The sequence below is a fragment of the Acinonyx jubatus genome, chromosome C2 (assembly GCF_027475565.1).
Source record: "Acinonyx jubatus isolate Ajub_Pintada_27869175 chromosome C2, VMU_Ajub_asm_v1.0, whole genome shotgun sequence".
In the NCBI taxonomy this organism is placed as follows: domain Eukaryota; kingdom Metazoa; phylum Chordata; class Mammalia; order Carnivora; family Felidae; genus Acinonyx; species Acinonyx jubatus.
This window is the reverse complement of record NC_069384.1, coordinates 14,420,831-14,492,919: the sequence shown is the minus strand read 5'-3', so window position 1 is coordinate 14,492,919 and position 72,089 is coordinate 14,420,831. Positions and strand designations below refer to the sequence as shown.

At 36.6% G+C, this 72,089-nt stretch overlaps 5 protein-coding genes across 5 annotated transcripts; 1 reads left to right on the top strand and 4 right to left on the bottom strand.

Annotated features, from left to right (window-relative positions):
- Positions 1 to 3,857: 3,857 nt before the first annotated feature.
- On the bottom strand, positions 3,858 to 5,105 carry LOC106988642 (keratin-associated protein 13-1-like). Its single transcript, XM_015087110.3, has one exon. The coding sequence runs from the start codon at positions 5,043 to 5,045 to the stop codon at positions 4,539 to 4,541; it is 507 nt and encodes a 168-aa protein (XP_014942596.1). The 5' UTR covers positions 5,046 to 5,105; the 3' UTR covers positions 3,858 to 4,538.
- Positions 5,106 to 8,538: 3,433 nt separating this feature from the next.
- LOC106988643 (keratin-associated protein 15-1) lies at positions 8,539 to 9,378 on the top strand. Its single transcript, XM_015087111.3, has one exon. It carries the CDS (start codon positions 8,619 to 8,621, stop codon positions 9,069 to 9,071), a length of 453 nt encoding a protein of 150 aa, XP_014942597.1. The 5' UTR covers positions 8,539 to 8,618; the 3' UTR covers positions 9,072 to 9,378.
- A 29,900-nt stretch (positions 9,379 to 39,278) lies between these two features.
- Positions 39,279 to 39,871, bottom strand: LOC113594433 (keratin-associated protein 19-4-like). Its single transcript, XM_027041801.2, has one exon. The coding sequence runs from the start codon at positions 39,804 to 39,806 to the stop codon at positions 39,615 to 39,617; it is 192 nt and encodes a 63-aa protein (XP_026897602.1). The 5' UTR covers positions 39,807 to 39,871; the 3' UTR covers positions 39,279 to 39,614.
- Positions 39,872 to 50,375: 10,504 nt separating this feature from the next.
- LOC113594435 (keratin-associated protein 19-8-like) lies at positions 50,376 to 50,808 on the bottom strand. The gene has a single exon (XM_027041803.2). The coding sequence runs from the start codon at positions 50,782 to 50,784 to the stop codon at positions 50,593 to 50,595; it is 192 nt and encodes a 63-aa protein (XP_026897604.1). The 5' UTR covers positions 50,785 to 50,808; the 3' UTR covers positions 50,376 to 50,592.
- A 4,028-nt stretch (positions 50,809 to 54,836) lies between these two features.
- Positions 54,837 to 55,342, bottom strand: LOC113594434 (keratin-associated protein 19-4-like). Its single transcript, XM_027041802.2, has one exon. The coding sequence runs from the start codon at positions 55,270 to 55,272 to the stop codon at positions 55,081 to 55,083; it is 192 nt and encodes a 63-aa protein (XP_026897603.1). The 5' UTR covers positions 55,273 to 55,342; the 3' UTR covers positions 54,837 to 55,080.
- Between the last annotated feature and the right edge of the window lie 16,747 nt (positions 55,343 to 72,089).

The following is a 72,089-nucleotide window of genomic DNA, read 5'->3' as shown; positions in this document are numbered from 1 at the left end:
CAAAGAAAAAAGCTCCCTTACATCTCACTTGGTATATTCAAGTTCAATACCAGCACCTAAAAACTGCAGATAATTAGCTTCTTGTTGAAAATTAAAAAGATAAAATAAACAAGAAGAGGAAGATAATTCTTATGCAACTTGACAGATTTCTTATCTTCCCTTCAAATTCCCCAACACAAATCCTGTCACCCCCTAGAAACTTCTCTCTGAAATTAAAAAAAAATAATAAAATCACCAAACTCTTGTGACATCTCCCAGATACTGTAAACTCTATTCCCATCTTGGTGAGTCAGGTTGAAGGAGGCAATCTGAGAAAAATCACGGGAAAGTCCTTGAGTAGAGTAAACTAGGATTATAGATGCAGAAATAGCATAGGTGTAGGAAAAAAAAAAAAAGATTTAGAATCCAGCATGGCAGAGTACTTAACCCAAGCAAGAAACAAAAGAAAATTCTTTGTGTGTGCTTTGTCATGTAAAAATAACGTACTAATAACCTTAAAACCAGCAACACAAAAGCACAAAGATAATTAATAATACAACAGAGGTTACAGATGAGGTGTGGAAAAGCATTGATTGCCGAACTAACCTGCTGTGGGTACATATGTGACTGCTTTTAAAGCTTTTAAACTACTGCTTCCAGTTTGATTAGCAGGATACTGAAGCTTTTTTGGATACAATTAGGAGTCATTTGGTTACAGTACTTACAACTATTTCTTCTCCACAGGAATCTTACTCATCTTTGCCATGATGTTGCCCTTCACCATATTTGTATTTTTTATTATTACTAAGGCAACAACCAATGATTTTAGCTTCAGGGTTGAACTATTTTTTTAATTTTTTTTTAAGTTTATTTTTGAGACACAGAGAGACAGAGCATGAACGGGGGAGGGTCAGAGAGAGAGGGAGACACAGAATCGGAAGCAGGCTCCAGGCTCTGAGCCATCAGCCGAGAGCCCGACGCGGGGCTCGAACTCACAGACCGCGAGATCGGGACCTGAGCTGAAGTTGGATGCTTAACCGACTGAGCCACCCAGGCGCCCCAGGGTTGAACTATTTAAATGGCTTCACATTAACATTGTCAAATAGAGCATCATGAACTTTCGATAGCTTTACATCCTTGGATTCTTCACATGGTGTTGGGAGAACATTTTACTCTCACTCTTCAGGTTCTTTGGCTGGTCCAATAATTAAATTGATATGAAACAAATGAACAAGAGTAAAACAAACACAACTCTAATGGAAGAGCACATCAACAGCTATTGCTTTTGCGTGTGTGTTCTTTTCGAATGCACGAGAAAACTTAGGGTTTAACATGCGTGAAGATCATTAGCATAGTTATTCGACCTAAATAAAAATGTATGTACCCGAGTGATATGTTAACACATCTTTTGCAACTGCTAATGATAATCATCTTTGGAAGCATTTGGTGATGCAGATTTGCCAGCAAGAACTCTAATATAGAATGAAAATAGAGTCTTACTCAAGCCCCAATTAGGACAGCTGCCCGGAAAACACAATCTTCACTGGAAAGAAAGTGCTCCCGAGAATGAACAGTCTTTACAGGGTTATGTACTTTTTTACAATCTTGGAAAAGTTCAAAAATATTATAGACTGACAAATAGGTAGAAATCATGAGTTGTAAAATGAAGGAATGCAGGAAGTAGGAGCAATGATCGATATCTCAAGGACAAGATGGTTTTCCTTAAGGCTCCTCATTCACAAAGTAGGTATACAATGCATTATGGCGGCCATCAATCAGGCTTTTGGTTTGAACAAAGTTAATGTACAGTCAGGCTGACTTAGAAATAAGTCTAAGATGGCTTCCCTTGTATATCAGGCCTTTAGAGAATTTTTCTCTCCTCACATTATCATAAAAACTACCTTTGGGCCCCTGGTTGGCTCAGTTGAAAGAGCATGTGACTCTTGATCTCGGGGTCATGAGTTTGAGTCCCATGTTGGGTGCAGAGATTATTTAAATAAAAATATAAATAAACTTGGAAAAAACTGCTACTTTACTTTGAAGTAGCTACTGATGCTTCTTCAGCAAAATTGTCTCTTAACTTTTCATGTGGTCAGTGCCATTGCTGACCTCCATAGTGGATAGTAAATAGTTTCAAATTATGGTTCAGATTATATATTCACCGTCAACCTGCTTTAATAACAGAAATTCTGTATTTACCTTCTTCATTGAATATGAACTTTTCATTTGAGTAATTGCTTCTAAGAATAAAATTTTGCAAAGTTTAAAGAAGAAAATGTTTCCAAACAAAACTAATAGTTGCAGATTTAACTAATATAATATGCGGTCAAACGACAGCAGCAAGGGCATGTAAATTATTCTTTATATGTGGTGTGGCAGCCTCAAGTGCATGCTCATATTTCATATACAGCTAATCAGTAATTCTCAAATTTCTCACTAACTCCACCCACTGGTAACACGGTGTATCGTATTGCGGGTTGTGCCCCATCAAGAGAGCCAAAGCAGTCCCGACCAGGTTAGAAAAACAAATGACCCTCCACCAAGATTTGAATGTGTGAGCTGTCCTACCATTTGTATCGGAGTGTAATTGTTTCTCAGCGATGCCTTTGCACACTGTCTTCGAAAGAAAAGCAATAATCCGATTTTATTCAAAAAGGGTGAACAATGGAAGGATAAGAAAAGGCTTGTCTTCTTTTGGATTTAACATTGGTTAAAGCAAAGACTCTGTTCACTATATATGCATCTTATACCGCACTAGATGAAAGTATGACCAAAGTAAAGTGGAGGCCTCTCAAACCTATCTCACTTATGTTAATTCAATGATCACTCATAAGTAAAAACTCTAAGACCATGAAACTCTAAGCCAGACAGAATAAGCCAAGACATACGGTTACCCTGTGGGTAAGAATTTAGCTCTCTGTGCCTTCAGTAACATTGCCCTTAACTGAGAGGGTAAAAATCTGGGACAGAGGTGCTGATTCGAAGGTTGTCATCTGCCCGGATGTTTGGCTGAATGCTGAAACAGAATATTTGCATCGGCTTTGAGTTTTGTTTTGTCGTTGTTATTTTCCAATGAGTGTTATCAACCAAACAACCGCAAAGCAGGAGCATGTTGGGACTTCACCAAACTTACAGGACTGACTCTGCTGTGCTTGCCTACTAATAAATATTGGAATGTGTTAGATATTTAATTTAGAGACTTGATCTCTTTTTCCCATTATTATTAAAATTTTAATTCCATTGTAGTTAACACACAGTGTTATATTAGTTTCAGATGTACAGTGTAGTGATTCAACACTTGAGACTTGATTTCTTCTATGTCAGCAGAACGGGGTTAATGGAAGCCTCACCAAATCTAATTCAGTAACGTCTAACTTACTACTGGAGAACTTCAGTCCACTTTCTCTTATATTTTAGGATACAGTTATTAGAGTAATCTTCTTTCTAAAATTATGTAGTATGTTTAATATCCTTTACAATTTATAATTATTCTGCATAAAAACATTGAAATTTCTCACTCCGTACAGAACAAAAGGCCACAGTTGTTTGTTTTCTTAAAAATATATGTCTAGGGGCACCTGGGTGGCTCAGTCAGTTGAGAGTCCGACTTCGACTCAGGTCATGATCTCATGGTCTGTGGGTTCGAGCCCTGCGTCGGGCTCTGTGCTGACAGCTCAGAGCCTGGAGCCTGCTTCCGATCCTGTGTCTCCCTCTCTGTCTGCCTCTCCCTCATTCTCACTTTGTCTCACTCTGTCTCTCAAAAATAAATAAATGTAAAAAAATTTTCAATAAAAATATATGTCTAGATTTTATCATGTGAAGATATGGAGTAGACATTAAAGATGAAATCATTTATTTCAAACCAAAAAGACAGTTGATGATTTGACTTAAAAAAATGTTTATTTATTTTGACAGAGAGAGAGAGCGAGCATGAGAGAAGGCGAGGGGCAGAGAGAAAGGGAGAGAGAATCCCAAGCAGGCTCTGCACTGTCTGCATAGAGCCTGACATGGGGCTCGAACTCACACCCTGTGAGACCATGACCCGAGCTGAAATCAAGAGTCTGATGCTTACTCAAGCCATCTAGGTGCCCTGATGACTTTACTTGCTAAAGTAAAAAAAATTTAAATGATAAACACAAATATCAGAAATATCCATTCAGATGTTTAAAAGTAGTTTTGAAGACACAGAGTAAACAAGTAATATGAAAATCTTATATGTGAAGGTCATATAATATATATTTTATTTAAACTTACATTTTTCCATTTTGTAAAATTTGAAACAAATGCACTAGAAGAAATAACTAGTTGATATTAAGAAAGAAACATGCCTCAGTACTACATCTATATAACTACAAGAAAACTGCTTCGACATCTTTCTTCAATGAATGTATTTTCCAATTACTGGAATTCAAGTTATTTCTAATCCATAATAGGTAACAGTATAAGTCAAATTTGTAAGCTAATGATAGGACAGGAGATCAATAGGCCACACGGATCTTGATATAGTAGTTATTTCGTTAAATTTCTAGACATAGGAGGTATTATGTTCAAACATAAGATTAGTAGAAGCCAGATCCACAGGTTGGTTGGTAAAAAGCAGACTGGCAACTTCTAGAAGAGAAGGACATTGGACGATAAAAGCTCGATCTACAACTCAGGGATGAAAAAGCATTGGGACCACACCCCATTGATTGGAAACCACTGGATCCAAAGCCCAGAAAGGGAGAGCCATAACCAAAAGATTGAAAGCCATTGGAGCCAAAGTCCAGAGACCCAGAATACGTTGTCTGGCAGGGACTGTAGAACATGGAGGTCCTTGGTCGGTAGCAGGACGTCTGGCAGGGGCTGGACACCAGGTAGGATGTCCGGAAGCCGGTGGGGTCACAGCAGGTCTCCTGACAGCCGCTGTAGAGAGAGGAGCCCAGCTGGCAGCTGCTGGGAGAGCGGAGATTAGTGCTGAAGAACAGGTTGTTGGGGTAGAGAGATCCACAGGAAGATCCTGGGTAGCGCAGGAACCCCCCAAGGGACTGAGAGGAGATGTTTCCAGAGCAGCAATTGTGGGACATGGTGACAGGAGATGTGCTTTACAGCAAGATTCTGAGTTTGAATGTCACATCTTGGACTGGGGCACTTATATACCCTTATCATTGGGTGTGCCGTTTGCATGACACATAAAAACAGGTTACCTTCTGCTTTTAATTGAATTGAAAAGATCATCACAATCAAACGCATGTAGTTTTTGTGGTTTTACAACTGGAAAGCACAGTAATGTTTGTGGCTCGAAATTCAGGTAATAGCGTTGAATCTTCAAAGCTATTAGTCATCTTCCTCTACCAAAGGTCACCCAGCAGATCACTCAGAGAACTGCTTTAGAGGTAGACAGTGTCTGGGAGGAGGAAGGCTGGCTTAATTAAAAATAATTGATACCCCTTTCACAATCTGCCTCAAATTGTTGCCATCTGGATGGCAAAGTTGCTAACTAACTGATCTATTCATAGTCATTTCTTTTAAACAAAAACATACATTGATTGTTGCCAAGCAAGTTTCCTTAATGAATGGTATCATCAGGAAGCAGCAATGGTAATATGCAAGATGTATGAGGATTTTTTAAAAGTCAGATCTCAATTTGAATGGCTTCAGTGAAATATTAACTGAGATTCCCTTATTTCAGGGAACTGAGGAATTCAGGGTTTGCTTAAAGTGTATGAAAACTAATAAGAGTCAATCTTGGGGGCGCCTGGGTGGTTCAGTCAGTTGAATGTCGGACTCTTGATTTCGGCTCAGGTCATGATCTCACAGTTCATAGGATCGAGCCCTGTGTCAGGCTCTGCACTGACAGCATGGAGCCTGCTTGGGATTCTCTCTCTCTCTCTCTCTCTCTCTCTCTCTCTCTCTGTGTGTGTGTGTGTGTGTGTGTGTGTGTGTCTCTGCCCTCCCCCACCTGCTCCCTCTCCCTCTTTCTAAATAAACTTTTATATATATATATATATATATACATATATATATATGTATATATATATGTATATATATATATATCAATCTTAGTTTTTCTTTCTTGTGTGTGTATGTGTGTATGTGTGTGTTTACTGTGGTATGAATTAAATATTATAAATTGCTTTATGCTATTTTGGAATGTTAGAGGTGATTCATCTAAGATTGCTGAAAAAGCACTAAAAAACCAAAACGTGGCAAAAATGCCCAATGTATTTCTATCTTTAATCAGAAGTAGTGTTGATCATTAAAAAAAAAAAACAAAAAACTCCCCAGACTCTGGAAAATGTTCTTGTTCTAAAGAAAGTTTATAAGGTAATTGCCTTGAAGTATTGGACCAAAGGAGCCATCTTAAGGAGATTCTTCCTTGCCTCAGAAAGCAACATACATCACTTTGACTTAAATTGTTTTCAGGTGTTTCTGACAAGCATTACAAAATTTCTAAAATAATGGTCATATTTTTTCTTGTTCTATGACTCATATTCCACCTCAATGTAGTAGGGTAATGAAGATTGATACCTTGAGGAAGTAGAGAGATTGAGAAAGTTTATCTTCCTGTGGCTTCTGTGCTGTTTGATTTGTTCATTTCACCGTACAGCATTTCCCCTCCACTTCTGAACAAAAGTGTTGGAGTGAAAAAACCTCCATTTTGTGGAAGTAAGAATGTAAAAAAATTCCCTAATACGTGACTTATAGAATATTCTTCCACAGAAACAGCTTATATAAGAGCAGATGACATCCAAAAGCAAATTCGATTTAGGTGAGTTGAATACACGGATGTTTTGGTGTTCCATATTTTTGTTTTTGTTTTTATTTTTGTTTTTGAGACGAGAGAGAAAGATTGTCAGCGGGGGAGGGGCAGATGGAGAGAGAGAATCTTAAGAAGTCTCCACGCTCAGCATAGAGCCTGCCACAAGGCTCGTTCTCACAACTCTGGGATCATGACCTGAGCTGAAATCAAGAGTTGGATGCTCAACTGACTGAGTCACCCAGGCACCCCAATGTTCAATATTTTATACACAAATAAAATAGGAAGGTTTGGAATATAGTAGAATGCTTTCTGCTATTCATAATTAAGAAGCCTAATAAATAAGATTTGCTTATTTTAGAAAGAGGACAAACTATGTTGGGTAATATATGAAACATTCTTGAAAACCAATTCATCTACTCAAAAAGTTCAGACCCATGAAGTCTACAATTTGGAAGGGAGGTTAACAGTTATCTCCAGTCCTCTACCAGGTTGGATTCCTATTGACAACATGCTGATAAGCTATTCCCAGTGCCCTCAAGATGGAAATCTCATTACCTACAACAGTGGCTTGTCTTAGATTTTTAGCTGAATCTTACCTTAAAGCTTCCACCTAGTAATCTCAGTTCTTTCTAGAATGAGTCTCAGCTCATTTCCACTCGACAACATTTCAATTTTTGAAGATGGGCATCCTAGGAGGTTTGCCCATTCCCACAGGATATTTTAAGCCATTTCCTATAACCATGCACTACTCCACTTGCAGTCAATGATGACCTTGGCCGGAGAGTCTAGAAAGATACTAATGATGCTAATCCTCTGGGCAGAATCCAAGGCATTCATTCTGAATTTCACATTATTGTCTTTTCTGATTTCCCCCACCCCATTTCAATTTGTAAAAGTCATTTGTAACTATGAATTCTTCAAACATTTGTTATTTCTTTGAAGTCTACATAGGGTAGACACTTTCCTATTTTCTTGATTTCCTTTACCTTCTATAGTAAAATTCCCACCCTATGAGAGGAAACTACGAGACTAAAAGACCCATTTTTTTATGTGTAGTGCTTATTCTCTCGTTTTCAATCACATCAACACCACCAAAAAATTACTTAAACTTTATAGGGGTGAAGAGTTTTTGACAATTTATCGGTGACTCTAACAGGAAGCAAGTCAACTTCAGGGCAAGGATTCCCCGACTTCAGTATTTTTACAATGTAATCTTCAAAGTACTCCTGCAGATATTAGACCCTCTATTTTTAAATCAAATACTTATACACACAAAAGCAGCTTGGGCACTTGTGTTGTAGGAAAACCAAAATCCAAATGTGTAGGATATTCATTTAGCTTTTCCATCAATTAGGAGTGCATAGGGGTTTATTTCTTCTATAAGGGCCACAAGATTTGGGATAGGAAACAGAGAGTAAGGATTTTGTTGTTGTTATTGTTGTTCTCAATTGGGTTCCTAAACTTGGAACAAAATAAATATCCCCTCCAGCCTACAAAGCACTTTTTTGAGAACTTTAAACATGGCAAATTTCTCACTGTGTTACCCATTCGATACAATATCTTGAGGGTAGATGAATAAAACACCAATCTTAAAGGGACACTTACCATACAATTACATTCATCTACCCAAGCCAGGTGAATGAGAGGTGACATTTTTACCTCATGAACAATCGCTTTGAAAAACTAATGAGATTCTTTCATTTAAAAGTCTGTGTTCATAAAAAAGGGCTTTGATGGTTAATGGATTTCATTTTGACTGGAGCCTAATTAAGCATTCTTATTAAAAAGGGCACATGCTACCACCCCATTGCTAGGGTATATAATAAGGTTCTAGTAGGAGGTAACAGTCACACTCACCAAACCTCTCTGCAACTCAGCTGAACTCAGAACTCCCAACATGCACTACAACCGCAGTTCTGGAAGCTTCTCCTCCAGCTCTCTTGGAGGTTACCTGGGGCACCCCGTTTCCACCTATGACTCTTTCTACCCCAGCAATGCAGTCTACTCTCCCAGCACCTGCCAGCTGGGCTCCTCTCTCTTTGGTGGCTGCCAGGAGACCTACTGTGAGCCCACCAGCTGCTGGACATCCTGTACCGGGGCCAGATCCTACCAGACATCCTGCTTCTGTCCAAAGAATTCCATCTTCTTCGGACCCTGCCAAACAAATTATGCTGGATCTCTGGGATGTGGAAACATTGGCCTTGGGTCTTTTGGTTATGGGAGCACTGGTTTCCAATCTCTGGGCTGTGGGTCCAGCTTCTGTCGTCCAACTTTTTTTTCTTCCAGGAGTTGCCAGTCAACTTGTAACCAACCAGCTTTTAGCTCTCGCTTTTTTAGGTCAGCTTACTGAATATCCCCCATTATCTCATGGTTATGTTTGTACCTTATGAAGTGTTAACATGCAGCTTGTCCAGTATCTGCAATCACTGACCATCTCCTTCAGCAGGACTTGCCATCACAGTCCTCCCAGAAGTGTGTGATTCACTGTGGACAAAGTGACCTTTTTTTCTAAATCAGACATATGAGATATATGTTGAAATTTCATTCTTATGTCAATGCCCAGAATCCCTTCTGTTACTTTCTTTCTAAGATTCTTCTCTTATTGTTATCTTAGAATTCTTTCACTTAAATTTCAAATAGAATTGGCATTTAAACAATTTTTAACGTTTATTTATTTTTGAGAGAGAGAGAGAGTGTGTGAGCGGAGGAGGTACAGAGAGAGAGGATGACACAGAGCTCGGAGCAGGCTCAGGCTCTGAGCTGTCAGCACAGAGCCCGACCCGGGACTCGAACTCACAGACTCATGGACCATGAGATCACGACCCGAGCCGAAGTCAGCCGCCCAACCGACTGAGCCACCCAGGCATCCCTAGAATTGGCATTTAAAATAAACTTTTTTTCTACCATGAATTATGGCATTCCATTTTTTTTATTCATATGGTACATGTATTGAATGCATCCCACACCTTTGACTGTCTTCATTAGGAAAGCATCTTTTTGTTTTGTTTTGTATTATCTGTTTCATATGACATAAGTTACTCAATAGGAAACAAGAAATTTAAAGCACAATTCAAATACATGTCATATATTGCATGTTAAAAGGTTTATTTCCCCTGGTAGGTGGATTTGTTCATCTGATTGCTTTAGAGAATTATTTTAGTCAGGCATTCGTTGAAAAAATATTTATTGATTTCTGATTATAGACAAGACATTGTTCTGAACAAAGGCCTAAATTCCCTGCCTTCATGAAGTTCACACACATACAATTCTAACTCACCATCATGCAGCAAGTGCAGTAATGGAGACAAAAAAATTTAAGTTTCAATAGTAATAAAACAAAAATGATTTCAAAAAACGTGAGTAAATCACACAAAACTCGTTACTGACAATCCAAAGAGTAAGTTACCACTTCATATAAAAAAATAAACAAATCTTGGGGTGTCTGGGTGGCTCAGTCAGTTAAGCGTCTGACTTTGGCTCAGGTCATGATCTCACAGTTCAGAGCCTAGAGCCTGCTTCAGATTCTGTGTCTTCTTCTCTCTCTGCCCCTACCTGGCTCATGCTCTATCTCTTTCTCAAAAACAAAAATTAACATTAAAAAATTAAAAAAAAAATAAACCTGGTTGCTGATCCAATGTGTTAGTTGTAGTCCTTTGATAAATAGATGCCAAATAGGGTTTGCCCTAAAAGGGATTTATTGGTGGGGCGCCTAGCTGGCTCAGTTAAGCATCTGACTCTTGATTTCAGCTCAGGTCATGATCTCACAGTTTGTGAGATGGAGTCCCAAGTCAGGCTCTGTGCTGACAGCATGGAGTCTGCTTGGGATCCTCTCTCTCCTCTTTCACTGCCCCTCCCCCCCTCAAAAAAATAATAATAATAAACATTAAACAAAATTAACTACCACGGTCTCCATTTTCTTGAAAATATGGGCTGACAGTACCTATCTCCTAAAATATATAGTTTAAATTCGTGCGCAAGACTTTAAGCAAGAGTAAATTAAAATTTTACTTATAAAGAATCTTCCTCTCAGTTTATAAAATTATGTTCATAGTTTTTTAAGATCATTTTCTCAGATTCTCATGTCTAATTTGTAAGAGAGATTTCCAGCAGTTTTGTGATGGCTCACTGGAATATTGAAACCTCTTAATACACATTTATGTGTATTCATAGGAATAATTTCTTTTCTGCTAATGATCACCCCACACTCTCCAGCATAGTACTACTAAAAACACAACTCAAGCCTAGCTTTGCACGTGAAACATATTAGGGCAGAGGGCAACGTTCGGAGAATTTATTTTCCACGATAATTGTTAATCTGTTTGCCCATCTTGTGCTATTTCGCATCATCATATTTCTCATGTTTGCTCTATTCGCTTACTTTGTCATGATCCCCCCCCCCTTTGGTCATGCCCTTCTTTTTCATTCTCTACCTTTTTGCTTTGTTTCTTGCACTTTAACCAAGCATTTACTGTCTCCGTGGTTTCCAGGGCTCTTGGCACTATTCACATTTGGGTTGGATCTTTCTTTGTTAGGATAGAGCTGTCTTGTGCATCGTAAGATGTTTAGCAGCATCCCTGGCCTCTTCCATTAGATTCCAGTAGCACTGCCTCTCCCACCTTCCCCACACACACCATACTTCTGTTGTGGCAACTGTATATGTCTCCAGACTTTGCCAATTGTCCTCTGGAGGCAAAAATATTCTTTTGTTTGGAACCTCTGATTTAGATGGGTATTTGGGACATGAGCTGCTTGGGATAGTTCTTAACGGTGAACACTGGACCTATCACCCAATTGGGATGGAGATAGGACAGTGAAAATGCAATATTGTATTGCTCCCTGCATGAATAAAGTATTATGGGCGAGGACTACTGAATAAATGCATGGATATTTCATAAATCTAAAATAATGTTGAGCTACTCACTTGTTAAATATTATTCCACTGTTGCAGATGAATGTAGTAATTGTGATGATGTTTATAATTTCAATGACTGGTTCAACTGCAATTAGAGGGGGGAAATGGCATTTTTTGTGATGAACTTCTCGGTTCCAGAACATCTAAGTTGTCTGTTAGGATCACACCCATCTTTTATCATCCTAGACCTAGAAGTAATAGCAAGACTTAGATTATCTTTTTACTTTCTTTCAGGTAATTAAGACCAATTGAGACCAATTTCTGGTTTATGGACTCTGCTTTAATACCTTTGGGTATTCTGAGAGCATTCTTCAGTTTGTCTGACCCATTATGTGCACTACACACACACACACACACACACACACACACACACACACAAAACAAAACACCTTCAATTCTTTTAATATCTACCAGAAGTGATGAAGCTGATCATAAGCTACATTTCTTCATTTTGAAGCTTTGGAGCAGATACCACGAGCTTTACTTTGTAAGTATCTCGACACCTCATTTCAGTTCATCATATGGGCACTTTACTGTCTAGGAACTTCTTCAGGTGTGTCTACCAAATATTTCATGCTAACAAGCATCTACTCAAAGAGATTCATATTTCAAATACAAGAAGACAAGTTCATTAAATAAATATTTATTTGTCCCTGCTACATGCCAGGGTTTATGCTAGGTCTTGGAGGGTGCAAGTTTAAGCAACAGTGTAATGGAATTGACACGCAGCTATCAACAACATTACAAACTAACTATAACTGTAGTTAGACTGACATAATCTCATGAGAAAAGAAATGAAGATCGGAGGACTTTTTCCAGAAAATGTAAAGCTCAGGTTGGGACTTAGAGGATAATGCATTTGGACAGGCAGAGAAAAATCACAGGAAAGAAAATAGGACAAGTTCAATGTGCAAAGCACTTGTTTGAGGAAGTTCAAGGGCCCTCCTTTTCCTTTTGCAAGTGGAAAAGAGCTTGAACCAGAAAGGTTATCTGGCCATGGATATCATGCTAACAAATTTATATTATGCTGCATAAGGAATTGGAGAACACTGGAAATTCCTGAGTAATAATTTTAGAATTTCCTTCTGTCACCTAAATTTAATATGCTTTGGGGGGATATAATTTAAAATGAGGATTTTCATTTGATTGTTTTAGTCAATATTTCATTTGCAATAGGATTTTTAGTTCACTTTTTCTTTTTTCATGTTTTGTTAGTAGAATCCTTCTGGTCAGGAAGGTACTGGAATTATTTTGTGGTTGTGGGCTATAACCTACTTTCCAACTCTTGCCAGCTTGTCTGAGAGGAGCCCTCATGACAGGGACGTTGTCTTCCACATAATTTGCTACTTTCAGAGTATTGTTTAATAAAATGTTAGCAATTGATCCATCCTTATACCTAAAAATAAAAATTAGCTATAAAAAATTGAAATCATTAGCCTATTAACTTTTATGTTATTGCTAAAAGCAGTGGTCAAAATTTTGTGGGTTTTTATTTTTAATAACGCATGCTATAGCAATATATTCTTATAACCCATGAAGCAACACAAAGAGTTGGATTGGGTATCTGGTTTTGTTTGTTTGTTCGTTTGCTTGTTTGTCTGTTTTTTTTAAGACATCTGAAGTACGAAGGAGTTTATTTGTCTCTAATCACACAGTCAGTAGTATATTATAAACTCAGTTCTACTTTTAAAACTCTATTTTAAAACCATGTAACCCACTACAAGGAGTAAAATAAATAAAAGAGTACGCATCCTGAGAATGGTGAACTGTCACAATCTTCTAGGTACTAAAGTAGTATATATTTTACTTATTAACATTATCTAAGCATTTGACATCAAGGAAATACTGAGCAGTACTTTTTCAAAGATCTTAGATATTGAAGTATTTAGTTATTAGCATTCTGTGCCACTAATAAATTGCATTTCTACAAATTTTTTCTCTGGAAAAGGCAAATGAATACTAAAAAAATATTCTAAAAGGATGTGGCAGGATATATGATGAAGTATTTAAGAATATTTTTTTGAGGGGTACGTGGGTGGCTCAGTCAGTTAAGCATCCAACTTTGGCTCAGGTCATGATCTCGCGGTTTGTGGATTCGAGACCCACATCGGGCTCTGTGTAGACAGCTCAGAGCCTGGAGCCTGCTTCGGATTCTGTGTCTCCCTCTCTCTCTGCCCCTCCCCTGTTTGCACTCTCTCTCTCAAAAACAAATACACAATAAAAAATTTTTTAAGAAGAATATTTATTTGAATAAGTAGAGCACAAATGGAGGAATGATAATAATAAAAAAGAAATAGAGTGGAGAAGTAGATGATATTGCATGCAACTGAAGAGAAATCCCACCTAGATTTACATCTCTGTGCAAAGACAGGAGTGTTCATGCAGAAGACATAAGCAAAGAGCAGCTTTTCTTGTATAAGATACAGTGCATTGTCTATAAACCCATTTGGCTACCACATTCTCATAATTACTAAAGTAGAGATTTCTAACTATTATGATATTGACTTAACTAATTGGATTTTACATAATTGTACAGGGAACACAAAAAGAACCAGCAAGAAAATTAAGAATAGGGAACATTTTAATTTTGCTCTTTCATATGTCATGCTCAGAATATTTTTGCTGCATATTGAAACAGAGTAATGGAAGTCTGTAACGATAAATCTAAATTGCTCAAACTCATACTACCGGGCTGCTGTGAAGCTGTGGTCAATTAATTGTAAATTCATTTCATTTCCTTAAAATATGCCAATTTTGTACAGAGTCTATTATGAGAAATTAGGATTTATTTAGTTTTTCCACTGTTCCCCTCAATCCTCAAAGATACCCTATATTTCAATGGGCATATATAACTATTCATTACTTATTTATATTTTTTATTCTGTTGCATATACAACCATTTTTTATTTCTTTTTTTCTTTCTTTAATTTCTTTTTTTAATTTACATCCAAGTTAGTTAGCATATAGTACAATAACGATTTCAGGAGTAGATTCCTAATGCCTCTTACCCATTTAGCCCATCCCCCTCCCACAACCTCTCCAGTAACCGTCTGTTTGATCTCCATATTTAAGAGTCTCTTATGATTTGTCCCCCTCCCTGTTTTTATATTGTTTTCACTTCCATTCCCTTATGTTCATCGTTTTGTACCTTGAAGTCCTCATATGAGTGAAGTCATAGACAACCATTTTATGTACACAACCATGTTATATTTGATATACGTAATGGGATCTATTAAGAATAAAACTTGACATGAGCTCTATTAAGAAGAAAAATGTTTTCCTTTTTTAAAAGTGTTTTCTAAAACCACTAAGACCAAGTAACTGGAGAGAGTGAAAGAGACAAAGACAGACAGAGAGTATTTATTGAAAGGCTGAGATCCTGAGCACCCTATGAGCTGGGATGTGGTGGAAAGATGACTTAAGATCCCATTTCTTAGTTTCCACACATTCTTGAGAAATCTAACTGTTTTTCTTCCATTTTTTAAATGTTTTTATTTATTTTTGAGAGAGAGAGCTCGCTTGTGCATGTGCGAAGGGCGAGGAAGGGGAGGGCCAGACAGAGGAAGAGACACAGAGAAAGAGGGAGACCAAGAATCCCAATCTAAGCTGTCAGCATAGAGCCCAGTGCGGGGCTCAAACTCATCAACCGGGAGATCATGACCTGAACCTGAAAGTTGGATGCTTAACCAACTGAGCCATCCAGGTGCCCCTGTTTTTCTTCCTTTTAAACTTAGTTATCACGGATGATTTTTTCTGGCATGTGAGCTGGTGAGTTTGGTGACTTACATTTTTGCCTCAATTTCTTGATTTTTTACCATTGGATTAAATCATCTATTTGGCAGGATTAGTCTAGGGATTTAAAGAAGAAATTATGTGGGGCTCCTGGGTGGCTCAGTGGGTTAAGTATTTGACTTCAGCTCAGGTCATGATCTTGCGGTTTGTGGGTTTGATCCCGATTCGGACTCTGGGCTGACAGCTCGGAGCCTGGAGCCTGTTTCAGATTCTGTGTGTGGGTCTCTCTCTCTGCCCCCTCCCCCGCTCGCACTCTGTCTCTCTCTCCAAAATAAATAAACGTTAAAAAAATATTTAAAACAAAACAGAAGACATTACGTAAAAACAAAACAAAAACAAAACAAAAAAACACTTGTTAACTGATGGAAGGTAGCTGATAATCAATTCTTCCTGCTATTATTTTATTAGTTTTGATTTGCATGTCCTAAAACATGAAGATTTCATTAGAGGATAGTTAGCAAACATTTACTGAATGTCAACTGTGTGGCCGTCACTGCACTGCCCTTGGGTCTACAAAGATGAGAAGACAGTTCTTATCCTCAAACAAAATACAGGGCAGTTAAAAAAAAAAAACAAAACTAAAGTAGTAGAAAGAAAATCCCCATGTGTATTTAAGTACATTAGAAATAATAAGTTTTATCTTGCTAAGGAGGAAAATAGTTTTCAAATAGTGTACAATTCAAATGGACACTTTGAGTAGGAATTTTATTATTTCTCCTTCTATGTATGTGAATCTTTAAAAATGTATCCGGGACAACTCTTCTCGCAGAATGTCCACACCATCCCTGACACAGCCGGCAATGCGCCCAAAGGAAGATTCTCACAGAGCAGAGGCTTTCCAATTTGTGTCATCCTGTCCCATACTGAGAAACAGATTTTACTTCACAACCTATGCACCTCTCTCCCTCTTACCCTCTTTCAAAAACCAAACTTTCAGAAAAAAAAAGTGTATAAGGCGACGCTAACATTTTCTATCCCCTCTCATCCCATCCCAACCCATTCTATTCTATTATTTCTCATTGAAACATGTACTGATGAACCATCAATAAATAGATTTCATGACCCACTAATGATACAAGACTCACATATTGGAAGCTTTTGCAATTGAGATTATCCACATGGGAGTTATTAAAGCAGCTAATTCCATGCCTTCCTGCTCAAAATCATCTCAAAAAATTCTATTTCTTTATATAATAGCCCACTGTCTCTCCCCCAGTAAGTGGAACAAAATTCCTATTAAACCATGGTTCAAGCACAGGTCACTAGATGGCCACTGAAGAAATTTTAGATTGCTGGACACTTTTAATGAGATAAAATTGCAGACCTTGGACGGGGAGATAATTGAGGACAAAATCAGGGTCTCTGCCCTAAAAGGGATAAAAAGACAATTAGGAAAGTATATTGATGCAAGTTTAAATAAATGTTTTTTAAATAACCCACATATATCTCTGCTTGTATTAGTGATCCAAGAAAGATATTAATTGAGTAGATACTCAAGTTGAGGTCTTTCAAATAATACTCAAAGGTTAACATTAACAAATAATACTCAAATGTTAACTCAAAGGTTAACATTTACATAGTGTTTTATTGTTTATATGGTACTTTAGCACATACACATTATCTTATGAGCACCATCTATTGTATTATAGAAGATATTTACTACCTTCACAAAGATAATGCATTATAATTTCCTCATAATGGAAGCCTTGCAGGTTACTAATACCCATGACTACAAGACTTCTCAAAAGAGAGCCAGGCCACTGACCAGTTTCAGGGGACCAGTTTCTCCACATGGTGGGATATCACAGGTTTTCATAACTTAATGGTGGAACCCAGGGGATCCTCTGCTCAGATGATAGAACCCACTCCAATAATCCCAAGATCTGTTCTTTGCCAAGGATGGGGGAAGGAGAAAGTCTTGGATGGAAATACAGGGAACTAGCACAACACTGATACCAGTGGCATCGCTGAAAGAATCATGACAGTCACTGTGGAATTGGAAACTATCTTGAAAGGTACCAGAAAAACAAGAGATAAAGTGGCTTGGATAGGAAGACTGCAGGAGAGAAGCTAAAGGGAGCCCCCGCGGCCCTGACTGAAGCTTCCTAAATGACAGTTGATAGTGGCTGTGATGAATTTGTTTTTAGAAAAGTGATCTGAGAGGCGCCTGAGCGGATCAGTAGGTTGAGCATCTGACTTCAGCTCAGGTCATGATCTCACGGTTCTTGGGTTTAAGCCCTACATCTGGATCTGTGCTGACAGGTAAGAGCCGGGAGCCTGCTTTGGATTATGTGTCTCCTTCTCTCTCTGCCACCCCCCATTCATGCTCTACCTCTCTCTTTGTCAAAAATAAATAAACATTTGAAAAAATTTAAAAAAATTTAAGAAAAGAAAGTAGTCTGAGATAGAGTCTATCACCTGGTATTCTCACCCATAAAAGGTTATTAGTGAGTGTGACGTCTAAATATGATGATTTGGATAAATCTATCACATTAATGAAATTTCTGGCAGGAATATGTCCCATGAATTAACATTTAGTGGAATTTACTACAAGTTGGTGGTGAAGAAAATCTATTTGTATGTTATAAATCTTATAAAATACTTCATTTTTGAAATCTTTTCTTTTTAAAGAAATAGTTCAACATAATTTTAGCTATTAATACCCAAACACTGAATTAGAGTCCATGGCTAAGCATCTAGTACAACCAGAGTTAACTGGGTGCCTAAAAAGTAGGCCTTTAAAAATACTCTGATAATACAGCTTTATGAGAAGAAAAACTATAAACTAGCTGCCACCCCACCTTTCTTGAAAACCTTTAAAGAATATCACATGTATTCAAAGGAACTGTGAGAAACCAAAAGAATTAAAAGTCAATACCTCCCACCGTGAAGATAGTAGAACCTGATGGCAGGTGGGTCAGAAGGGACTTCCACATCGATCAGTCTATCAGTCAACACCCTTTGACCCATTGTGTCAGTCAAGTGCTGGGTACAGAGTGGTGAATGAGGCAGATGGGTATATACCTAGAAGCGGGATTTCTAGATCATATGGTGGTCCTATTTTTAATTTTTTGAGGAACCTCCACACGTTTTCCATAGTGGTTGTACCAATTTACATCCCCACCAACAGTGTACGAGTCTTCTCTGTTCCCATATTTGCATCAAAACTTATTATCTGTTGTATTTATTTATTTGTTTTTTTATTTATTTAATTTGAGAGAGAGACAGACAGACAGACAAAGGGAGTGAGTGCCCTCACACAAGAGGGGGAAGGGCAGAGAAAGAAAATCCCAAGCAGGTTACGCACTGTCAGGGCAAAGCCTAATGCAGGGCTCGATCTCATGAACCATGAGATCATGACCTTAACTGAAACTTAAAATTGGATGTTTAACTGACTCAGCCATGCAGGTGACCCATTATCTGTTGTCTTTTTAAAAAAAAATTATTACATTTATTTATTTTTGAGAGACAGAGTGGAAGCGAGAGAGGGGCAGAGAGAGAGGGAGATACAGCTGAAGCAGGCTCCAGGCTCTGAGCCATCAGCACAGAGCCCATTGCGGGGCTTGAACCCACAAACCATGAGATCATGACCTGAGCTGAAGTTGGACACTTAACTGACTGAGCCACTCAGACACCCCTGTTGTCTTTTTGGTAAAAGTCACCTTAACAGATGTGAGGGTGATATCTCATTGTAGGTTTGACTGCCATTTCCTGATGAGGAGTTATGTTGAGCACCTTTTCATATATCAGTTGACTCTTTGTATGTATTCTTCAGAAAAAAAATGTCATTTATATCCTTAGTAAATTCTAGTTACTATTTAGTGAATTTGGATAAATAAATGAGATGAGTCAGTCAAGAAAGCCAAAGCCACAATGGATGATTCATCTAAAATATTGATAATGGAAAAGAGCAAATTATTAAAGTCATTTCTGTTTTCTTAGCAATCTACAGCCTCATTTGGAATTAGTTTTACAGAAAAATCTAGGTGAGAGATCACTGTATCCATAAATAATCTGTAAGAATTCACCATTTCAGAAGCATAAAACCATAATCAAGAGTGCAGCCTATCTTTGAAGAATCAGGGGATGTTTGAAGAAATCCATTATGTTTTTCACCATTTGCCCTGTCTACTAACCCTAGAACTAATGTTTACAAAAAGTACTCTAGTTTTATTTTATTTAAAAAAAAATTGTGGTAGAGTTGAAATACCATGTTACATTAGATTCAGGTATTCAACATAGTGGTTCAACTTCTGTATGTGTTATGCTATGCTCACCACAAATGTAGTGACAATCCATCATCATACAATGCTATTACAATACCATTGGCTGCATTCCTTATGCTGTACCTTTTACTCCTGTGACTTATCTATTCCATGACTGGAAGCCTGTATCTCCAGCTCCTCTTTATCCACTTTGCTCATCCTCCAACCCCCTTCTTCTGGCAACCATCAGCTTGTTCTCCGTATTTATGGGTCTGATTCTGCTTTTTTGACTGTTTACTTATTCATTTGTTTTTCAGACTCCAAAAATGAGCGAAACTGTATGGCATTTGTCTTTATCAATCTGGATTTATTTCACTTTATATAGTATCCTGTAGGTCCATCCATGTTGTCACAAATGGCAAGATCTCATCCTTTTCTGTGGTTCCACAATGTTCTTGCGTGTGTGTGTGTGTGTGTGTGTGACCACATCTTCCCTATCCATTCATCTGTCAGTGGACACTTAGGTTATTCCCATATCTTGGCTAGTGTAAATAAAGCTGCAATAAACATAGGGGTGGATATATCTTTCCAAATTAACGTTTTTATGTTCTTTGCATAAATACCTAGTAGTGGAATTTCTGGATGACACAGTGTTTCTATTTTTAATTTTTGAGGAACCGCTGTACTTTTTTCCTCAGTGTTTGTACCAATTTACATTCCCATCTTACACCTGTCAGAATGGCTAAAATCAGAAAGACCAGAAACAGCAAGTGTTGACAAGGTTGTGGAGAAAAAGGAATCCTCAAGAACTACACTAGGTTTTTTTTTTTTCAACGTTTATTTATTTTTGGGATAGAGAGAGACAGAGCATGAACGGGGGAGGGGCAGAGAGAGAGGGAGACACAGAATCGGAAACAGCTCCAGGCTCTGAGCCATCAGCCCAGAGCCCGACGCGGGGCTCCAACTCACGGACCACGAGATCGTGACCTGGCTTAACCGACTGCGCCACCCAGGCGCCCCAGAACTACACTAGTTTTAATCTAATACATTGGGAAGTCACTTCCTATGCCACTGGACCTTCCTCTCATTCTTTAAGAAAGAGACACTGCTTTTTTTATTGTTTTAATGTTTTTATTTATTTTTGAGACAGAGAGAGAGACAGAGCATGAGCAGGGAGGGGCAGAGAGAGAGGGATACACAGAATCCGAAGCAGGCTCCAGGCTCTGAGCTGTCAGCACAGAGCCCGATGCAGGGCTTGAACTCAGACCGTGAGATCATGACCTGAGCCGAAGTTGGACGCCCAACTGACTGAGCCACCCAGGCGCCACGAGACACTGTTTTTATATTACCAGATCCCTGAGTAATTGCCAATAGCCATAGATGTAACCAGAATATTCTACCTCATACTCTGGAAAATAATTTGAAAGAAAAAGCCATTGTTGTTGAAAACTCCCAAGAACCATCACGGTAAAATCTACCAACTTGTAACAACAATAACCACAGCAAAGCATGTAGAGTTGGATACATAGATCTATGGGGACAGAGAATAAGTGAACAGAAACTGATGACGTCTGCTTGCCGCGGCCCCTTTCCCTGCCTTCGTTCTAGTTACACGGTCCAGCCCAATTGTTTGCCTCTGTGGCTCTTTACTACACATAAACTCTATATTTGATGTTTGCTCATCTTTAATGTCTGCTCATTCTTTAATATGTGTATATATATATGTGTGTGTGTATATATATATGTACACACACACATATATATACACATATATATATACACACACATATATATTTGTTTAATTTTATTAAATAAATTTATTATTTAATAAATTTTATTAAAATTCTATTCTACATTTATTTAACATTATTAAAATAAATATATATATTTACTTAATGTATATAATAAAATATATTTATTTATTTATATGAGAGAAAGAGAGAGCAGGGGAGAGTGGCAGAGGGAGAGAGAGAATCTCAAACAGGCTCTGCACTGAGCGTGGACACAGAACTAGATTCCACGACGCTGGCATCGTGACCTGAGCCAAATTCAAGAGTAGGACGCTCAACTGACTGAACCGCCCAGGTGCCCTGTATCTGCTCACTCTTTCCTGGCCACCACCACGCCCCCTCTGCTGAAGTTCTAGGTGAGTGGTCACCGATGCCGTACTAATCACCCAACTCAGTAGTTTCTTCTCATTCCCTAAATTTCCCTGCCCTTTCTGAACTGCATGCCTTGGGGCCATTTTATCACTCTCTACTTGAAACTCTCTTCAACTTTGAACTGTTTGTGAGAATGTTTATCTGATGCTGCACCACCTTGGATTTTTCATCGTGCATCTTGCCTTAGGCCCCATTTCCTTTTATCCAGTCCTCAGATGTGGGCACCCTTCAGGGTAGAGTAACCAAGCCCTCTTGTTTATGCTCCATAATCCCTCCCAGGATGACTGCATCTACTTTCATATTTTTCACTACCAATTTTGCCGATAATTTTAAAATATGAATTTGAAATTGTAACTATTCTTCCAGAGAGTCCTGAATGGCAGCTCATCCCAGGCCTCTCTTACCATACATATCAACCATCAATATTTCCAGTGTAGCTTGTTAAAATTTGACCTCATGGTTATATCTCCTTATTGCTTTTAATATAAACCATTATTTCAATCACCATGACTCAAAATCTCGGTGTTGGCTTTATTTTTCTCTTTCTCTTAACCGACATGACCAATAAGATTAACCTATACCTCTAGAATGTTCCACATCGCTGCGGTTTCTTTCCACTTCCACACTCCTATTTTACCATCTTGTGCAGGCCTTCGTGACCCCCCTGTGAAGTAACATTGCAACAAATTTCCCATGTCTGATTTCTTTCCATACAAATCTAATCTTTGCTTTGGATAAAACAATTGGATCGATAAAACAGAATTGAATACTAAAACAGAGTTGCCTTCTTAAAACAGTTTAGATAATATAATTTCTCCTGTTAAAGACATTCAGTGGTTTGCCAATGAGGATAACAGTGGTAAATATTTATTGACAGGTATGTGCTGGGACATAGGACACCGACTTTACCCCAGAAGCCCAAACATTGTGGGCTAAATTGGACCTGCTTCACTTATTCAGTCGGCTATTCAACCATTCAGTTATTGAGAACCCCTGCATACCAATGACTGCTCTGTGTTTTGTTCCACTGACATGTATTGATTGCCCCCGTATTTCTTCTTCTTCTTTTTTTTAACCTGCACAAGCTTCAAGATCTTAAAATAGAGAGGTTAAAAGGTAACTTGCTACTCCATTTTTTCTTTTTCTTTTAATCTTGTAAGGCACATCCTGGCTCCAACAGGGCAACAACCTCCTGAAGGAAACCTAGATACGTTCCTTTCCACCCTGGGGTAGGTCCTCTGCTTGCCTGCAGTTCACCACTTCTTTTGAAACTGACCACTATCGTGATTAGAATTTTTCAGTGAGCTTGCACTACTTCCTGTCTTAAAGTTCAAAAGGTATGAAATAGTTCTTGAACACTAGTTTCCATTAAAAGTGAACAAAGATTCTGAGAGGGCTCTAAGTTTTAAAAAAAATACAAAAGGTCGTGTTCCCTTGTGAAAGAAGGCTATTTCAACATATTGAATACGCTAAGTGTATCTGTGTGAAAACCTAACGTAACAATCCATCTTTAACTTTTTGAGAAACTTCATGCTATTTTCCAGAGTGGCTGCACCATTTTGTATTCCCACCAACAAAGAGTGCAAGAGGGTTCCTCTTCCCTCACATCCTCGCCAATACCTGCTATTTCTTGTGTTGCTAAATTTAGCCATTCTGACAGGTGTGAGGCAGTATCTCATCATGGTTTTGATTTGTATTTCCCACTATGAGTGATTTTGAGCATCGTTTCATGTGTGCACTGAAAAGATACAGATTTGAAGACGTACACGCACCCCAATATTTAGAGCGGCACTATCTACAATAGCCAAACTATGGAGAGAGCCCAAATGTCCATCAACAGATGAATGGATAAAGATGTGATACACACACACACACACACACACACACACACACACACACTGGAGTATTACTCAGCCATGAAAAAAGAATGAAATATTCCCATTTGCAATGACATGGATGGAGCTAGAATGTATTATGCTAAGCGAAATAAGTCGGTCAGAGAAAGAAAAATGCCATATGTTTTCACTCATATGTGGAATTTAAGAAACAAGACAGATGAGTATAGGGGACGGGGGATAAAAGAGAGAGAGGGAAACGAACCATAATAGATCCTTAAAGATAGAGAACAAACTGAAAGTTGATGGAGGCAGGTGAGTAGGAGATAGACTAGATGGGTGATGGGTATGAAGGAGGCCACCTGTTGTAATGAGTATTGGGTGTTGTGTGTAAATGATGAATCACTGCATTCTACTCCTGAAACCAATATGCAGTGTATGCTAACTAACTAGAATTTAAATAAAAAATGTGAAAAGAAAACAAAAACAAAAGCAAATGCAACCTAAGATCGTGTTTGAAATGCAATGTCCTGAGTCCTTCCGTGTGGCTCTCTTATACTCATTTACATAAACTGCTGGGCTCTCACTGCTGTGTGACTAGAGTCTGTTCTGTGCATGAAGCATCTTACCTAATTCTTACAACTCTTTGTGGTAGGTACCCCAAGTCAGAGAAAATCAATAACGTGCCCAAGGATACGTGCCTAATGACTTTTAAAGCCAGGATTTAGGTCTGTCTGATTTTCATTCGGTACTGTTCTTTCACAGAAGAACCTTCAATATAGTCCCAACCTGCTTTTGCAGATTCATTTCTTACCCCACTCCCAGTTGTTCATTAATGTCCTATCAATGCCGTGCTTTGATACACCTTTGTTTTTGTTTGGGATATTGCTCTGTTTTTATATGTTGAAATGCTGGACATTCAGCCTGTTCACACTTTCACCCTCTCTGAGGAATCCCTCTGCTTGCTAACATGGTACTTACCATTTTTCTCTGGTATCATGACCACTCATGCATGTTTATTTCCTACCGTTTGAGTATTACCTTCATTAAAAATCTAATACAGCATCCAGCCTAGTTTTTTTTATCATATGCTAGATATTCCATTAGTTTTTATTGCATTGTACTTATAATTAGAAAAGGCTTCCTGGTCAAACAATGTTTTAGACACTGATGCCTATAATATTACTCTCATTGTCAACTTTCTAACCAATAACAGGTATGGAAATACTCTGACATAGTAATCATTTTCTTTGTCATCTAATTCTTCTCTAAGAGATAGTAGATGATGTTCTGGTGAGGCCGGGATGGACATCACATGGGAGTACCTACTTAGTTCGTAACAGATGTTCCATAAAATGTGAATTATTGCATAAGGAAATAAATATCATAACTTCGTGTGTAAGCATCGCTAGTCCAGCATTGATAGCAGGGTCAAAAAGAACTTAAGCCCTTATCCAATTCTCTCACCCTTTCACTAAAGGAATAGGGATATGGTATATTCACGGCGGTGACTTTCTGAAAACCTAACAATTGGCTTTCCCTTATGAAAACCATGTTGCTAAGCAACCCTTGTGCATTGGTATATTTCTTTCCCAAACCTTCTACCATGAGAACGGTCCGGGATTTTTTCACTTGTAATTATCACAGTCTCTTGAGAAATAAGCCACAATCCAGCCACTAAGCTTTGCTTTGTAGTTTGCATTGAATTTAACAGATGAGTGTTCCACCTGACTTCTGAAAACAGAGGTCACTGCCAGCAGACATTTCCAGAATGCAAATGGAGTATGATTGATGGCATGCCTCAGAAACTACGCCAGTTACTGCTCTCCATTATGTTCCCTAATTCTGATCTGTATGAGGTACTTGCCTTACAAAGGCTGTGCTCAGCACTGCACATAGGAAATCATGTTTTCTGGTATTGAGCCATAACCTCTGTTTCCTTCAGGTTCAAGTGTTAAAAAAAAAACAACTGATTGACAAAGCCCTTTCTCTAGAATACTAGTGTCCAACACACTAAAACTCTGAAAACTTTCTTCAAGAAAGTATAAGTTTTTGTATTCACTTTTACATGTGCCATGTGTCTTGAAATTATAATAAACTATATATATAATGACATATATAAACCATAATAAAGTAATATATAACTATAAACCATAATATAGTAATAAACTATATATATTATATATAAATTTATATATAGCTTTATATATAAACTAAATATATATAGCAATAAATTATATATATACATATAGTTTGAAACTCTATATTCTTTAATAACTAAAAAGAAAGGACTTTCACTAATGAATAATTTTTATTTTAGAGCCATTAAAACAACATTCTATGACATTTTTCTTACCCTAATCTGGCATAGATTTTTAATGAGAATTGTTCTAAATCCAAAAGATCCTCAGCAAGCTATCATTGGAGTACAACCACCTGAAGGAGAAGTTATGGAAAACTAGGTCGTGCCCATCCTAATTTGCACCAGTTTCTACCTCAACAGAAATGTCAGTCTTCATAGAGCAAAGAATTCAGACTTGGAAAGAAAGAATTGAGAGTTTGAAAAGTTTTATTCCAATCTTAAAATGGCTCTCCGTTGGCCTATAAATGATACTTAAAGTAGAAACTCCCAGCCTACATCAGGTCGTTGGGCTCCAGAATAATATCAGAAAAGACAAGGGGAAGTCTTGAAAACTATCTATATGATCAATGAGATGACGAGGGAACGAAAGAGTGAATGAAAGATCTCTGAAAACTTAGAAATCTCCAAAGTGGTGAGAAAAGAGGGAACAATTGCCATACGCCCCCTGGTGTACAAAGGCACCACTGCAGCCATTTTGTCTTCCTCAACAAAAAAGGACGTTACAAACATCTGTGTCAGGGGTTTCTACAGAATCTTGAATTGTGAGAAAATCATACAGACTCGTGATTGTTTTTAAATTTTAAAATGTTGTTTTCTTTATAACCGTATCTACTCAGCACCTCATTTACATTACCTCTGCTGTTCAAATCATCGGCCCTCTAGTAAAGTCCAATCACTTTTAGCATACAGAAGTTAGACTTTGTGTGTTAAGAGATATTCTGAATTAGGAAAATGTTCTGTGAAGGAGAGACTCCTTCCTTTTTTCAGAACTTTCCATCCTTCTGGGTTATCCTTTTAAATTTCGTCCTTCCAAGCACCTAGCCTATCTCCCATGAAATGTCTTGTTTTCCTGGAGCACTTTTGAAAATGCTTATCTTTCTTAAAAGGTATCGGATAGAGTTTGAGGTATCATATATTCCATGGTGAAAGGGGGAAGGACAAGAGGAGAATGAGGAAAGATTGGCATCGACTACTCCTCCTTCACCATGTCCCATTAGACTGAGTCCCATTGTTGTGGTCTTAGCCTAGAGAATTTTCTTCAAATAAAGTGACCTTTCTGTCCATTCTCTACTTAGGATTATGGCATTTGTTCAACAGCCCTACACAAAGTATTACTGATATCTATTCCAATTAATCTAAAATTAGGTATGGTAAAAAAAATAAAGGAAATAAAAAGAATGCTATGGAGAGATGATTACAGTCGGCCTCTGCTAGAGTCTCCTTGATTTTATCTAGACACTCCAATCAAAAACTTGTGATCTTAAACAAGACCCATTTTGTCCCTTTATTTTTATTCTGGTTTCTAAAACTCTATTATGTTTTACCAATTTATGATCAATCTAAATTGACCAGGGATGACTACAAAGTCAATCTACCACCTCTCATTTGTCCACAGTGAAAGTTTATTTCAATACCACAACTCATGTGTGCTCAGACAACAGCAGGGTGTAGTAAAAAGAACAAACATGGGTTTTGGATCCAAATTCAAATCCTAGCGTTATCACCTACTAGCTGTGTGTTCTTGAGTAAGTCACTTAAACTCTCTGATTCAATTTCTTTTTTTTTTTTTAAATTTTTTTTATTTTTTTTAATGTTTTTTTATTTTTGAGACAGAGACAGAGCATGAACGGGGGAGGGTCAGAGAGAGAGGGAGACACAGAATCCGAAGCAGGCTCCAGGCTCTGAGCTGTCAGCACAGAGCCTGACACGGGGCTCGAACTCACAGACTGCGAGATCATGACCTGAGCTGAAGTCGGACGCTTAACCGACTGAGCCACCCAGGCGCCCCTGATTCAATTTCTTTATCCTTGCATTTGGGGATTATAATGTTTCCAGAGTTGATGTAAGGTATTCAACATTCCTGGTTTAAATTAGGTAGTGAATAAGAGAAGGCTATACTATTTTGGTATATTATATATCTATTATTATGCTTACAAATTCTGAGGTTCTTAGTATCTTTAATGTTAGCTGATCTCATTTCTCTTTTCTGAAACCACTTTTCTCCTTATTAATTTTCTTGTTTAAGGCCAGTGCTTTATAAAGCCACCCATGGAAACTTTAGTCGAAATAGAAGCAACAATATCTGCACTCCCATTATTCACAATAGAAAGACACACAGGCAAACTACGAGTTCACCAATAGACAAATGGATTTAGAATGTGGTATACACAGACAATGGAATATTATTCATCCTTAGAGAGGAAGCAAACGCTGCCATTTGTGACAAGACGAAAGAACCTGGAGGACATTATGCTAAGTGAAATAAACCAGATACAGAAGGACAAATACTACTTGATACGCTTGTGTGAAGACTCTGGCCCAGTAAATACCATAGAAGCAAAGAGAGAATGGTCATTGCCAGGGATTGTGGAAAGGGGGAAATAAAGAGGTATTAGTCAAAGGGTACAAAGTCGTAGCTATGTAATACGACAATCCCTGAGATCTATTGTATGTTGTAGTGCCTATAGACAACAATGCTGTAGTGGCCCATTTAAAATTTTGCTAACAGGACAGATTCTATGCTAAGTGTTTTCATGACTATCATCAGCATTATCATCATCACCATCATCATCATCATCAAGAGGATGGGAGGAAGCTTTTGGAGGTTATGGATATGTTTATGGCATAGATTGTGGTGTTGGTTTAGGGATATGTGATCTCCAAACTTATCAAGTTGTATGCATTAAATATATACAGCTTTTTGCATGTCATTCATATCTCAATAAAGTGAGTTTGGGAAAAAAGTAAAAGAAAGAAGTAGCAAAGCAGGGAAGAATTGCACCAAGTAAGGACAGACAGAGATATATAACATTTTTCTTAGGTCTAGAAATGTACACAAATTTTCAAGTGCCAGTCGTTGTACCTAGCAGTTTCAGAAGAACATTGTTTGTATAAACAGGAGTTTATTAAACTTACCAGAAGCTGGTTTTTAATCACTATAGGAAAGATAAATGTTATGATTAATTTCCAGGGAGCAATCAAGTATATATGAGAAACTAACACACTCCTTCCGACTATGATATGTTTCCCAACCTTTGTATAACAAGACTAAAAGCAATTTAGCAAAACATTTCTATTTTCTCTGCACTTCTCATTTTGATTTCTGAAGACTCAATTCTCTTCATAAGCTTTAAAAAAAAGACATAGAAGGGGACGCATCTAAAATTATGTCTTCATAATTTCAGTGACACTAGCTGATGAACACTCAAGCCGAAACAATCAACTTTAGTACTTTATCAACTCATATAAAAAGTACTTTACTTTTTTTTTTCTGTTCTTAGCTTGGAGTCTCAAAAAAACTTTCAGCCATCCAAAATACTCCTAATATTGATTCAGGTGAAAATTAATACAAATTTCCCAGTTAAGTAGTCTGCAGGGGATGGTCCTCACATATAGGGAGTTCAAAATCAAATATAAACATACAGATGTATGCAAATGCAAACACATAATTGATATTTACCAAAGAGGGAGTTATTTTTGATCCTTGTAGTTTCTGCCTAATCTGTCAAGAGATGTGTTCATTGATTTTGTGTATTTTTGTATTGCTTTATTTTAGAGATACACTTTAGGAAGAATTTAAGGAGGCAAATATGTTGGAAAAGAATTCTTTTGTGTCTGTTTCAGTAAAGAAAATGCTTAATGGAAATGTTTAGGGGAAAAAATAGGAAATTTGGACCAAGGTGATAAGATAAAGTGATATAAAGAAGCTATAATGAAGACAAGAATCAGACAAATAAAAGAAAGTTGGTGAGCCCCAAAGCATTTTGACAACCGTTGCCTTGTGGTGAAGGGGATAAAACCTGATGAGTTTTAGAAGCAAGGGGGCCTTCTGGCTTCCCCTTCCCTGTTGATATATACCATGAAGATGAAATGTTTAGCGAAGAACTGCGTGTTTAAATGGTGGATTTTTTCCAACTATTTATTGAGGTGTAATGAACAAATAAACACTGCATATGTCTAAGGTGTACATCATGATGTTCAGTGTATATACACATTGTGAAATGAATACCATGGCCAAGCTAGCTAACACATGCATCGCCTCACACAGTTACCTTCTTTTTCGTGTGGTGAGAACACTTGAGATTTACTCTCTTAGCAAATTTCAAGTACACAATCAATACATTACTATTAATCATAACCACCATGCTGTACATTAGGTCTCTAGAACTTTCATCTTTTAACAGAAAGTTTGTACTTTTTGACCAACATCTCATCATTTCCCCAACTCCCAGCCCTTGGTAACCACCCTTTTATTCTGCGTTGCTATAATTTTGATGTTTTTAGATTCCACATATAAGTGAGATCATGTAGCATTTTTCTTTCTTTCTTTCTTTCTTTCTTTCTTTCTTTCTTTCTTTCTTTCTTTTTCTTTTGTAGCATTTGTCTTTCTGTGTCTGGTTTATTTCACTTAGCATAATGCCCTCAGGTTCATCCATATTGTTGCAAATTATTCAGCATTAAATGGTGGATTTCTTATTAAACCCAAATGAACTGATCTCAGGTGATTAAAGTTGAAGCCAGCCAGACTAAGTGCCGAGCACTATAACTCCAAACTCATCAAAATGCATATGTTCACTTGTTTTATTTTTAGCAATAAACATCAATTTATGAAGCGAAAGAAAATGTCTTGAAAATAAAAATCATTTAACCCAAGTTATTTCAAGTCATGAATTTCAACACTCACTAGATTCTTCAGTAAACACTGAAGAGCAGTTACGTTTTTACAGCTTTGTCGAAACTTTAGGTAAAGCTGGAAACTTACATTTGTCTTGAAAGTTGCAGCATTTCCCCTCAGATCTTGAAGGCTACCTCACAGATAGTCAGACAACCAGTTAAGACAGACAATCAACATTTCAGGAAATTCTGTTCAGATAAAATAACAAAAGACCAAAGCATATGGGTCATGTAATAATTTGTGGTAGTAATAAGAATTCTTAGCCATTTGTCTTGAACCACAAAGATGTCTATATTTTTGAAGGTATTTGTCTTTATTTTCTAAATAAGATTTTAGTATTCAAAAGAAACTCTGCTCTGTAGCAATAATAGAAACAAGAATCACAGAATGTCAAAATACCTTGGTCATGGAACTAGTACAATACATGTATTTAGAGATGTGAAGATTGGGGTTGGTTGGAATTGGGGTTGGCTTATACAGGTGTAAGCATGATGTATAAATTATGTATGATGCTTATATTGGGCCATTCTTTGGAATAAAAGTTAAAAAAAGTAACTCCACAGATAAAGTCACACTTAAAGTTACCATGGACTATTTATTGCTGTTTCTAAATGGGAAAAGGAGACGTGTTTCTGTTAAGAGTTAAAAGTTATTATATCAGCTACATCATTTCAATTGGCTTTGGAAAACACTGGTGTCTACCTACTCATTTTAATCAGATATCTATGGGAACAACATACATTATCTCTAAAAATAAGAAATCATTGCTCATTTAGAAGATCCAATAGACACTGAAAAAGCATGATGCTCAGAAATCACTGTTTTTTATGACAATAATAAGTAGATTCAGATTGAAAGTACAAAGAGAAAAATAATGCCTTACACAGTCATTGTGAAAGATAAAAAACTGGATATCTTTGGGGTCAAGGTTTGCAAACATTACAAAGTTACTGCACAAATGCAACCACAAAGTCAAGTCAGCTGTGGGTGAAGCCAACTTTCTCAACTGAAGAATTGGTACAATAAAATGGGTCAAGTAGGTCGTAGGCAATGCCATGATGTTCTTTGCTATTACATTTTCTTTGAGATTAGGGTGCCATATCTTATAAGTCTTTTGTCATATAGGCCTTTTTTTCTCCCAGAGACTAAATATTTAATGCATCGAAAATACTAAAGAAAGATAAGAAATAAATAACAGTATTGTTCTACATGTTGCAAAACTAGCTTGCTTGATTGTTTCCTTGGACTGATTTGTTTTAACTGGTATTGACTTGGTTTTTCATAATGTCATGCTTTAAAGATACTGGTCTAAAAATGATCAAAATAGGTCCCAGTGATGGGACAAAGATGGTATTAACTCAATGAATACAGAATGTTAGCACCAAGGTTAATGAATGCTAAATTGATTACTAAGAACATATACCCACCATGACCAGACAGAGGCCAGAATATTATTTTTACCTTGTCTTCCAAAGTCTTCATCTCCACCATCAAAATGAGAGTGGCGACCAAAACCATGAGGTCACAATACCCATTGCAAAATTTCTGGATTTTCATTGACCTCAGTTTACTCTCTATTACAGGAATGAATTCAATTGGGTAGTAAAAGCTGAGTTACTTGAGCTTAAATGTCACTCTCCGCACAGGGGCTTTACAAATCCTCAGAAGTGAAGCTGGGAAAGTCTGTAGACTTCACAGTTGAAAAGGCATCTGAAACCCCCCAAACCCTTTAATATTACCTTGATTCCAGCAAGGGAGGGCCTCCTACATGTTAACATGTTTTTAGGATTCCTTTAATCATCTTTGTGCCTATTAGAGGTAATTTTTCCATCCTCAAAGCCTTAGCTTGTATCCTACCTTGATTGAGATTCCCATAAACTCACTCCGTGACATAAGGTAATACTCCAACTGTGTTTCAAAAGATTATTTTGGTTCACTAATTATATATGACTGCTTCGGACACTCTCTGTAAGAACATATATTATGTAAATGTCATGAGCTGTCCACCATTCTTTAAAACAAGCATCTATTGAAGGGCTAATGACTTCACCTGAGAACCTGAGACAGACACATCTGTCACCTGGGTAATAATGATGGTAAGAATATTAAGTGTTTATTCATGCTTAATTTGTGCCAGGAACTTTAGATGTACTAATTCATTTAATACAATCATTCTGTGATGTAGATACTGTTCTTGCACTCAGTTCACAGATGGTATAGAGAATTTAAGTAATAACATGCCCCAAAGCATCACAGCTATTCAGCACACAGGTTGGATATAAACTTAGCTGAGCCTTAGACCCAAGAGCCTATGTCTTTTCTATTAGCCCATATTGCTGATTTAGAGAACTCTCCAGAAAAGGATTAAGATAGACACTTGATGGTGTTATCTACAACACATTTAGATCAATAAAAACTTGGGTCATAATTTTTGTAGAGATAATTGATCTTTGCTGACCCCTTACCCTTTTGGTATCTGCCCCTTACCCTTGTCACATCTATTCTCAGAGCTCACTCACCATGTGCTCCCTAGGTTCTAGGTCTCTCGCTGTGTCATTCCATGTGAGCCTGTCCTCTTGACACTACATCTCTTGCTACAGATTTGTCTCTTCATTTCATCCTTCTCTTCTTTGCTTTTCCTCCCAAGGTTTTTGCGTGCAGTGTTCCAGGGACAGGTTGAGAGCAACGTATAGTCTGTATCCCTCTCAACCCCAGGAAATGAATTGACAGGGTTTTTTTTTTTAAGTTTATTTATTTGTTTTAAGAGAGAGAGAGAGAGAGAGAGAGAGAGAGAATGTGGGAGCAGGGTAGGGGCAGAGACAGAGAGGGAGAGAGAGAATCCCAAGCAGGCTCCATGCTGTCAGCCCAGAGCTCAGTCCCAAGAACTGTGAGATCATGACCTGAGCTGAAATCTAGAGGCACAGAGCCACCGAGGCACCCCTGAATTTGCAGTTCTAACTATGATCACATGTCATAACCTTAAGTGCTGAGTGGCAATTTGATTTGATTTAGGGGAGTTTTCATCAACTATAGAAAACTGGAGGAATGTTTTGGAAGGTGTATCAGAGTCTGCAGATAAAATGAACCAATATTGTGTGTGTGTGTGTGTGCACTATTTTAGTATATATATCTATTCTTGTATATAGTACATACTACTACTGTATATTGTATATACTGTAGTAAAAAATATATATGGATATATATACACATATATATCCATATGTATATGGATATCCATATATATATATAGAGAGAGAGAGAGAGAGAGACAAAGAGAGAGAGTATGTGTGTGTGTGTGATGTCATATAATTAGATGAAGAGATTTACTTTAAGGAACTGGTTTACATGATTGTGGGGGTTGGCAAATCAGAAAGGGGAAGGAATGGCCGGCAGACTGGAAATTCAGGCAGGAGTAGAGACTGCTGTCTTGAGGCAGAATTCCTTCTTTAGGAAACCTCAATTTTTTTTTTCTTTTAAGGCTTCTAATTGATTGGATTAGGTTCACCTCATTATGCAGGGTACTTTCCTTTACTTGAAGTCAACTGATTATAGATGCTAACCACATCTTCAAAATACTGTCAAAGTAAACCTGACAGTTGTTTGTTTTTTTTCTTTTTGTAAGGCGAGTACCTAACTTCAGCTTTGATTGCCACACTTCAAAGAGGCATCCACTTCAAAGATGCTTATCCTGAATAAACACATTGCCAGCCACACACCAAACAAAAAGCCAGGCCACCTTCCCACATTGAGGCTTCTTGGTTTTAGAGATCTTAGTTGATCTCAATAACTGACCATTTTGGCCATTGTTTTTCTTCCTAGCTTTGTATTCCCTCTCTTGTGTTTTAAGTGTATCAACAGTGATCTGTAAAACCTGAGGCTCCCACCCTTGACCCCAATAAAAGCAGAACCCCAGGCCCATGCACTGTCTCTCTCCCTCTCTCTACCTATGACCTTGCTGTGTGGTCCCAGGTGTGTTGTGTAATTTATAGGTCTTATACGTAACAAACCTTTAGTTTTTCGAAGTTTCATGATGGTTATTGCTGAAAGCATCTTACAGTCTTAATAAGAATCATAAAGTCTGGTCCGGTCACAACAGTGGTTTTTGGTAGGCTGAGACCACACAACATGCAGTAATACCTAGATCAATGCTTGATAAATCACTGAGTACCATAGCCCATCCAAGCTGACCCATATAACAAACTATAACGGGAGGTCCGATTGAGGGATTGAATAGCTTACTTAGTGAAGAGGACCATGTACTTATTTTCTGGGCTGAATCTGGTATGAAGGAAACCATGCAGATTCATTTTAACTCTATGTCACCAACATTACTTTTTGGGAGGGGGAGAGGGCTACTCAGTATTTCCTCTTTGTTCTGGAAGAAGGAAGTATTGCAATTCCCAATACAGATCCAAGGAAGACTAGACAGTTCCTTTTATTATTTCTAGTAGTGATGTCTTGGATGCATGAATTAAGAACTAGGATGTCACCTGGTCCTTGATCTTTGACAAAGTGATGCAAAGACAAAAGAATAATTCAGAATTGATCCAGAGTTGTGGTGTTGAGTAGTGGCTAAAAAGCAACTGTGGCTGAAATGGCTAAAAATGGTATCATAACAAAGCCATTGCTACAGTGTGGGCTTGGTTGCTATTCCAACAGTCTTTACAACCCTGGGTCCTACACAGCTTGTCAGCCCCATCTCCCAGTGTATCAACAGGTTCTTTGAGTTACCCACGTTCTTAATAAGATTCTTTGTTTTTAAGTGATTTCCATCTCTTTCAATGAAGAACAATGTCAGATAAATCATCTTTCTCTTCATAGTCTTTACTTCCTGAAGAAAAGCACACAATGAAGACAATGATATTTTAGTACCTATCTTTCCTTTAACTACTTCCTTGCTAATTAAGTAGAGCTATCCTAGGATCTCTAAACAGAACCTTGGAGTAGACTGGGAGGGAGAACGTGGCTTTTGGCCTCTTCATGTAGTACAAATGACTACTGGGATGGGGGTTCTAATAATTTATTGCACTTGCCTTGTGCATTTATTATCTGCCCTGGAGCAATCTGGTGTTCCATACGGGATGTTTAAGATTTTTTAGCAAACTATTTCCGTTACCATTTCAATATAAAGATATAACATGAAAGAAATTCAACTTTCAACAAGATCATATCAGGTTTAATAGCCATTTAGTATTACATCCAGGAGTGAAATAAGAAAGTAAGACATTTCACTGTATGAATCTGTAACAAATTTCAACGTAAAGGCAGTAAAGCTGAGTAAATCCAGATTTCAGTGAAGAAGCTCACTACTGAGAGGAGGAGAAAAATAATCAAACGTCACATTGTATAATAAAGTTTGTTGTGGAAAAAAGAAAATATGTGAAAGAAATATAGTTGAGGATAGGCTCTTTCTTACTTTTCTGGACCATGATGTAAGTGTGATTTTTATATATAGTCCTTATAGGACTAGAGGTGTTTCTATGGAATGAAATTCAGGAAAAAAAAAAGGTATTATAAGGAGATAAAAGTATTAAGGTAATAATAATGGCTATAGATAATGTCTGTTGTTTAGTCCATGTGTGGCCTTTCCTTTATGCTTTACCAACCTTAGCTCATTTAATCCTCTCCACATTACAGGAGAAACAATGAAATCATGCCCAATATGCAGATAACAAAAGTGAGACTTAATGAAGTAAAATCAATTGCCCAAGGTCTTGGAATCAATCAACATTGACATTGCAAACCAAGGAATCTGACTTCAAACTTTGTGTTTGAATAACATATGGTCATCCTAAGATGACCAGGAAGAAAATGGCACCTTAAGATGTGAATGGGGTAAATTATGAATTAGGAAGACTTGGGTTCCCCAACCATGAGATCATGACCTGAGCCGAAACCAAGAGTCAGACGCTTAACCAACTGAGCCACCCAGGTGCCCCTGGAGTAAGAAATTTTACTTATTCCGTCCATGTCTCAAAAAATGACTCTCCCTCCAATTCTATCTTTTAACATTAATCCTCCTCCCTAAATTATGTGATCTCCATTCACTAGCACGCAGGGGGTACCCCTACCACTATCATGTCTTCTTCAAACCTTTATCTTTAATCAGGATATTTTACCCCTACTTACATTCAGAAGAATGTATGTTCTAACATCTTATTGATATAAGAGATATAAACAAAGCTTCTCCCACCAGAACTACTTACTGACCGCAATTTAGAAATGTGTTTCATGTTCCCGGCTTCCAAGTCTCTAACAATTTAACTAAGAACATCAACATAGCTTTTGCAATGTGCTTCTAAAAGCCATGACATTCAGGAGAATCACTAATTATGTTTGGCCACAAATCAAATTTAATAGCATCTGGACAGTTCAGATCAAAAACCGAAACGACCTTCAAATAAGGGCAACATTTAAATCTGATATGCGTGTTATACAAGGTCATACTTAGTACAGGGTACTGTCTGTCCAGAAGCAATTATGTTGAGCAATCACATATTCTGTATTCCAACTAATGGCTCTTTAAAAGCCCTCTGATTTTTTATATATGTTTATCAGGCCAAACTTTATATATACTTACACCCCTTATAGAGCACATGTAAACGTGCAAACTAGTTTGCATATTGTTACATTATAGACAATGGAAAATGAAAAATTCAAGTTGTAAATCATATAGGATAATAACTCCAGTTATCATTATTATTAATCTACAAGGATCATTCCACTTTATTTTTGTTAGTGCATAAACTAATTACCTAAAGAATTCTTCTATTTTATCCCGGGGATTTAGAACACACTAAGCTTTATATATGAGCATACTAAGCTTTATGCATCACTAGCAAGATTAAATGCATGCCGAAGGGATTTGCAAGAGATCCTTTGAATTGACACCTTCCAGTCTAATAGCATTTGGACATTCACTCTGGTTCTCATGTCCTCCTCACAAAAATATTTAAGGTAAATTCTGTGTAAGTCACCAGACCCTGACACATGACTTCTCCTCTTTCACTTTTTTTTTCTCTTACTTCCCTTGTTTGGTTTTCTGATTTAAAATCTAAACTGCAGTGTAGGTAAAAAGGTAACAGTTTTTTCTGTGGGAAGCTGTTCTTACAGTAATGTATTTCCTTTCAGTTTACAGAAGGATAAAAAGAATTTCTCAAGACAGAAGTCATAGGGGTCCAAGTATGAGTGTGAGTGAATTCACACATGTCTGGTCATGTCAGACAAACTGGTGAAGCAGGCTATTCCGGCCACTTAAAAGTTGGCTCAGAAGCCTTCTAGAAGAGAATCCAATCCGTGCTCACTGTTGATGTTCCAAGAGGCTCCTTCCAAAGGGTGAACTGATGGATCAAGCCTGAAAGAAAGTTCCTCATGAGTAATTGAGGAACTTTCTGAGAGAGAATACATCGCGAAGAAAGAAAGAGCCAGGTCATTTGGCCTTGACTGAGCAAGGCCGCCAGGGTTGCCAGCCAGGAGACCCTGTAGTGAGTAAAGCATCCAGTTGTGTGACTCAGTTGCGTACCATTGTTCATTCATGAGAAGATCTATAGAATATTAAGAGATTTGTGATAGAGTGTAAAAAGAAAACAGAAAAGAACCCCCCCCACACACGTTTATTTTCCATCAAACACTGTACCTCTGAGTTCCAGTGTCCCATGGCAATGCCAGGTGGATTGGCCTTATAAGAAACAGTAGCTCTCAGTAGATGCCAACTATAGAAGTATAGTTCCTGCCCGGAAAATGAGTGACACTTCCCACTGTCCTCCACTGCTCAAAAACAAAATTTGTAAGAAAGCAAAGGCATGTCTGGCCAGACTGGTGATGTCAGGAAGATATTCAGCAAGGGAAGAGATGGAAAGGAAGACCATAGAAGATATACAGGGATTAAGGAGTGCACCTATTGTGATGAATCACTAACTTATACACCTGAAACCGATATTATGCTGGATGTTAACTAACTGGAATTTAAATAAAAACTAAAATAAAAGAAGGTTTGAAGGCAGTAAAAATACTCGGTATGATATAATGATAGATTCAGGTCATTGTATATTTGTCCAAACCCGTAGAATGTACTATACGAAGAATGAACATTACAATATGAGCTGGGTGATTATAATATGCCAATGTAGGTTTATCAGTTATAACCAAAGTACCACTCTGGTAGGGCATATTGATATTGGGGGATGCTGTGCAGGTGTGGGACCAGAGGCTGTGCAGGAAATCTGAGTACCTTCATCCTGAGGATGCAGTGAAACTAATAAAAGGCCTTACAAAAGAAAAAGAAAAAGAAAAAGAAAATGTTTAGCTAGTAGCCATTTCACACAGAAGAATGCACTTGTTTGTAAATATGAGAAAGACACAACCCGTAGTAGTTCCAGGAACACTTAAAGGACTTTCGAGAGGACTGATAACAGACAAGGCAAGTTATTTTTATTAACTGTTCGTATTACTCCCTATGTGTTCTCACGCTTGTATAATGTGGTGAATGAGACATTTTTGCATCATACTATATCAATAGCCACAGACCTTACTGCTTCACAAGTAGAATCTTTATACGAGTTGCAAAAGAAGATGTTAAAATAGTAAAATTAAAACATCAGACAAAACCAAAGTATTTATATTTTGAGTAAGCATTTTATTAGACAATAGCAAAACGCAAATTTTCTTCAAGATCTTCTAGAAAGATAACATTAAGGCAATCGTGGCTAGAAAAGTAAACCAACATGAGGACATCAAACAAGGGGCAGTTTTATATATTGAATATACATTTAAGATGAGGGGTTCTGGAGGGAAAAAGACACCAAATATTTGTAGAAACAGTTTGACCGTTGACACATAGCTATCACTTGGTCCTGGAGGATATAGGACAGATGCTTTGGAAATCAAAGCACAAAAATACGACCAAATAAATTTGGAGGCTTTCCCTTTGCTTCCAATTTCAACAATGTTTTCAGCAGAAGCTAGAGAACCCATATCCGCCGTAGCACAGTGGGCGGCAGGAGCCATGTCTGAGGCCTCCCCAGCCCCAGCCACAGCCCAGTCTGCGGAAGCTGCCACATCCCCAGCCAGAGCCGCAGCCCAGGCCACCGAAGCCTCCACAGCCGCAGCCCAGGCCTCCATAGTAGTTGCCGTAGTATCTCATGGTGTCAAGGGTGTTGAGTTGGGTTTGCTATTCAAGGCAAGATCCTGAGTGTGAATGCCGACATCTTTACAAGGAGGCTTATATACTCTGGCCAGTGAACATGACGCGACATGTGCCCCTCCTTTGGTGACATTCCATGAATTACATTTGCCTGAGACAAAGTATTAATCTATGGTCCCCTGACCACACTCATAAGAATGTCGGAACCTGCTTGGCTAGTAGTTAGGTTGTTCTGGAGTTTGCCGCTATAATTTTCTTAGAATGAATTGTTGTTTCTTCAAAGTATCGACATACCACACCCTGCGTAGAATACTTGATTGCCAGTCACTTAACGTCAGTTACATTAGATATTGTTGAATTTTTAATTAAATATCTTCTCATCACAGAGTTGTAGTAATCAGTTTTATAAAAATAGCAAAAGATAGTAAAATCAAGACTCCTACACTGATCAATTTCTTCAAAAGTCACACATGTTTTGCATCATGAGGGGCAAATGATGCATCTTTCTTCAGAATATGAAAGAACACATGAAGTCAAGAAAGATTGGATTCACGGCCGCGTGTACGAGAAAACAATCACGAAAGGTCAAGTGATTTCTAGGGTTTTACAACTTTGGCCAGGTACAGTTAATAGACTTATTTTTGGTTCTATATGCAAGCATACTTGTTTGGGTTTAAAAACACAGCAGACCGACATCAATACTGGAAAGACTCTCAGTGATCAAAAATCCATCTTGAGGGGATGCCTTCCTACAGGACTTTTTTTTTTTTTAATGTCCTGGGCCCTTTCCCCAGAGTACATTCTAGTCTCACTGCTACCACAAATGCAGGTTGTATTTGCCTCTCTACATCATTCCCTGCCCCTCCACTTTCTCTGCACTTCATCATTTATCCATATATCCTACATCTTTTTCAAATCTCACTTCAAACATCACTCAACTTCCTCCATGATTCATTACTGCATTCAGGTATAAGTGAGAAATGGGAAAAATGGTTTGAGTTCTAATTTCTATATTCAAATGAACACAGCATCTTTCTATCTAGATTGCCATAGCCATTATAATACATTTGTCTCTGTCTTCTCTTTGCCTAGTCTGTGTCAATTTTTTGTCTTTAGACAATTGCTAACTTGTCTTTCCTAAGATATCGACTCGAGCTTTCTAGATATTGATAATGTTGTTAAAACCCCTAAAATCATCTTAAATTTTAAAAGGACTTGTATCACCTGGAATATTTAAGAAATTTTGTACATGTATGGCACAATTTTAAAGAAAGACCAAAATTAAGGAAGCATTCTTTGGAGACAGTTGGCCTGATATTCAGAATCCCTCACCTCAGCCCAAAGAGTTAGTTACGAATACCTAAAGCCCTATGTAAATATGTCCATCCTTGACCCTTGGGACTCAAGAAACTTGTTTTATATGGCAATAACCATTTTGCTCAGCCTTTACTGAGATTTATAAGTGATATTTGGATGACACATTTTTGGATGGGATTGTTCATTGACCTGACCTAGTATCTAAACGAAACCTAGCACTTAGGTGGCACTTAATATTTTTTATAAGAGTTATATGACTTTCACTGACATTAAAGCAAAGACCACGCATATCATAACCCAAGCAACTGATTTGCTATTCTAGGAAATATATTAAGGCTGACCCGAGTTGCAACAGGCTTTCTGGTTTCAGAGTGGCATTAAACCCAATATTAGCCTTTAATCTCCGAAACATTCTGACCCAACTGCATTCCATTTGTATTCCTCATTTCAGAAATAAGTCAATTTATAGAATGAATATTTTCATTTTTAATGAATCCTTTAGAAGTATGAATAAATTGCATAACATTAAGGATTCCACAGTCTCCCTGTGTAACTCTGTCAAAGAATGTGATGATTATTAAAGAATTAAAAAAATTTTTAATGCCTAAGACTATCTGTACTTTATAGATGGAAATAATATGGGGCACAAATGCAAAACTTCAGTAATAATAAATACTAAATGTGTTTTCAACATAACTGTGGTATGCAGCACTTGTAAATGTCCATTCACTGTAAAAAAAAAATTGAAAATATGCATAAGTGAAAATTTTACATTGGAAATTTCTTTAGGGCTTACTATTTTTCTGTCCATTCAGCAGATCAGAGGCAAACGTGGATCATTATTAATTTTTTAAAAATTTTAACTCATGACCCAAGTTGCTATTCATGTTGATGGATGGAAGACTGAAAAATGTTCTCACATTTCCCCTGGAAGTGAAGAAATCTTTCATTTCAAATTTCAGACATTTTTTTTCTCACCTCAGATACAGATGCATACAATCTAAGCAGAACAAAATTATGATAATATTGATTATACTAAGAATATCAACTGCAGTAATAATTGTATTGATTACTGCTTGTCAGTCCCATAGCACCTGTCCCTGGAGATATTAACCAAATGAAAAGGTAATAGAAATTCCGTTCTACTGAGTCCAACTACACAGTGTGATCCTTCAATAGAAAACTTGGATCTATTCCCCTGGTCAGCCCACTGTGATTCTATATACAGCCCCTATACAGTATTGACTGAAAGAAGAGGTCATCATGGGTTTTTATGTTTGTTTGCTTTGTTACCTAGAGTTGAATTTTAACATTGCTCATTGTTTAATTATATTCAAAACCAGATAACTTGCAAATTGACAGGTGCAATTCTCTATATATCAGAACAATAAAAATGTTGAAGGAACAGGTGTTAATCTAAGTAAAGGGATCAGTCTCCCTAAAATCAGTTGTGATAATTTAGCTTTTCTTATAACCATCACCAGAATTTTCAAAATGGTTTACTTGACAACATTTGAGGAGAAAATACATAAAGAGAGAAACATCATGGTCCAATCAAACAACTGGGACTAAGGACAGCAGTGTTCTGACTCTAGCCTTAAGATCCCTTATTCTGAGGTTCCCTGCCTACAAGACTATGGGACAGCAATACAGAGTTTAATATCCCTTTCAGATCTTTAATTCTGTGATTTTGTTTTGTCCTTTTTCAAACTACATTGGCCCAGCTTATACCAAGTATCAATAAGTTCATACCATTACCTGAAGTTGCCATTCAGTTTTAGGAAAATAGTTTAGAAATTCTGATATTTTACCTATTTTATTCCTAATTCTTACACAGTAGTTCCTCCTTATTCACAGGGGATATGTTCCAAGATTCTCCATGGATGCCTGAAACTGCAGATAGTACCAACCCCTACAGGTGCTATGTTTTTTCCTACACATGCATCCCTGTGCTAAAGTTTAATTTATAAATTAGGCACAGGAAAGATTAACGGTAACGACTAAAAATTAAATAGAACAACTATAACAATATATTGTAGTAAAAGTTATGTGAATGCAGTCTATCTCTCAAAATACCTTAGTGTACTCATCCTTCTTGAGATAATACAATGCCTACATGTTGAGATGTCGTGAGGTGAGTGACGTAGGCACTGTGATGTAGCGTTAGGCTGCTTTTGACCTTCTTACAATACACATGAAGGAAGATTATTTACTTCCTGACTGTGGTTGACCATGAGTAACTGAAATCACAGAATACAAAACTACATATAAGGGGGGTATTACTGTCCTATCAATAAAATGGCCATTTTTAAAGGGATGATGTTTTGCTAAAAATCACTTTGGGACACGTGGGGACACCTGGGTAGCTCAGTTGGTTAAGCGTCCGACTTTGGCTCAGGTCATGATCTCACGGTTTGTGGGTTCGAGCCCTGCATCAGTCTCTGTGCTGACAGCTCGAAGCCCGGTGCCTGCTTCAGATTCTGTGTCTCCCTCTCTCTCTGCCTCTCAGCTCATGCCCTCTCTCTCTCTCTCTCTCTCTCTCTCTCAAAAGTAAATAAACCTTAAAAAAATTGTAACTCTTCTTTGCATAATTTTCTTTTAAATTATCGAATGGTATGTCTGGTCAGTTGAAGCCACACAATGTTTTGCTTCATGGTGATGTTTCTGTTTGTGTATTGTTCTTACTGGACTACAAATACTTCAGCATAATGATGATGATGATGATAAACACTGTTCCCATAAGAAGACAAGCGAGATGAGGGAGTTGAATGACCCAAGTTCATGTTTTATTAATCCAGTTTATCAATATCTTTTATGTCTGCATTATTTTACATGCATAACAAAATAGCTGAAAACAGGCTCTGAATAAAGGAAGATAATATATATCACAAAGATCTACAGAAAAACAGAACTTATTTTCTCTGAAAATTTAGCAATATGGATTATGAGATTTGTGGAAAGAAAGTTTGCTCTGATTGCAGTTTTAATGATAATGGTGTCTAGTAACTGTAAAAAAAAAAAAATATATATATATATATATATATATATATATATATATATATATAGCACCGTTTGTTTTTATAAAATAAAATAAAGGGAGACAATATAAGTGAAAGATTAGCTGCAAATTTTGAACTCCATTAAGAAATAGAAACAGATAGAGGCGCCTGGGTGGCTCAGTTGGTTAAGGGTCCGACTTCGGCTCAGGTCATGATCTCACGGTTTGTGAGTTTGAGCCCCGGTTGGGCTCTTGTGCTGACCTCTCAGAGCCTGGAGCCTGCTTCTGATTCTGTGTCTCCCTCTCTTTCCCTGCCCCTCCCCTGCTCATGCTCTGTCTCTGTCTGTCTCTCAAAAAATAAATAAACATTAAAAAAAGAAGAAAAAAGTTACACAAACAGATAAATACGAAATATGTAAAATGACTGTGTTCTTTAAATGCAGGTAAATTTAAAACTCTTTTTCATTTTTTGCTGCCAAATTCAATTCTGAAAGTCACATAACTAAAAGAAAGGGAAGGAATAACATACTATTGTGTGTATTGTATTTCTAATTGTAAACAGTAAAACTTACATATAAGTATGCACACATCATGGAGTTAAACAATGCCCCCCAAAACCATATTTTCTATTTCAAATTAGGTTATTTGCTGGTATTCAGCATACACCATCTGTTAGTGCTCAGTTTCAGGAGGCCAGAGGATATGATGCAGACATCTCTAAATAATACATTGTCTGAAATTCTTAGATTTCTCTTACCAGAGAAGCCCAGGGTAATCCCAGTGCATTGACTGAAGAATGTGGCAAATACGTTCATGGGAACAGATTTGGGGTTACTACAGCAGTGGTTTAGTAGAAGCTAGAGAATCCATATCCTCCACAGCACAATGGGCAGCCGCAGACATATCCGTGGCCTCCACACCCACAGCCCAGTCTGTGGAAGTTACCACGTCCCCAGCCACAGCGCAGGCCACCATAGTAGCTGCCATAGAAGCTCATGGTGAGAGGGGTGGTGAGTTGGTTTGCCATTCAAAGCAAAATCCTGAGTGTGAATGTCGAACATTCTACAGCTATGTTTATAACCCCCGAGCAGAAAGTGTGATAAAACACGTGGCCATTCTTTTGTATCATTCCAAATTATTCATTCACTTGAGGCAACTCATTAAGCTGTTTGCTGCCACAAAGAGAGGTGCACACTCATTAAAATTTCTGAGCTTACTTAGCTGCCTCGTTAGAACACCCTTGAACTCATTACATTCTTTCTTGTTTAATGAGAAACAAAATCTGTCTTCAAAGTCACAAAACAAAAATTCCCTAAATAGAATTCATTACTAAACATATTGCATCATTCATATTTGATGGTGTTTTCTCATTAACTATTTTCTCATTTCCCGTTTTCGTATCATTCTTTGGATACTTGTATCTTACTGCCATCTAGATTAAAAGACAATGATCACGCTTAAAATTCTTAAATCCATCAAATTTTCCAAATGCCAAATTTATTTCTCAAGTTGAATCCACACACACACATGCACAAACACACACGCACACACACATCAGCTTGCAAAACATCCTTTTTGTTCATCAACGTAGTAAAATTTATTTCAGAAACTGAGGGACCATCTAAGAGACCCAACTCACTTTTATAACCAATCTGTATGCGGTTCAAAAATATTCTCTTTACATATTGCTCATTTTTCCAGACTAGGTTATATCCAAAGTATTAGCTAAAAATGCAGATGATCTTGGCTGTATGCTTTACAATGATCATTTTTGTTCTTTACTTTTCTTTGTAATCCATATATCAAACCTCTCCTTGAAGCCTCTCCTTAAATCTCATTCTGCATTCATCCCCAATTCATACTTGCCCCATCTAGGTCTTTGGTTCTTATCCATTTTTTCCACTCAGTATTTCATCCCTCTACCCATAATTCATCACAATATTTTTGTCCTTAAGTTTTCTCTACAAATTCTGGGTGTCCCGCCTCCTATTTTCCCGTAGACAATCAGGAAGCATTTTCTTTTTGTATGCTATTACTTATTTATTAAAGTTTAAAATTTTTTAAGAATATATACTCTTAATATCATGTAATATTTTTAATAGAATCTCTTAAAATCCTGATTCCTTGAAAATCTCCAAGAATGAACAGGCAGTCATGAAATGACGGAGGCAAGACAAGGATACAAAAGCAAATGTCTAGTCCTCACAGGTTGCTCAGCTCACTCACTCTGTAAAGATAGTAAACCAAACCCCAAGTTTAAGTCCCACCTGAATGTGACCATATCTTGACTTGGGTCTTTAGCAATATATGTACCTTACATGGCATTAAGCATGTTACTGAATATTTTGTTTCCTTCCGTTATTATTGTATTGGTTGTGTTCTGTTTTGAAATTTATAAGCAACATTTGATTTATTGACATATAATTGACATATAATATTATACTAGTTTCAGTAGACAACATAATGATTTGATATTTGTATATATTGAGAAATGAACACCACAGTGAGTCTAGATAGCTTTCATCACCATACACAGTTGCAATTTTTTTTCTTGAGAATTCTTAAGGTCTACTGTCTTAGAAAATTTTCAAATATGCAATATACAGCTTATATTACATCTTTACAACTTATTTATTTAATAACTGGTTTTTATCTTTTGATCCCTTCACACATTTTTTCTAGCCCACCCCCAACCCCTGCCTCTGGCAACCGCCAATCTGTTTTCTGTATCTATAAGCTCAGTTTTTAGTTTTTATATTTTAGACTCTATGTATATGTGAGATAATACAGTATAGATCTTTCTCTGACTTATTTCACTTAGCATAATGCCCTCAAGATCCATCCATGTTATTGTAAGCGACGAGATGTCCTTCTTTTTATGGCTGGCTAATATTCCACCTAGCGTGTGTGTGTGTGTGTGTGTGTGTGTGTGTGTGTGTGTGTTATTCTTTCTTTATCCATTCATCCATCAATGTACACAGGTTGCCTCTATATCTTGACTGTTGTAAATAATGCCGTATTGAACATGGGGTGCATATAACTTCTTGACTTAGTATTTTTGTAAAATTTTTGTTACCTTTTATTTTGTTTTTGTTTTTTTAAGTTCATTTATTTTTGGAGAGAGAGAGAGCAGGAGAGGGGCAGAGAGAGAGGGAGAGAGAGAATCTCAACAGGTTCTGCACGGACTGCATGGACATGGGGCTTGAACTCATGAACCATGAGATCGTGACTTCAGCTGAAATCAAGAGTCAGATGCTTAACTGATTGAGCCACCCAGTCCCCCTGTAACATTTTTGATAATATATTTTCCCAACTGGATTTGTTCATTGTTCTTATACACAAAAAAATATTTGTTGAATTAATAAAAGAATGAATTCTGCCTTAGCAATTCTCTAAAATGGATTATGGATTAAAATGGCTTTCAAGTTTTAAAGGAATATTTAACCCAGTGTTTGCCTTGGCTATTCAATCCTTTTTCCTTCTTATGAAAATTATTCCATTTCTACTTTTTGTTGTGGAAAAGTTCCAGAAATCAGGAAAATTTTTTAATTCTCAAGGAGTCATTTTGAAGCCAAACAATCACGAATAAATCTAGCAAGTTTAAGAATCTCATGAATGGTCAAGTAAATCTGGTAGATTTTTTGACTGTGTGATACTAATTTATGTTCTTATTTCCAAGGCAAATAACTACGCGCACAAGAGATAAAACCAATATATTTCACAATTTTTTTTATAAACTCAATGATGAAATGCACCCTTATTTATGTATTTTCAAAGAAGAGTGGTATATAATTAAGAACATAAAGTTGTGGAATAATACTGTGAAATATATGAATATATTTTATTTTTTTCTCCTGAGTTAAAAAATAGAAAAAATGGTAATATCCTCTGGATACTAGTTATCCTTGAAAACTGAGAAATTTATATTTTTTTGAGAGTTGTTGTTTGTTTTTCTCTGATGTTCAGTGGACTCAAAGACTTAGACAATTCTTTGTCATTTTCTTCTCAGGAACTTTCTACGAGAAGACAATGACTTGGTGTAAAAGTCAGATCCTGTGTTTATGTGTGAAATGATGAAGATGCATTCTTCCATTGGTCAAGTTATAGCTTTTATTTGGAAGGTAAGGGCACTTCTGTTATAAATTCAAAATGTATTTCCTTCACTCAAAAATATTAATGAAACCATGAAATAAGATATAATAATATATGATAATGTATTTTGCTAGGAGTGTCATACACAGTGTTTCTCAATCTAATAATACAGATGACTGTCTTCACTGTTAGCCCTAGAGGGCATGTTTAAAGACTGTTACCTGATCAAGTGTGAAATAACAGAGTCATATAGCTGTATCTCATTTGCTTTGTACATGGAGAGTCTACAACACCCAGACTGGAGCAACTAAAAAGCTAGGTTATAACTGATGGCTGAGCAAACTTATCTTTAGGTAGACTGAATAAGTCTGTGCCTTTTGAAGGAAGACTTCCATCTTTTGAGAGAGAGAGAGAGAGAGAGAGAGAGAGAGATGTATATAGATATAGGTGAAATCTAGATAAAACTAACACTGAAATTAAGAGTGTTAATTCTCTAAATCATAACCACAATATGTTGTAGAAATGGTGATTCTACCTAAGAAAGGTAATCCTTCTGCATATGCCATAAATGCAGCTGTGCTCATGGAAGCTCAGAGGACACTGTGACACCTGAACTCAGAAGACCTTGACCTTGGTCCTGATTTGGTCACTAGAGCCTACATAATTCTACAGAAACCAGTTACTTTTCTGAGGAGTGTGTGTGTGTGTGTGTGTGTGTGTGTGTGTGTGTTTACTTGAAAGATAAGTTGCATGACCCTGTTGTCATTTAATGTCTTGATTTTGACAACTTTATGACACTACTATTTGACTGAATCAAACATATTTGACCAATTTTGACACATTTAAACAAAATAGCTTAATTTTATATTGTTCCCCGAACACATCATTTGATTTTAGGAAAATACATTGGTATTTCCTTATAGCTTTTTCTTAATTCATCAGTAAAATGTCTCTCTTCCTGCCCATTTTCATCAGGGACAATTCAGATTCATAAGAAGGCTCTGTGGATTCAGCTGTGTTGAGCATCAGCTTAAACTGAAAAATAAATTCGTTCAAAATTATGTCTGGTTGTTTGTTTCCCTTATTGGATTGAAAAAAATTTTTTTTAATTTTTTTAATGTTTTATTTATTTTCGAGACAGAGAGAGACAAAGCATGAGCAGGGGAGGGACAGAAAGAGAGGGAGACACAGAATCCGAAGCAGGATCCAGGCTCTGAGCTGTCAGCACAGAGCCCGAGGAGGGACCGAACTCAGGAACCGTGAGATCAAGACCTGAGCCGAAGTCGGTCGCTTAACCGACTGAGCCACCCAGGCGCCCCTGGATTGAAAAAATTCTTATGTCTGGTCATGAAGATGCAATGAGAATATGGGAAAGCTAACTAAAAATTTTAGTTAGCATATTTTGAGTTAAATGACCTCACAGGAAAAACCTTGCCCCAATTCATTACTGAGTTATAGATATCGGCTGCTTGATGCAAATGTCAAATGATATAATGTGCAAAATAATACGACACATGGGGTGAAATCGTTCAAAATACAAACATTCTTGGAAAGGTGATTTACTTTCATAATGAGCTTAGTGATATGGTTTGATCTATTATCATTTGATTATGGTTAAAATAAAACAACCAAATAAATTTCTAAATAAATGGAATTATTATGCATTGTACTAAATTGAAAAATGTGAGTTGAATAACCTAAAACACATATATTTGATAAATAGATATGATGCTGTTATCGACTTAAATCTAAATATTATCTAAGTAAAAGCAAGAGATTGAAAAATATTAAATTGCTAACCTTTCGAAACATTTTTTTTTCATTTTGGTCTAGAATTGTTAGTTTTTAAATTTAGCTGCATCCATGTTTGTGAAGTATATGAAAAAAAATTTTTTTTCTTCTAAGCCCAGCTTCCTTCATTGACAATTTAGTGCAACTGTCCTTTCAGTCAGTCTCCTCTGAATCTTAGAGATTCTCAATGTGTACAGCAGGTAAAATCCAGTTGTCAGGCTCTATCGTTTCACACTTAATCGGGTAACAGTCCACAGTCTACTGACATGTCTTATAGGGCTAAAAATTAAAACAGCACATCACTTCCACATAACTGAGTTCCATGAACAAAACAAAAACCATATTTTGTTTTCAAATTTAACCTTTTATTGGCAGGTGAACAGATAATCCAATGCATTATAAGAGCAAAACAGAAGAAGATTCTAGAGTTATGTTGAAGATGTAGGCATTAATTGAAAAATTCAAAATTCTGAGAAGCCACATACTTTCGTGCAAATAATCCCACCGTGATATTGGAAGTTCATATACTGAACATCAATTTGGGGAAGTCCCTTATAATTTCAGATGTTGGTTTACTGGCACAGTCGTTTAGTAGAAGCCAGAGAACCCATATCCTCCATAACACAGTGGGAGGCAGCAGCCATATCTGTGGCTTCTCCAGCTCCAGCCACAGCCCAGTCCAAGGAAACTTGCACATCCCCAGCCACAACCATAGCCTGGGCCCCCAAAGCCTCCGTAGCCGTAGCCCAGGCCTCCATAGTAGTTGCTGTGATGGCTCATGGTGTCATGGGTGATGAGTTGTTTCTCTGTTCAATAGAAGATCTTGAGTGTGAATTTCAGCATGCGTAGAGGGATACTTACATGCCCTGAGCAGACCAGGTGATAAAAACACATGCTACCTAGTTTTGTGTCATTCTGTGTGTTACCTGTCTGACACGATCCTGACATGAAGAGGCCCTCGAGCTCATCAAAGTGTTTGAGCTTGCTTTGCTTATGTAGTCATGGTGTCCCTTAAACATACTGCATCCCTTTTATGAGAATGGATCGCTGCACTTTCAAAGTCTGAACATCCCAGGCTAAATAAAATTCCTCATAACCAGACATATTGCATAACACAGTTGCTAGTGTTGTGTTTTAAAATTAAGGATTGCATCATCTCTGGCTTTCCTTGAATTGTCATTCTTCACTTATAATTAAATGAAAGAAATTAGTTAAATTCAATTCAGCACAATTTATTATATCCTTTTAAAGGCACCTAATACCTCATGGTAAAGTCTTTTTTCAAAGCCAAAGAAAAGAAACATTTGAAAGCCTGGGAGTATCTGTTCACCTGCTGTGAACATCAGTAGAGAAGTTCAGGAAAAAAAAAAGTTGAAAGAGAGTCGTCTTTGTTCTATTATTTTATAACATGGAATATCATAAAAAATATTCTCTGTTTTGATTTTGCATACTAGCTTAGAAAATCAGTATTTGGGTTAACAACATGAAGTAATATTATTCAAATGTTAAAGGCAGATCAGAGTAATCAAAATGTGTTTCATAAGCAGCATTAAAAAAATAAATTCAAAATTCCTTTTTTTCACATCCCGAGCCCCTTTCTTGCATATCATATACCCAAAAATATAGATTACATCTGCCTCTCTGCCTCATAGACACCTTTTCCTCCCTTTCCACTAATCTATTATTTACCCTCTTATTCAATCAATTTTCCAGTATCACTTGCCTCAGTTCCTCTAAATTCCCTCTAAGGTCTGAGCAGTGAAATAAAGAAACATATACAATTTATCTTTGGCTTCCCTCCATTTTTATCCAGTTTTTACCGAAATTCTTCTATATATATCGTCACTCTTACTATAATAGTTTTGTCCTTGTATTCTCTTTGCTTATTGTGTGTTTATTTTTTTTTCTATTTCAGAAAACAGCTAACTTGTATCTGCTAAGATATGAAATGCTTATTAAGATCTTAGATGCTGAGAAAAAAAAATGCCTAATTCTCCATGAAATTCAGTAAGAGGCTGTTAACATTTAGAAGGTCTTCAGGGGTGCCTGGGTGGCTTAGTCGGTTGAGCAACCGACTTTGGCTCAGGTCTTGATCTCATGGTTCCTGAGTTCGGGCCCCACATCAGGCTCTGTGGTGACAGCTCAGAGCCTGGAGCCTGCTTCAGATTCTGTGTCTCCCTCTCTCTCTGCCCCTCCCCCCCCCACACTCAGTCTCTCTCTGCCTCTCAAAAATAAAGAAAACTAATAAAAACATTTTTAAAAAAAGAAGGTCTTCAGAATCTCCAAAAATATAGGTATAAAAAGACAGAGTGGAGAAAGCATGAAGCGAAGCAAAAAGTCCTTCAGCTTACTTGGAGAACTTAATCACCTATGTGCAAGGCTGATTCAAATCCTGGTTGAGTCCTGCCAGATACGCTCTTCAACTGAGCATCTAAATTCTTTTTCACCTTTCATGGAATCAAATACACTGTTCAGCTTTTGTTGAGCTTATAAGCAATTATCAGATGATGCATTTTCCCAGCTGGACTTGTTGACTGCTGTGCAAATACTAGCAGGAAGTAGAAAATCAATGAGGAAGAGTCAAATGGATGAATGCACTCTAGGGTTCTTATAGGTAAGGATCATGCCTTCCGCAGACATGGGTATCTCTATGAATGTATCTGAGGATTTAAAGGAAGAACCGGCTCAAATAGTTTTCTTAGTTTAGAGAAGCTCATAAGCCATCATTTCACTTGCTTTTTGTTGTTGTTGTTTAAAGCATATTGTAAAATACCCAAATCTTAACTGTACAAATTAGTGATATTTTGCTTTAATTCACAGACCACCTAGATCGATTACACCCAAGCTGCCCAGATTTTCTCTTGACCCACCAGTTAGTATTCCTGCCTAGAAGTTTGCCTGTTTTGGATGTCATATGAATGAAATCATAAAGTATACCAGCACTTTTCTCCCCTGAAATACTTTGTACATCACTGTCTCTGTGAGATAGATGCATCTTTGTTGTTGCATGTAACGTTAGTTTTGTTGTTTTCATTGCTGCAAAGTAGCCCATTGTATAACTAGAGCACAATTTATTTACTATTTTGCTCCAGTATATCTATATTTGAGTAGTTTCTCTTCCTCCCTTCCTCCCTTCCTCCTTTCCTCCCTTCTTCCCTTCCTTCCTTCCTTCCTTCCTTCCTTCCTTCCTTCTTTTCTTTCTTTCTTTCTTTCTTTCTTTCTTTCTTTCTTTCTTTCTTTCGAATCAAGTCTCTATGTACCTTCTAATAGAGACCTTTTTTGTAGACCTAAGCATTCCTTTACTTTGGGTATACACAGGAAACACATTGCCAATTTATACTATATATATTTAGCTTCAGCAGATTCTGCCCAAGATTTTCCAATACAGTTGCTAAATTTACTGTACCACCAGCAATCTATGAGAGTCCCAGATTTTCCACATCCTTACCCACATTGACCGTTTCAGAGTCTTAATCTGATCATCCTTAGGGTCCATAGTGTTATTTGAATATTAGTTTAATTCGGTTTTGCTTGATCAATAATGGCACTGGGAATTTAACATATCTTTACAAGCCACTTAGATATCCTTTCTTTTGAAATGCCTGTTCAAGTATTTTGTCCATTTTTAACTGGGCTTATTTAATGTTAATCAATTAATCAATATTTTATAATTGATTAGCGGGAACTCTTTACATTTTGGGGTAGTGGCATTTTATCAAACTTATACATTAAAATTATTTTCACCTGGTTTGTGGCTTGAATTTTTCTACTTTACATTCTGTTTATACAAGAACACAATGTTGTAATATAACGATGTCTAATTTAGTCATCTTTTTCTTTTATGTCTAATGCTTTGGGTTCCAATTAAATTTTTTACTACATCACACATTGTTATTTAATTCTTTCTGTCTGCCTTCTTCAGAACTTGTTCCGTTTTCATTGATCATTCTAAACACGAAAAACAGTCAATAACTTGAATATCTCATTCTCATTAAGTCAAGCTGAAGCTATAAAATTACAAATAAATCAGACAGGTTTCAGTGTGTCACACTTTGCCCATTTGACCCTTCCAGATGTGCATCAGTTGTGTGATGTGTTGTTCCCAACATAAGCAGTAGCTTTTCCCTGGAAAAAAGATGTGCTGGAGAATTTCCCTAACTCCAGCAGAGACCCATAAAGGCAGTCATTTCAAATTCTAATAATATAATATTATACTAGGAATGTCAAATACCTGCTCCAAGCCATGGTATGGATTTTTCTTCTTTAGAACTACAGAAGGCCTTTGTTCAAATTCTGGAGAATTACTATTAACCATTAAGAAAATAGAACAGTTCTTGAACCCTGTCACGCTAAGTAGTATAGTCATCCAGTGGAGTCCCCAAGCTATTACTTTCTCTGATCTGGCCAATGTAAAGCTAATATAATATGACTGGGTTGACTAAAAGGTTAGGTCTTACCATTTGAATCTGACTGAACAAACGTACTTTTGTGTTTAGCAAACAAGTCTGAGTCTTTCAAAATCCATCCTTAATATCGGAAATAGCATTTGAACTTGACACTGCTTGCTAGTTAATTTTTTTCAGATCCAGATAAACCAGAAATTAATAGGTTCAAGATTCTAAATCAAAACTAACACCACTGAGCAAAATTAGGTGGCTATTGTGGAAAGCGGATTAATCCTCATAAACTCTGTGTTTATATTGCTATGATCATTGCAGGGACCGATAACCAGGAGTTTAGGACTGTTTCTCTGAAAGGACACAAGAAGAGAAGCACACTGTGAAAGGGAAAATCAGAATTGAGTTAAATAAATAAATAAGATAAGCCATAGCTTCCATTTTAAGTGAGGATAATTTATTGCAAAGGAAACAGGGAAATTCCACAGTTACAAAAGTGAAAATAGGGGGCACCTGGAGACATGAAGCAGGCAAAGAGAAGATGATAATTATTCCTAGACTCTAAGATGCTAAATCCGTTGATCTTGGCTTGGTCCCAGCTGATACTGTTTGGTTCAAATGTTGGTTGATTTGAGTTATGAACCTGTAGCCTCAGATGTTCGAATTCCAGGGCAGGGTCTCAGTAGAAGCTAGAGAACCCATATCCGCCGTAGCACAGTGGGCGGCAGGAGCCATGTCTGAGGCCTCCCCAGCCCCAGCCACAGCCCAGTCTGCGGAAGCTGCCACATCCCCAGCCAGAGCTGCAGCCCAGGCCACCGAAGCCTCCACAGCCGCAGCCCAGGCCTCCATAGTAGTTGCCGTAGTATCTCATGGTGTCAAGGGTGTTGAGTTGGGTTTGCTATTCAAGGCAAGATCCTGAGTGTGAATGTCAGCATGGATGGAGGGAGGCTTATATACCTTGGTCAGAGCATGTGATAAATCACGTGTGTACCCTCCTTTTGTGTCATTTTTCTAATTACCTCCCTGACAACAATGTATTCATTCATTGTCCCCTGACACAGGGAGAGGCCCTAACACTCATTAAAATGTTTGAGATCGCTTTGGTGCCTCATCAGGGTGGCCTCTAAATGTTATTGCATCACTTTATCAAATTATGTTCCATACTTTAGACATACGTAATTTTATTTGTCAATTATACCTCCAGAAAGCTGGCACAAAAAGTTATGGGATCACTTCATATGAAGGAATGAAGTATCTTCAACAGCAGGATATATCAGACCCCAAATAGAATTCTTCACAGGTAGCATGCCAATCATATTTCATAGCGTTGTGTTTTTCATTGAAATATTTCTTCATGTCTGGTTATCTTTAGATTGCTATGCTTCATCTCCAAATTACATCAAAGAAATGGGTCAAATTCAAAGCTCTACAATCTATCATGTTCTTTCAAAGCATCTTATTCCTCAATCTAAAAAAGTGAGGTATTTATCTCTTTCAGTGCTGAGGAATGTAAACATTTGAGAGCCAAGAACAATCAGTCTGACTGTTGTAATACCGGTAAGGAATTCTAGAAAAATAAAATAAATAAAGGATCTACTTTTTTTTCTGTAAGTTTTAGAACGTTGGCCATGACTGCTGACCTACTTTATACTTTTCACATTTGAAAACTAAAAACCGTTTTTGCTTGCTACAGTTGATGAATCAATATCGATATATAATCATTAACTAAAATCCATAGTTTAAATTTCATTCTGTGTGTTGTACAGTTTCATGGGCTTTGGCAAGTGTGGGATAAAATTGTTCAGAAACCGAAGGCAAAACACAGTAATCAAAAATGTATAATTGTTCAGAAACCGAAGGCAAAACACGGTAATCAAAAATTTATTTCAGAGTAGCTTTAAAAGCTGATTAAAAGTTATCCTCCCAAATCCTAGCCCTCTTCTCTTAGACATCTCTCCAAATTGCCTCCCAAAATACAGATTATATCTCCGCTCTATTTTTACATTCACTGTTTCCTCCCGTTGACTCGCCCATATATCTAACATACAATCTCCTTTTTTTAATTAATGCACTATTTTTAGTGCAGTTTTAAGTTTACAGAAATATTGAGCATAAAGTACAGAGTTTCTACAGTATCCACACACATGTACACATTTCCCCCTATTATGAAACATCTTGAATTAGTATGGTGTGTTAATTACAATTAGTGAACCAATATTGGTATGTCATTATTAACTGAAATTTAAAGTCTAGGTTAGGGATCACTCCTTGTGTTACACTATGCATGTCATGTCACCACTGGTCCCATGCGGTAATTTCACTGCCTTAGCAATCCTCTGTGCCCCACCTATTTCTCCCTCCCTCCCCCAGACACTTGCTGCCACTAATCTTATTGTCTTCATAGCTTTTCCTTTGCCAGAATGTCATTGTTGGAGTCATATAGTATGTAGCTTTTTCACATGGACTTCCTTCACTTAGCAATAAGCTTTTATGATTCCTCCATACCCTTGTGGCTTGAAAGCTCATTTCTTTTTATCACTGGATAATATTCCACATTGTCTGGAGGTACCACAATTTGTTTATCTCTTCCTCTACTGAGGGAGTGTTGATTGCTTTCAAGTTTGGGCAATTAAGCATAAAACTTCTATAAACATTTTTGTCCAGGTCGTTTTGTGTGAGCATAAGTTTTCAACGTTTATTTATTTTGGGACAGAGAGAGACAGAGCATGAACGGGGGAGGGGCAGAGAGAGAGGGAGGCACAGAATCGGAAACAGGCTCCAGGCTCTGAGCCATCAGCCCAGAGCCGGACGCAGGGCTCGAACTCACGGACCGCGAGATCGTGACCTGGCTGAAGTCGGACGCTTAACCGACTGCGCCACCCAGGCGCCCCGAGCATAAGTTTTCAACTCATGTGGGTGAAGACGGGGAGAGTTAGTGCTGGATCTTATGCATAAGACTCTGTTTAGCTTTGTACAAAACTGCTAGACGGTCTTCCAAAGTGGCTGTACCATTTTGCATTTGATCAGCAATAAATGAGAGTTCCCATTTCTCCACAACCATGCTAGCATTTTGTTGTCCGTGTTTTGATTTTAGCCATTCTAATAGGTATGTTACAACCTCTTCTAGAATATCATCCAGATTCTGTCCCCCATTAACCATTAGGCTACAGTAGCTGCACAATATTGCAAAGTATGTAAAATTTCTCTTTGCCACCCATCAATTTTCATTCAGTCTATAGCCAGTCCCTTCTCTTCCTTCCTTTTGTATCTTTACTTTCAAAATAACAGTTTTCCATTTATGTGCCTTTTGCCTATTCTGTGTGTGTGTGTGTGTGTGTATTTTCTTCTCAGGAAATACCATACTATACTCTACTAAGATGTCAAATGTATGTTGCTAAGATTTCACTATTTAAAAAATAATCCAAATCAAAGTGCTCAGTCAAATTCAATAAGATAACATTATATATGGGCAATGTCTTCAGAATCTCCAAAATGTAGATATAATGTTAAAGGATAAAAGGTAGAAGAAAGAAAATTGTGAGCAAAAGTTCCTTCTGTAGTGCCCTTAATTTTAGACTTTGTCTTTAAGTTCTTGAGAATTTTATATGGCCTCAAATATAGTGCTCAGGTTTTCCTCATTTTATACGTAATTTTCAAATAATGCAATTTCCCAACTGGATTTGATTATGTCTCTTTAACATCTACTATGTAATAACAATTAAAAAAACAGGGGTGCCTGGGTGGCTCAGTTGGTTAAGCGTCTGATTTTGGCTGAAGTCATGATCTCACATGAGTTTGAGCCCCGAGTCGGGTTCTGTGCTGACAGCTCAAAACCTGGAGGCTGCTTTGGATTCTGTGTCTCCGTTTCTCTCTCTGCCCCTTCCCTACTCTCTTTCTCTCTCTCAAAAATAAATACATGTTAAAATATTAACAAAAAATAATAATAAAAGTAAATAAATAAGTAAGTAAATGTTGAAAGAATGAATGAATTCTAAGGTCTGTAAAAATAAACACCATGTTTCTCACACATATGGGTAACAACTCTCTGACTGCATCTTAACAATAGGGATTTAAAACAGGAAAAAGTTCTGGGGCGCCTGAGTGGCTCAGTTGGTTAAGGGTCTGACTTCGGCTCGGGTCATGATCTCACAGTTCATGAGTTCAAGCCCCGCGTCAGGTTCTGTGCTGACAACTCAGAGCCTGGAGCCTGCTTCAGATTCCATCTCTCTCTCTCTCTCTGCCTGTCCCCCGCTCACCCTCTGTCTCTCTCTCAAAAATAAATAAGTACTAAAAAATTTGAGAAAAATATAAAATAAAATAGGAATAATTTCAAATGGCATTCTGTCTTTAGAGCAATGTATAACCATCCTTTCATTTGCATTGTTTTTCAAGCATAATAATGAATTATAAATTATATACAAATTTAGGCATAAAATCTAATGAATCCTTGGGGCACCTGGGTGGTTCAGTCGGTTACACATCCAACTCTTGATTTCAGTTCAGGTCATGATCTCACAACATTCGTGAGTTGGAGTCCCGAATCAGGCTCTGCCCTGACAGGGTGGAGCCTGCTTGGTATTCTCTCTCTCCCTCTCTCTGCCCCTCTCCTGCTCTCTCTCTCTCTCTCTCTCTGTCTCCCTCTCTCTCTCAAAAATAAATAAACACTTAAAAATTTTGATGAATTATTGCAAATGTGCATACACTTCCTATATCAAGCATACCTTAATGCCTAAAATGTTTCTATTATTACTTTTTGGTCAATATCACACTATAAAAATAACCATCCTTCTAGATTTTGACAACAGCTTCAGTAGGTCTTATCAATAATTTCCCAAAACTGTTGTTAGGTTTACAGTCACACCAGCAATGTAAGATTTTCGGTTGCTTTAAATCTTTGGCAATACATGTCAAGCTATTTAATTTGATCATTCTTGTGGGCATGTAATAATATCTGAATATTGTTTTAATTTGTTTTTTTGATCTGACGAGTAATAATAGTGGGTGCCATTAAATATGCTTTTTGATCATTTAGATATCCTCTTTTGTGAAGTGTCTTTTCAAGTGTTTTCTTCATTTTTAGTTCAGTTTATAATATTTTAGTATTGACTTGTAAGAGCTCTTTGTAGACTTGAATACTGACATCTTGTCAGATCTATATTCTGGAATATTTTCTTCCTGTATATACCTTATTTTTTTAACTTTAACATGATGTCTATATATGAAGAGAATTTCTTAATGTAATGGGTATGGTATGTTAACTTTTTAAATGTTTATTTATTTTGAGAGAGAGGTTGTGTGAGCAGGGGAAGGGGCAGAGAGAGAGGGAGAGAGAGAATCCAAGCAGGCTCCGTGCTGTCAGTGCAGAGCCAGATGCAGGAATCCATCTCACAAACCACGAGATCATGACCTAAGCCAAAGGTGAGAGTTGGATGCTTAACCAGCTGAGCCACCCAGGCGCCCCTGATTCATTAATTTTTAAAAATCTTATGTTTTATGTGTTTTCTTGTCTTAATTAAGAAAGTTTTGGCTGCCTCACACTTATTCTTTAATTCCTTTGCTCTCTTCAGAATTTGTTCCGTTTTTATTGTTCATCCTAAATTAAAAGACAGTTGTAATTTGAATATTTCATTCTCATGAAGTCATTGGAAGCCATAAGAACACAAATAAATCAAACAAGCTTAATGCTGTCACACTCCTATTGGATCAGATAGCTCTCTCAGTTGTGCAGCTGACGATCCTGTGATGGATTTCTTCTGGACAAGTGACAGCTTTCCCTGGAAGGAAATGTGTTCTAAAGTTTTTCTCTTAATTCTAACACAAAGCAATGCAATCTAACAATAAGAGGTATGCTAATATGCTAAAGCTGCATTATACTAAGAGAGTTAGTTTCTCCGATTAGTTATTGATTTTTTTCTTTAGCTATATAAAGTTTTTTTCAGACTATGATATGATTATCCAGTTAGGGGGGAAATAGTTTCATGTGAAATTATGTTTCACTCAGTGAAACTAAAGCATACAGTCCTCTAATGGTGACCCTAAAATATATATACCTTGATCTATACACAGTGATGCTCCAACACATCTCCTGAATTCACTGAAAGGATACAATCTGGCTGAGCAAATTCATCCATATATTCAGTAAACAAGTCTGAGATTTTCAAATGCATTATAATAAGTTTTTTAAGGAGAGTTTGGATTTTGCCCTATTACTAATTGTTTTTACTGTGATACAGCTAAATTAGAAACTGATAGTTCAATCATATGATATTTGTGTTTCTGTGCCTGACTTATTTTGCTTAACATAATACAGTCTAGTTCCATCCACATGGCAAGATTTCATTCCTTTTGACGGCTGAGTAATATTCCTTTGTATTTATATACTGCATTTTCTTTATCCTTTCATCAGTCAATGGACATTTGGGCCCTGATTTCACTCGTAAGTGGAATTTAAGAAACAAAATAGATGGACATAGGAGAAGGGAAGGAAAAATAAAAACGGCAAAACAGAGAGGGAAGCAAACCATAAGAGACTCTTAAACACAGAGAACAAACTGAGGGTTGCTGGAGGAGAAGTGGGTGGGGGGTTGGGCTAAATGGGTGATGGGCATTAAGGAGGACACTTGTTGGGATGAGCATTGGGTGCCATATGGAAGGGATGAACCACTGAGTTCTACTCCTAAAACCGATACTACGCCGTATGTTAACTAACTTGAATTTAAACAAATAAATTTAAAAAAAGAGAAATTGGTAGTTCAAGATTCTACATCAGAAATTTACAAATCAAAATAAATGGGTGTGGTCAATCAGCTGTGATAATTAAGCTCTTTAAAGATGCATAACCAGAACAAGATGCTTTATTTGAGAGCCCTCAGGAAGGGAAGTATGCGATCTATGTGAGAGTAGGCATGGCAAAGTAGACTGCCTGGTGTTCAGTGACATTTGTTCTAGTCTTATGTTCTATTTCTCATGCCATTCTTGATCCGTAGCAATCCATTTCACTTTCTGGAGTCCTTTCCCATCCAAGATGGCATTACAGTGAGCTTTATAGGGATCCTACCAGCTTTAAAAATCTATTGGTTTTATTGAATTTGGTTAACTCAAACAAGGATATTCACTTTTTTTTTACTACCTATATATATATATATATATATATATATATATATATATAATTGGCGAGGGGGGAGATAAATTATGATATTATTATGTCTTTTTCATCGACAAGTATTTATTTGAATTACTAACAAGAAATGGCTCACTCTTTGAAGGTCAATGTTACAAGACACTTGCTATAATGCATAAAGTTCAGGTTGGTCACAGCTTTACTACAGATTACTTTACAAGTGATGACAGTGATTTTTAAGTTTCCATGATGAATAACAAAATATTTCAAGGTTCAGACAATATTGAAGAATAATACCTTGCCCCACCATGGAGGACCATGAGGAAAATAGGATAGAGCTTCACAAAAAAATGTTTATTTTCACTGTATATTTAAAGATATATTTTATTCTATCACTGTTTTTTTCTTATAACTAAAAGGGCTAAATAAAAATAAGTTAAACTAAACAAAAAATAGTTATTTTTCACATCGGCCTTACTTTAGCCATAAAATATGTAAAGTTAATAGTTCAGTACTAAGTTTAAGTACCAGTGTTGTCTAACTAAAAGCATTGAATAAGATGTGGTGTAGTGTTACAAGGAAAAAATCTTCATTTCAACTGAGTATTATGGTTTGCACATATCTATCTAACCATATCTAGCCATATGGGTAAAAGATGTATTATATATATATGATATTTAATACATATATATTATATATATTACATATATACATATATTACATACATTATATATATATAATATATCTTATAACGGGCTTTTCATGAAGCCATATGGGTAAAAGATGTATTATATATATAATATATATAATACATATATTATATATATTATATATTAAATATAAACATATATTACGTATATTATATATATAATATATCTTATAACTTGGGTTTTTCATGAAGTACTTTATTTTCTTCATTGTCAATTGTGTGCAGTTACAAATAATCACCTTGATATTTTGAGCTCCATGTATTCTAACTTAGGATAATTTATTGCAAAAGGAATAGAAAAATCCCACAGTTATGAAAGCACAAATAAAAGACAGCAGGAGGCATGAAAGAGACCATTACAAAATGATAAACATTCCTAACATCATAGATGCTAAATGTTTTTGATCTTGGGTAAGTCCTAGATGATCTTGGTTTGGTGACTGTAGTCAAATTTGGATAGTCCTTGTATGGCCTCAGATGGTGGGCTCCCGGGCCAGGATTTTAGTAGAAACCAGACAATCCGTATCCTCTGTAGCTTGATGGGGGGCAGCAGCCATATCTGTAGCCTCCCCTGCCACATCCCCAGCCACAGCCACAGCCCAGCCCACTGAAGCCCTCACAGCGGCAGCCCAGGCCTCCATAGTAGCTCATGGCACCAGGGACGGTGAATTTGGTTTGTTGTTCAAGGCAAGATCCCGAGTGTGAATGTCGGCATACGTAAAGGGGTGCTTATATACTCTGAGCAGAACATACGAAAAATCACACGTGTAACCTTCCTTTGTGTCTTGCTGTGTACTATCTGTAATATTATAGCTCACAAGTCTTCCATCCCCTGACACACAGAGAGGCCCTGATTCTCATTAAAATACTTCCGCTTACTTAGCTTCTCATTTAGAATGTCCTTGAGCCTTGCTGTTTTGCTTTTATGGGAAGAAATGGCTGACTCCTCAAAATTTGTACATTCCCAACCCTAAATTGAATTACTTATTACCAGGTGCATTACATCATTCCCATTTGATGTCATCCCTTTTGTAATTAAACATTTTGTCTGTTCTGTCATCTCCCAGATGGATGTATCCATCTTCAACTAAGTTCAGAGATATTTGTTCAATTTACGGCTGTTAAATCCATATTTTTCAAAAAGCAAATTTATTTATCAAGGCAAGCACTGAAGAAAGAGCCTCTGTACGGAAAACATTTTTAAAAAGAAGGTACATGTGGATTTTTAGCATTTTAATTATAATAATCTTTATAATATTTTTGGCTTTGAGCACTAGTTTCAGAACCTTTTGCTTGCAAAACATGGAACAATTAATTTCAGAAACTGAGGGCACAAAGTCCACCTCAAGTGCAGACTTATCAGAGTAGAAGTTTAATTTCCATTTCAAATCCTAAAAATCCCCTCCATAATTGATGCTTTTCAAAGCCTTACTAAAACTGTAGATTGCCTCTGCCTCTATATTTTTGCACACACCAATCTCTTCCTTTCATTACCCTACTTTAGTAATTCATATATGATCTTTATTGCCCTTCTCATTTTAGCTTTTATTCTTCTTCCCTTCCTCTCAAAACCTACTATGAACTAGCAGTTAAAATCTTAAAGTTTATGGTATTTCCCCCCACCCCAGGCTTATATTGGCTTAGTCTAGTAAATACTTCTTTCCATGTCCTTTTCACATCCTCCGTAATATCTCTCCCTTTGTTTATATGTCTATTATCTTTTTTTTTATTTTTTTAAGTTTATTTATCCTGAGAGAGAGAGAATGAACAGGGAAGGGAAAGAAAGAGGGAGAGAGCATCCCAAGCAGGCTCCAGTCCGTCAGTGAGGAGCCCAACATGAAGCTTGGTCTCACCAACCATGAGATCATGACCTGAGCTGAAACTAAGAGTCAGAAGCTTAACCAACTGAGCCACCCAGATGCCCTGTATAAGTCTATTCTTTACCCATTTATTCTCAGGCAATGTCTAACTACTTTGTACTACCTTATAAATTGCTCATTAAGGTCTCATTTAAAAAATTTAAAAGAAAACATACAATAACTCAGGGCCTTCTGAATGCTAAAAGAGTATTTAAGAATGAAGCTATCTTCAAAGTTTTCAAAGTGAAGACATACATAGTGGTGAAATGAAACAGAATACACTTAACTAATCTCCATGTAGCTCCTGTCTCTTGATTTTTTTAAATGTTTTTTAATTTATTTTTGAGACAGAGAGAGACAGAGGATGAGTGGGGAGGGCGAGAGATGGAGAGGGAGACACAGAATCTGAAGCAGGCTCCAGGCCCTGAGCTGTCGGCACAGAGCCTGACGGGGGGCTCGAACTCATGGAGTGTGAGATCATGCCCTGAGCTGAAGTCGGACGCTTAACTGACTGAGCCACCCAGGCGCCCCTCCTGTCTCTTGATTTGGGTCAGTAATATTTTTAATTTACATGATTTTGAATAAGTGGTTGAATTTTTATGACATTCCAAGTATTTTATCAAAGGTGAATTTCCACAAATGAGTGTTTCAACCCTAAACAGCAGAATAGGGAATTAAACACTATTTATAGAACTCAGGAAGAAATTGTAAGTAAATTATAAGAAATTGATAAGTAACTCTCATGGTTACCACAATCTGTGCAACTCTCTGACTACACCTTAGCAAGCTACCTTTTGAAGGGCAAAATATGGTTCAATATGCCATAGCCCAACATATCCCATGTCTCTTTTTTCCAAACATTGTTCCATTGTTTCTTATCCTAAACTGGAAACAGTTGATAAGCTGAATTTTTCATTCGAAGTCCTTTCAAATACATGGAATCACAAATAACTCAGACTGGATTAAATATATTACGTTGTGTCTATATAACTCAGCCACATCACGCGAAAGTGATTAATGGCTAATTTTTGTTCATTTGGATTTGAAAGAGATGTATCCACCTAGGATAAAACACTAAACAAGATATAAATGAAAAACCTCACTAGTCAAATAAATAAAAGTAGTTCCAAGGAATAAAATGTGATAGTTTTACACAAGACCAAATTTACCGCTAATAAGCAGCAGGATATTGACACTGAAATATTGTAGTATTAATATATTATATTAATTAATATTATATTTGTCTTGTTTTTTACTAAGTGAAAAAAATAATAAAAATAAAAGTATCCATTGGAAAATGAAGAATATATATTCCTTTGTAGAAGTATTGATTTATGTTCAGTTGTTAGACACAATGTAGACGATTTTTTCTTCTTTTCACTTTTAGGAAGTTTCCTTTGAAATGGATGTTAAATAACACTATAATAATGGGTAGAAAAGAATGAAATGCATTTTCCCTTGGGATAAATAATAGTCTTTACATATATATAAAGGAAACTTTTGTTATAAATTCCAAAGTTTGTCCTGTAACTGAGACACAAATCAATAAAATATGAAAATGTAGGTCACAGAAATATACTATATTATACTAGGAATGTCACATAGATTTTTTTTCTCATTTTCATTATAATGATAATTCTTTTTCTTTGTAACTTTTGAACACCTTCCTCAGGCTGTAAAGGTACTGACCTGTGTGAGAATAGAATCGTTTCAAATGAAATTTAGTTATATGAGTAAAAATTCTGTAAAGACATTACTAAAATGTATCTCCAACATCCTCTCCTGTGAAAGTACAACATTTGACAGGACAAGTGATAGGAGCTGGCTGATTTTATTTTTTTTTCTCTCTTCAAATTGCATAAACAAATCCAAATCTTTCTAATAAAAAGCCACGATCTTGAGAAATGAGTTTTAACACTGTTCATTCTTCATTTGCCTTGCAGTACAACCAAATTAGAAATTGAGAAGTCAATTATATACAATGAAATAAAATTTCCACAATAAAAATGTAAAAGAAAACACAATAAGAGGTAGTTAATCTAACAGAGGGAGCTATTTCCCATAAACTCAGTTATAAAATTGTAGCTGTTCATAGGGCAAGAAGTTTCCAGATGGTATTCAAATTCGTAAAAATACAATGAAAGTGAGTCAGCATGATGGGGCAGATCACCCGGATTCAGTGAACTGGTTTCTGATCTTGGTTCTGACAATTGTGGTATTGGTGACTCCAGGTTTCAGTTAACCATCTGGAGTTTGGGCACCTGAACTATAAGGGGCAGCACAGCATCTTTAAATCTATGTCAGCTCTCACTTCTGCAGTGGCCCTTGTATTATTGGAGATCACCAACTCAAACAGTAATAAAAGCTTTACTTTGTTCCATTACCTGAATATGCCATTCAAATTTGAAAAGGTAATATATTTCTATTACATCTTTTATATACTCTATTATGTAAAATACCAACAATAAAATTCTTGCTTTTGGTGAGTGGTAATTGATTGGAAATCCACTTTTCAAACAATCTTTTGGGGGCGCCTGGGCGGTTCAGTTGATTAAGCATCCGGTTTTTGATTTTGGCTGAAGTCATGGGATTCATTCAGCTCTACGTCATGCTCCACATTCCACAACATGGAATATGACTGGAATTTCTCTCTCTCCCTCTCTCTCTCTGCTCCTCCCCACCCCTCAAAATAAAATAAATAAATAAAATAAAAATAAAAATAAAATAAAAATAAAATAAACCCCTCAAAATAAAAATAAATAAATAAATAAATAAATAAACACTAAAAAAAAATCCTTTGGATGTGTGATGGCTCTAATCAAGTAAAGCTACAGAGTAATTTATTGTCTGGTTGTATCTAGGTGTTTGCATTTCATATACGGTTGCAAAAGGCTTTAATGCCACGATAATGATGATGGCAAAAGTAGAAAAGAGTATCGTTGCATGCTACAGAGGAACAGTGAGATAATAAAAATCTAAACCAATTAATATGCTTGATTCTACATATATTTTAATTAACTAATTTGAAATACATTTATAAAATAACTGTTTATAAAATAACTATTTTCATAAGAATGTCAAGTAGGGGAAGTAGAGAAAAATACTATATATGATCAAGAAATTCATTTAAAACAAATGTTTTTCTTGCCTAGAAGTTCAGAGAAATATTTTGATCTATCACTCTTCTTTTCTTACCATAAAAAGCTAAATAAGGACAAATTTTCAAAGAAGGATAAATTTATTTATTTTGGACTGCATTGATAAATGGAATTGTACAAAATGTTAAACAATATAATTCTTTTTTATTTAGTACAATAAATACATAGTTCAAAATTGTTAGACTTGATTTTTTATTCTTATTGAATTTAAATCTAAGCATTATCTAATTAAAATAAAGAAAAAAATCAATGGATATTTGAGAACTTATTCATTTCAGTCTAAATTGAATGTTCTTTTTATATGTCTGTGAAATATTTAATACATAAGAAAGTACATTGAAACCTTTGAAAGTTGTGTAGTCTCTACGCTTAGTTACATGTATAATTGATAATAAAGAATTAAACAAAAGCTGCCTTTCTGTTTCAAATTAAGAGACTTTATTAAAGAAATCAAGGAGACAGAGACAAATTTGTGTAATTATAAATGTACTGAAACTTTAGGTGCTAATTATTTTGAATAAATGGACCCACACAGTCTTCATTGATCCAGAGGTTGAAATCAGATTCAGCAAGTCCACTCATGGAACAATATATGAGACTCATGAAGAAGAATTTTAATAGAAGCCAGAGAATCCATATCCCTCTAGCACAATGGGCAGTAGCAGACATATCTGTCACCTCCCCAGCCACCGCCACAGCCCAGATCTCCAGAGTAGCTGCCATAATACCTTATGGTGTCAAGAGTTAAAGGCTTGGTTTGTTCTCGAATGTGTGCTTCTTGACTATGAATCTTCACATCTGCTCAGAGGCTTTTATGCCCTAAATTTTATGGATGTGGTAAATCATCCAAACACACCTCATTTTCCTTCCTCAGAAGAAATTTCATGAAACAAGTATTTTTGGCTCTTTTGTTTAATATGCATGGAATAATCTTCCATCCCGGTAAAAATTTTAAGCTGATCTTTAGCTCAGTTAGCTCAATTCCTTTTATTCAATTATGTTTATAATGAGAAATATTCATTTGCAACTTCAAAGACTATTCCTACATCAGGACTTGCATAAACTCCACCTCATTTAGATTTCTGAGGGTCTCTACAGCTCAGTCAAGTGACTGTCTGACAGTTTCATCAAGATGATACTACTCTACCGCATATGCTCTCTATTTTTTCATGGTGATGACTACTTGTTATTATTTGAGCTACACAGGGCACTAATGTTATTCTTAAATCCATGCCCTATTTGAAACTGTAATCACTTAGACACCAAATACCTAAAAATACTGAGATACAAATTTTACCTGATTTTGTGTGGTTCAGGGCCAACATAGAACCAATTCTGTTGACAGTGTCTCATTAGACATATTCCTTAATTTTTAACACACGATAGTTAAAATCTTGTTGCTTCCTTAAAGAAGGCACTTCCAGACCTGAAAAAGGACAGAGAGAAGAAGAGGAGAGAGAATATAACAAATAAATGTTCCTTTGTTCTCTATATTTAATTCTAGTCAAAACTGATGGAGCCTCAGTTTAAATAAATGTAAATAATCCTTTACAATTATGATCTGAAAGACGTGCAGAAGGCATTCTGGCAATTTAGGTCTTCTTTCTGGGATCCAGGATTATAGTAGTATGCTAGAATAAATACATAGCTCTATTGATCTTCTTGTGCAGGAAGTGAGAGGAGAAACAAAAATGTAGACAATGTGAGTCAGAGTGATTTCTCTCAGAGATTAATCTAAGGATATCTTTAACATTGTGTGCGTGTTCTTAAAATTTGGATACTCGTTTTAACTCCATCACCCCAAGTGATGAGAAAATTAAAGAATTATTTGCTAATGGTTTCCACATAATACTAATTGGATATTTGATATTCTACTGCCTAATATCCATGTTTCATTTTTTAAAACCTGTTATTTAATGACTAAGGGCATAGATAAAGTTCTTTTGAGAAGAGATTACCACATAGCTCTAAGATAATTATGATGATTTAAAAAGTCACAGGGGCACCTGAGTGGCTCAGTTGGTTGGGGGTTGGACTTCGGCTCGGGCCATGATCTCACGGTCCGTGGGTTCGAGCCCCACATCAGGCTCCGTGCTGACAGCTCAGAGCCTGGAAGCTGCTTCAGATTCTGTGTCTCCCTCTCTCTCTGCCTGTCCCCTGCTTGCACTGTCTCTCTCTGTCAAAAATAAACATTTAAATAAATAAATAAATAGTCACAAAATACTTAATGTCATTGCTTTATTCTATGATTTAATTTTAAATTCTACTGAACTATATTAATATTATAGTTATATGTATATTGACCACTCAATCAAAGCATTAGTGCTGGTTCCACCCCAGGCAGGAATAATTCAGTAGAAAATAAACTAACCTGATTTTCCAAAGACTTTCTCTTTTTTTAATGTTTTTTTTTAATTTATTTTTGAGAAACAAGGTGGGGAAGGACAGAGACAGAGGGATATAGAGGATCTGAAGCAGGCTCCACGCTGCTGTCGAACTCATGAACTACAAGATCATGACCTGAGCCGAAGTCAGAGGTTTAACTGACTGAGCCACCCAGGTGACCCTCCAAAGGCTTTCTTTATATCAAGACTGAAGTCAAATGCTCTGTACTAATTTCTGTAGTGAAATATTCTTGTATTGCATAAAAGTCAACAATTTCTCAAATTAAAAGTTTACTAAAACTGACACAAGAAGAAATAAAATCCTTAATGACTATATCTCTTAAGGAAATAAATTTTGTATTACAAAGGAAAAAAAACCAGACTTCTAACAAAGAAAACTCCAGATTCACATTGTTTTAGTGGTGAATTTCAGTAACTACTCAAATAATGACAACTATTGAAGAAATGATATTAATTTTAGACTAATTCATTCAGAAGATAAATTCAATCTACAAATCTAGGATTCAGTTATATATAAAAATTTAGAAAATAAAGTACAAGAATATGATTAACAATATCAGAAAAATAAAATACAGGTAATTTAAAGAAAGATGTGAAAGACTTAGTTTTTGATAGTTACAAATTAATGGTGGAAGCAATTACTAAAGATATGTATGTATAGATATAGATAGATATAGATATAGATATAGATATAGATACACACACATTTAGATATATATAAAATGTTTATGTATGGACAATAGAAAGAATATCTCTGAAATTATATATTAAATAAAATCCTCATTGAAATTCCAGTATGATGTATACATATTTACAAAAGATTCCAAAGTGTATAAGGAAATCCAAGAAACCTAGAATATCCAATGCAATCTTTAACAAGGGAAAAAAAGCTTTACATTGACTGATTTTAACACTTATTAAACTCAAATAATCAAGGAAGTGTGATATTGGTATGAGGATACACAAGTAAGTCAATGAAAAATGTTAGGGAGTCTGGAATCAGAGGTTTTCTTCCTACAAAGATCCAAAAAAAAAAAAAACCCAAAAAATTTTCATCAAATGGTACTGAAATAATGGAATATTTATAGGGAATGAGAAGAAAATGATCTTAATTTCTGCCTCGTATACACAAAAATTAATTCAAATGTATGATAGGACTAAGCATAAAAACTAAAACTTTAAGGCTTCTAGAAGTTTATTTGTTTGTTTTGTTTGAAGACATAGAAAGTACTAACTGTAAAAAAAGAAAAAAGAAAAGAAAAGAAAAAACATTGTGAAGTGAAATACGTCAACAGCAAGCCACAGACTGGAAAAAATAGTATAGCTATAGATATATAGCATAGATGATAAAGATAGGTATAGCTATAGATTAGAGATAGAGAATAGAAATGATAGAGATAGAGATATCTATCATATGTAAAGATCTCTTACAATTCAAATGTCTAAAGACAAATATACTCCCCACACCTGAGAACATTGAAAGGAAGATATACAAATAGTCAATAGACAAATACATTGTGTGGCATGATTAGTTGTCAGAGTTATCAGGGAAACACAAATTAAAAACACAATTATATAACATTACTCACCCACTATATGTGCCAAGGTTAACAGAAAAAAGGTTGTGTTTTCTTACTCAATAGACTGTGATTTAGGTTAATTGTGAATTACAAAAAATTTAAGCTGATTTAAAAATGTTTCTAACTTTCATTAGTGTGACTTCTAATACAGTTTCCCATATAATGTCTCCATTGGAATTATCATCTTATGATAAATTCCCAAGAGAGTTTAAGCCTAAGGTTTTGGTACATAGTACCACACTTCAAAAAGTTCTGCTAGCATCCTTAATGTAAAGCAATTTTTAAAAGTGGAAATAGCCAATATTTGCGCGGGGGAGGGGGAATGTCAGGCTCAAAAAGTTTTGGGTGATAAGTAGTCCTTACCCTGCAAATAACTCATGAGGCAGCTAGTAAAAAGACAATGGATAACAGGGTCTGTGTGATAGGATTGTAAGACTTCTTGGTCCAGTGGTTCACTATGAAACTCTCACGCAGCTCCTTGGTGTCAATTTCTCTTTGATGATCAACAATACTGTGAATATAACCAGTGGCGAAGTGACCAAATAAGTTAAAATTATAATGAAGACTCTTTACAACCAGAATCTTAGCCAAGGGATTTTAGCACCCAAAATCACTGCCGTAAATTAGAGTTTGCTCCAATACAAATTTTTATTAATAATTCAAAAAGCCATCTAAAGCATATTTACCATGTAATAAGTTCCTCCAGTGATCACTGACAAGACCACTTGGGACCGAAAAGTCTGCATTCTGACTCACAGACACAGAAGAGGGAAGAAAAATAACAAGCTGAGAAAGACCAGGAACTTCTCCCTCTCGAGCTAAATCTATATTTGGTTTTCAATGATTTAATAATGGAA

Bases quoted from the DNA above. Each gene is read 5' to 3' on its own strand.
- LOC106988642 (XM_015087110.3), bottom strand. From the start codon at position 5,045: ATGTCCCACAATTGCTGCTCTGGAAACATCTCCTCTCAGTCCCTTGGG.
- LOC106988643 (XM_015087111.3), top strand. From the start codon at position 8,619: ATGCACTACAACCGCAGTTCTGGAAGCTTCTCCTCCAGCTCTCTTGGA.
- LOC113594433 (XM_027041801.2), bottom strand. From the start codon at position 39,806: ATGAGATACTACGGCAACTACTATGGAGGCCTGGGCTGCGGCTGTGGA.
- LOC113594435 (XM_027041803.2), bottom strand. From the start codon at position 50,784: ATGAGCCATCACAGCAACTACTATGGAGGCCTGGGCTACGGCTACGGA.
- LOC113594434 (XM_027041802.2), bottom strand. From the start codon at position 55,272: ATGAGATACTACGGCAACTACTATGGAGGCCTGGGCTGCGGCTGTGGA.